General features: G+C 37.2%; 2 protein-coding genes across 2 annotated transcripts in view; one reads left to right on the plus strand and one right to left on the minus strand.

Moving 5' to 3' along the window:
* Positions 1 to 8,112: 8,112 nt before the first annotated feature.
* Positions 8,113 to 47,671, plus strand: LRRC72 (leucine rich repeat containing 72). The gene is made up of 9 exons (XM_019726564.2): positions 8,113 to 8,160; positions 13,499 to 13,572; positions 18,552 to 18,621; positions 28,557 to 28,638; positions 29,748 to 29,858; positions 39,152 to 39,241; positions 40,189 to 40,341; positions 46,045 to 46,072; positions 46,963 to 47,671. Exons 1-9 carry the CDS (start codon positions 8,113 to 8,115, stop codon positions 47,126 to 47,128), a joined length of 822 nt encoding a protein of 273 aa, XP_019582123.2. The 3' UTR covers positions 47,129 to 47,671.
* A 5,574-nt stretch (positions 47,672 to 53,245) lies between these two features.
* The window catches only part of ANKMY2 (ankyrin repeat and MYND domain containing 2), a 34,332-nt gene continuing 15,488 nt past the window's right edge, over positions 53,246 to 72,089 (minus strand). The window contains exons 5-10 of the mRNA XM_019727144.2: positions 66,753 to 66,913; positions 62,035 to 62,249; positions 61,118 to 61,253; positions 57,690 to 57,818; positions 55,846 to 55,975; positions 53,246 to 54,414 (exon numbers count right to left, since the gene is read on the minus strand). Of these exons, the coding sequence (XP_019582703.2) occupies positions 54,230 to 54,414; positions 55,846 to 55,975; positions 57,690 to 57,818; positions 61,118 to 61,253; positions 62,035 to 62,249; positions 66,753 to 66,913 (956 nt within the window). The 3' untranslated portion in view covers positions 53,246 to 54,229. The remainder of the gene's footprint in view (positions 54,415 to 55,845; positions 55,976 to 57,689; positions 57,819 to 61,117; positions 61,254 to 62,034; positions 62,250 to 66,752; positions 66,914 to 72,089) is intronic.

The raw sequence follows: 72,089 nt of genomic DNA on the forward strand, positions 1-72,089 counted from the left end.
GAATTATGCTGCTTAGTATGGCTTGGATCCTATGCCTGCCCTTAATGCTGGGAATTTAGAGAGTGATTATCAGTAATTATCAGCCTCACTGGGTCACAGGATCAAGGATAAAGCAATGTCCCCACAGAAGCACATCTGTTTTCAAAAGATGAGAGCGATCAAAAGGGAACACAATTCTCAATAACCATGTGTCCCTTCCCTTTGCCTCTTCCCTTCCTTTCTCCCTCAACTGTTTCTTTCTTTTCTCTTTTCTTCTCTTCACCTTCTGTCGCATCTCTTCTCTCCACCCCTCTTCTCTTTTCTTTCCCTTGTCTCTTTCTCCACCTCCTCCTCCTTTTTGTTCTGTTTTCTGTCTCTTATGCTTTTAATTTATCCCCAATCCATTTTTAATAGTCCCTGCCTGCAAAAGCCACCCACAGCCATCACCTGTAGAAGTGGTGGAGATCTAGTGGCCTGCAGCTTGATTTCTGCTTCCCAACTGCATTACCCGGAACACGAGGTAAAGGGTAAAGAATTGGGCAGAGATCAAATGAGCTATTAGTCTATCTTCTACCCAAATTTACGGAAGATTTCCAAGTTTCTTAGGAAGTGTACCTTAATTGTGAAAACAAATTTTCTTTCGTTTTTGTAAACTAAAATAGGTTCATGAAACAAAAGCTACATATGTTTTTTAAACTTTAGAAGCATTAAACTTACAATGCAAAAACCTCTCAATGTCTTTATACTTTTTCTAAGAGAGAGTTCTTCTGAACTGCTTTCCAACGTCTATTGCCTCTAATTAAAATGATTATTGAACCTTTTTCTCCTATTTGCTTTGTGTGAAAAGGTGGTAATGAAAACATTGTAAGTGAAATCCTACCAGCTGAATAAAGGCCATAAAGAGCACACAGTTACTGTGGTCAATAGGAGACTATGGAATTACGTACCAAGGTAACTGAAGCACTTCAGGCTCTAAGCAAACAACGGTTAATATCCTTAATGAACCATTTGAATACCAGCCAATATCAAGCAGAACCAAATACAATTAAATTATGCTTAAAGCAATGGGTCCCCACACTGAGTATGTCGACTCAGTCAATTTTAGTGCCTAACTGACTGAATGAATGAATAATAAATGGAGGATATCAAGTCATCTAAAATAGCTTCCTCGTGCATTGAGAAGAGTACTTTAAATGGCCTAATGGCCCAAGATGGCCATACATGGTAACACAGGCTTCCTGGAGCTGGTTTAGGAGTCTCTCCCTCCCTGCCACTGTAATATATAAATACCTAAGAGCAAAAAAGAGTCCGCCCCAAGAATCCCAGATGCCACCGATAACAGTGATCTCCTGCAAAACAAATCGAGGCCCAAAAGGAAAATGACTTCCAAGCTTAGTTCTCATTCTAAAATTTACCTTAAAAATTACAGGAGTGTGGAGAACAAAATCTCAGCAGTTTCAGATGCTGGAGTTAGAGTCTCAGAGAAACCGATATGATTATAGAGGTGAAACAAAGCCCCAAGATAAAACCACAAATCAGACAAAATAACAGTGCTTTACACTGTCCCATTTTTTAAAAAATATATACCACATTTGGAAAAGATTTTTATCAGAAGATGAGAAAAATATATATTGACTTGCTAATAGTATTCATTCTAGCAGTCTTTTAAAAAATCAATGCTCAACTTAGATTACATTGTAGTTTAGTAAAAATCTTTTTAAAGTTATCCTTCAGCTAAATTATTATCTATTATGATAAAAGAGTTTAATGCATTTTTATGTTTAAACATGTGGTTGCATGTAGATAACATTCCAAGAATAAATCTGTCTTTCCAGATTTAAATATCAATCTGGAAATTGTCAGGATGGGAATTTTGTCAAATTTTTACTGTGTATGGGACAAGAGTAAGAATTCTTTTGAGAAGGACTGAGTTTGACCAGAGAAGTATACCTTTTTGGTCTTCGGTGTATTTTTAATTTAAATTTATGTCTATCTATATCTATATCTATATCTATATCTATCTATCTATCTATCTATCTATCTATCTATCTATCTATCTATCTATCGATCTATCTATCTATCTTTATAGTCCCTGCCTGCAAAAGCCACCCACAGCCACCTATAGATAGATAGATAGATAGATAGATAGATAGATAGATAGATAGATAGATAGATATCACGCATATCATATATATGATACATAATAATATACATATATGTATAATTAGTTATCTATTGCTGCATGGCAAATTACCTTACAATTTAGTGGCTTAAGACAACAAACATTTATTTTTCCGTTTCTGGAATCTGGGTGTCGCTCAACTGGGTACCCCTGGCTCAGAGTCTCTCACAGGCTGCAATCCAGGCCAGGCCTACAGTCATCTCAAGGCTTCACCAGGAGGATCTACTTCCAGGCTGATTCACATGACTATGGCAGGCTTTTCATCTTCTCTAGCTGTTGGCCAGAGGCGTCAGTACCTTGCCATATGGGTCTCCCTAGAGGTCAGCTCACAATATGGCAACTGGTTTATCTCAGAGTGGGCCAAAGAGCAAGGAAGAAGGTGACCAAGATAGAAGCCACAGTCTTTTTGCAACCTACTCTCAGAAGTGATGCCTTATCCTTCCGCAATTTTCATTAGAAGTGAGTTCTTAAGTCCAGCCCACATGGAAGGGAAGGGGATTGATTATGCAAGTATGTGAAAACCAGGAGGTAGGGATCACTGGAGGCATCTAGAGTTTGCCTACTATGTATGTGTGTGTGCGGGGGGGAGGAGTGGATGTGTGTGGGGGGGTGCATGTGTGTGTATGTATACATACACATATACATACCCACACATTTAGAGAGAGAGAGAGAATTTATGCTTCAAATGCCTGATTGTTATATCATATATGTGATAAAATGAAGATTTCCTGCTAGCATAACAAGACTTCTTTGTCAGCTTAGGATAAACTATCAATAACTCATCAAGTCTAAACTGAGCAAAGTAAGGAAAGGGATAATAATTTCAATGACATCACAAAATGAAATCCTATAATAAAAATAATTTTTATGACTTTCCATGTAGTACCATATCTAATTTCAGGCAATGAACCTTCTGTCCTAAGCTCTATAATTTAGATGGTCCTGCTAAAGTCCTCCTCTGGACTCCCCCCACCACTCCTACCACCCCATGGGATAGACCCCACCCCCCTCCCCGGAGTTCTTGCCCTCTAATCTTTTTCACCTAGGATCCTATGGGCCTGTGCTTCCATAGGCCCAAGGGATTGTCAAAAGGTGGCTGTTTGTGGGATGAACAGAGCTTAGACATGCGGGTCCAGTGTTCTTGGGAGAAAATGTGAAATCGCACTGAAGCAAAGACAGATTTAGAATTGAAAAATATATTATTTAGTTAAGCTGGGGTTCTGTCTAGAGGTGTCTAGCTGTTCCAGACAGTATAGGAATGTTTCCAACTCTAAACCATTTCCTGTTCCTATACAGGTTTGGAGGATTGTGTGTGGATTTTGAGAGAAAACAGGTATATACAGAAGAAGTAGAAATGGCTACTTTCCTGAGTGAGTTTAAGAAATACTGCATGTGGGCAATGTTCCTTTAGAACTCTGAGAACAAAATGTGCCATGGGGTTGGAGAGACACTGATGCTTCCCCTATTAGATCAGAATATATCAACACTCTAATAACTCAAAAATGGCAAGACTTAGAACATCAGGTTATAGCATTCTGGGGATGGACCCTAGAGATCAGTGAAGGGTTACTGTGTAGATAGAGAAATGAAGTTTATTTTAACAGTCCAAAGGGCAACAGGCGTTAGCCAGGGAGAGGAGAGCAAAGGAAGACAGCTTTGCAAGATGCTACAAGATTACTTGAGATGACCCATTTGTGACTTCAAATAATATCTCAGGACCTCTTTACAGATCTAGTTTATAGAATGCAGCTAGGGATTTGGTTATTGGCATCTGCATGTTAAAAGTTAAGCAATTTTTATAGAACAATTCACAGAAAAAGCAAACAAACACAAATGACCAATAAGCATTTGAAAAGACACTCAACTTCACTAAATAAATACAAATGAAAACATTGAGATAAAATTGTTTCCCCAATTAGATTGGCAAAATTCAACAAGATTAATGCCATCCGATAGAGAAAGGGACACTCTTATATATAACACATCAATACTATAAAGGAATTTCAGCTAATGGAATTCTAACCCAGGAGCACAGAAACACAAAGACCATTGTTACAGCATTGTTTATCATAGCAAAACAAGCAGACAACATAAGTGTCCATTACTAGAGTACTGAGTAAATAAACCATAAGATACATTGCAGTGGAATATTATGCAATGATTTAATTCAATAGCTGGCTTTGTAAAATGGAGGTTTATGAGATGGTAAGAAGAAATATGAAAGTTAAAGAACAAATTGCATGGGTGCATTCCATTTTTAAAAAATACACGGGCCTGCCGCAGTGGCTCAGGCGGTAAGAGTTCCATGCTCCTAACTCTGAAGGCTGCCGGTTCGATTCCCACATGGGCCAGTGGACTCTCAACCACAAGGTTGCCAGTTCAAATCCTCGAGTCCCACAAGGGATGGTGGGCTGTGCCCCCTGCAACTAGCAACAGCAACTGGACCTGGAGCTGAGCTGCACCCTCCACAACTAAGACTGAAAGGACAACAACTTGAAGCTGAATGGCACCCTCCACAACTAAGATTGAAATGACAACTTGACTTGGAAAAAAAGCCTGGAAGTACACACTGTTCCCCAATAAAGTCCTGTTCCCCTTCCCCAATAAAATCTTAAAAAAAAAAAAAAATACACAAACAGAAACAAAAGTTAGTCAGCCTCTGTTTCATAGATACTGGCAGCGATATGAGACTTATGGGTCAGAGACTAAAGACAGTTTATTACTCACAGTAACAGCATAGCCAGAGTATCAGTTAGCCACAATTCCCAGAGAACAATGCAAAGCAGTCCAGGTGATGTGACCACATACAGTGTGTTGTGTTATAAGCAAGGAACCCTGAACTTAGGGAACCCAAATCTTTTATATTGGGCAATAAGCCTGCAGGAAGGCTTACCTTTATTATAAGGAAATGAGACATTATCTTTATTATGCTGCACAGTAAAAAACAAAACACAACAAACACCCACCCTTGGCTCTGGAGGTAGGCTCTGTCTCTACCTTACAAATATATTTTAAAATATAGTCCTGAAAAAGGCAGTCGCTGCCTCTTCTCACAAGACCTGCAGTAACATGAAAGACTCATGGAGAATTCCATGAATTCCCAACATTCTATTGTCGTTTTCATTTTATGTAAACTGACAAAAAATGATATCTGTCAATTAAAATAGTATGTTATTTTACTTTAATAACAACGAAAATGTTGATGCTCTGGTTATCAAATAGTATAAAAAGATCTTTTTATACATCTAAGAAAATGATTTGATTGTGGCTGATATATTGCTTATTCTACACAGCAGAAAATTGTTGATAATTATGATTTTACCTTATATTCTTTTACTTACTTAGAAAAATAACATCCAGACTGATTGCTGGAATTATTCAAGACAAAATTAGGAAGATAATTTTTTAAATTATGTAGCTTTAATGATATTCATTACATGCATAATTTTTGCCTCACACATTTATTTGTCCCTGGGAACTTGTATTAAAAATAAAAACAATTACATGCCCATATCTCCACAAGAATCTTTTGCTCTCTGAACAATACATACTGTTTTTATAACCTTTCTAGGAGAGTATAATTAAATAATAGACTTTTTTGAGCTCAACTTCCAACTTCTTAATTTTACTGTTAAAGAAACCAAGGACCAGAGATATTAAGTGACTCAAAGGTGGCCAACAACTAGTTAATGTCATAGCTGAGACTAAACCCCACATGCCCTGACTTGGAGCACAGGCTCTTTCTTCTTATCCAAATCCACATACATGATATGATAGAACTTTCAAACTAGGGTATGCGTACCGCTGCAGGCAATGGCAGCACGCCAGGGAGGCAAATCCACAGGATAAACACAGGGTGTCTTGCTTCAGTGTAAATATTACTCAAAGATTTGAGGGGAAAAAAGATTTGAGGGGAGTTAGGGGGGACCACTTTATTTTTATATTAAAACAAGATTGATTGTGCAGAAGACTCTACATTTTACATGAATTTTTAAAATTTCAGGCTGGATTCCTCAGGCTATAATCCCACCACATGGAGGTAAAAATTCTCTCAGTTCACGCTGCTAGGGATGCTTCTTTTGTAAAAATTTTGTAGCACCATTGTGAGGATTTCTGGGAAGGACCTTTCATTGTTCACATCTCATAATTAAATTTGCATTATTTTAGTCTTCGTGATCAGTTAAATTGCCAATTTTTCTTGAAGAGGGAACACATTAAAATCGTATAATAAATGAGTTTCTGAGTTATTTTCCTAAGAACAGAGCTGGCTTTTTTTAATTTATTTTTTCTCTTCTTGATCAGTGTAAGGTAAAAAGATTTAAACAGTAAGTCAAGGACAAAAATTTTAATGTAACTTTAGTGGAAATTAGCTGGTTAGTAGTTTACTTCTATAAAATGCTCTCTAAAAGCAGTTTGCATAAGGTTCTAAAACTCACATTTGTGTAATGGACAAACTGACCAAGTAGTACACATTTTTGTGTTTCCATGTAGCATATTTATGCATGATATCTGAATTGCTGTAACACGTATTAACAGCAAAAATGGGAGACAAAAAGCCTGTAAATTGTTTTATACATTTTCTCAGTGGATCATTCTTCTCATCTGATTTTTATTTATGGGATAAAAACCATTTAAACAATAGTTCCCGGATGATTATTCCTTCCATATAACTTAAAGGACTTTTACCCACAAACCCCACCAGGCCCAAATACTTTCTAGAAGTACTAAAAGCGTGTGTGTTTGATTTCTCTAGTAACACACTTTTAATGCTGTATTTTAACACCAGAATTTTTGTATGCAAGTAGCCTGACCCATTTCAAAACACACACACACACACACACACACACACAGATATATTTAATTCCTAGATTTCAAGTTCAAATTGGGAACCAAAAAACCAACTCGTTCAATTGAATCAACATTTATTGAATTCAATGTGTTACTCCCTGGCAGAAGATAGGGATGACACAGACAGAATCCTGCGTCCAAAGTGTCCTAAGCTAGAAAAGAATCAAACTCATATAAATAAGATCATAAGATAGTCTGCGTTAGAGGTTCCAATAGAACTCAAGGAAACATCAATTTAAAAGTATGTATCGTCACGATTGGAAGAGACTGGCCAACAGTGGCTCATCTTACCCGTTCTCTGCCATAGGAAAGGCTTCTCAGCTACTGAATCAATATGCACTGAGTCTTGGCCAATAAGTCCAGCATAGGTTCCATGTTTCTGTGCACCTGGAACCTGGCGGCGCCTTGATACTGCCACCCCCATCTCCATCCTAGGACTGAGTCTAGGGCGAGGCAAGTGAGGCACTGGACTTAGTGCAAAAATGTAGTGTCACTAAAAACTCAGCACAATAAATCTTAATGCAATACATATATTTTTTTAGAAAATCAAAATTAATGCCAAACATTCATGATGAACAAAACGTCAACATGTTCGATAAAGACAGGATCAACAGAATCGACTTCTTGTTTTTCCTTTTGCCTCAAGCTCCACTACGATTCCACAGGGCATTGCTGTACCCTGACCCCTCCACACGAGGCCAGTGTCACCAGACACATCTAGTTTTCAGAAATCTAAATTTTCTGAAACTCAGATCTCAAATCAATAAAATGACTATTATTGGGTGACTCCTCTGACACACACTGGCATAACTGATTGCCCTCTCTCCGGCATCCACAAGAGCCCTGCGCTCGGGGGAAACGCGAGTGTGTGCGAGGTACCACGTGGTGGGTGCCGCAAGGGCCACACGCGCAAACGTCACAGAAGTCAGAATTTGGCTTCAAATTTTCCCTGGTTTGGATTGGCTTTTAGTCGAGGTGATTGTGGTAACCGTTGGTAGGAGAACAATAAGCCAGGCTGGGTCAATCATAGATGCCACTGGCTGCCGCCCGGTGTCCCAATGACCCAGCCTCTGAAGCATCTACCCCATTCCTTCCCACGTACTATGAGCCTAGCGAGGGCTCCGGGACCTGACCTGGAGACCAGCCGCAGGGTAAGGGTCACCCCCTCCCCCAGACCAAGAGCCTCTCGGGTCCCTGTGGGAAAACCCCAGCCCGACCGAGGCTGCCCCTGGGGTCCCGGGTGGAGAGGGTTGGAGTAATCGGGACCCCAGACCTCCAATGGAGCTAGAGGTCCGTAATCTTCCCAGGAGGGTTTGGGGGCTGCTCTGATTAACGCTAAGAGACGTGTATTGTCCTTTTCCCATTTAACATCTGCCGCATAGATATTAGGTAACAAAGCTGTAAATTTGGATCTTGACTCTCCAACATTACTACCTATTGACACTTTGAGAAGGGAAGGTTCTCTAAGGAATAATACAAGTAGAGTTGAGGACAGTTATGATAATGACTTAAAGAATACTTGAGTGGGAAAATGTCAAAATTATGCGACCTAGGAGCTAGCAAAGTGTTCTAGAGTTCTCAGACTTGTCTGGGAAGGTTTGGGACTACCATGGTAAATCAAGGCTGGGAGTTCTGTCATGAATTCAAAGCTATTCACACCAAGTCCTAACTAACCTGTGGTGTACGTGTATGTGTGTTTCCTGGAGGTCTAGGGATTTATTATTACAGCACATGAATTGTCACAGAGAGGATATTTTCTTCTAGGGATATGAATACAGGCTTCATTCTTCTGGGATTTAATAAGCCCACAATTTTCAAAAAATTTTTGTCTGTTTTATTGGGATCCTGAGGCATCAGGCTGTGGAGGAAGCTGCTGCTAAGAACTGTCCATATCCCAATTGTGCTAGATTGTTCTTCTTTTCTTGTTTTGTTAGCCAGTTCATTTGAAATCTGACTTTTCCGCCTCATCAGGTTACAAGGATTGCTCGCCAAATTCAATACCTTTTCTGGGAAATATCCTCTACCATCCGATACAACACTGCAGATTCAAATTCTACCTTCTTGAAATTCACCCTCTCAGTTTCCACTGTCTTTGTTTCAGCTCCTAACTTTATAACCATCCCTCTTCTGTCCCCTTCGCCAGCTTGGTCCCCTCCCCTCTTTCTAAATGCAGCTACTCCACAGTAATCTTATCTGGGCCCCGTTCTCTCTTCTGTGTTGACCTGACTCACCAGTATGGACATACTCACCCTGACAACTCGGGTGAGATCCCCTCGCCCACTTGCAGCTTTCTGCCTTGACCTACATGTTCCCCCAGCACTTCAGTCTCAGCATTTCTAAGCTGAATTCATCCTCCCTTTCAGGAACCTTTCTTGTGATCATGTCATCACATTGTCATCATTGCCTGTGACTTCCCTTGCCTCCAGTTCCTTGCCAGTTCCAATCAGTCTTCTCTGTACACTCTATGTCATATCTGTTCACTGATCATTGCCTCTTGCCACTCTCCTGGGACTGCAGGCTCATCGGCTCTGGCCTGGATTTCCCAGAGGCAGCCTTGCCTCCTCTCTGCGTTCTCTCTGCCCCCCAGGTCATCATACATGTTGCTGCAAGTCCTCTGCCTGAGGCCTAGCTTTGTAGCGGTTTTCTCTAGTTTAAAAATCCGGTGCTATTTCCCTATTGCCCCAGAATTGGGTCCAATGATTTCAAAATAAATTGATATTGGATATTGTTTAAAAGCATTGATGTAGTTGTCATGGGAAAAATCAAAACTTTGTTGGACCTACACTGATTTTATCATGCAGTATGTGCATCTATGTGTAAATATATCACACAATTAATTTTAAATTACTGATTACATAAACTATGCGATTTTAAGTCCTCAGGCATATCAAAATTTTGTTTGTGAACTAAGTGCATACTTCTGAGCCTAAAATTCAAAGTCAGCACAAATAATATGTCCCCAGTTCAGCTTTCTTCATTTCTCACCATTGCCTTCCACGTGCCTTTCACGGAAGCCAAAGACTGTACAGCTTTGCACTCCTCGAATTTTCTTCCCTCACTTCTTGTTTGTGTACTTACTCCCCTCTGACTAAAACACCTACCCATCAATATTCTGTTTCTAATTTCTCCTCATCCATTCAAGCCTACCCCAACTGTCGGTCCTGCAGTGAAATCTCAGAGTTCCCAGGCTAACAGTTAATTTCTTCTTCCGAATTCACCAGAGTAGATTTCCCTTCTGTCACAGCCCTTAACACTTACAGCCCTCTTTTCCAGCATTCTACGCCCTTTACTTCTCCTACAATCATGTTTCCCCGAAAATAAGACTTAGCCGGATAATCAGCTCTAGTGCGTCTTTTGGAGCAAAAATTAATATAAGACCCAGTATTATATTATATTATATTATATTATATTATATTATATTATATTATATTATATTATATTAGACCTGGTCTTATATTATAGTAAAATAAGACTGGGTCTTATATTAATTTTTGCTCCAAAAGACTCATTAGAGCTGATTGTCTGGCTAGGTCTTATTTTCGGGGAAACACGGGAAAAGATTTGCTCCTAGAAAACAGTCACCTTACCTGTTTCATTGTTACATTTACTAGCTAGTCACTGACCAATCACAGCCTGAACGAAGCACTCCATAATTTGTCATTCAATAAATGGCTGAATAATCTGTTTGGACCTACTTTTTTCAAATGTTCATCTTTAAAAATGCTGTTGTATGCAGCAGCTGCTGTGGAAAATGGTATGGCAATTCCTCAAAAAAATGAAACGTAGAATTACCATATGATCCGGCAATTCCAGTTTTGACTATATACTCAAACAAAGCAAAAGCAGGGACTGAAACAGATATTTATACACCCATGTTCATAGCAGCACTGCTCACAAAAGCCAAAACGTGAAAGCAACTCAAGTGCATTGATGGATAAATGGACAAAGTGTGCTACATAGATACGATGGAATATTATCTGGCCTTAAAAAAGGAAAGAAATTCTGACACACACTACAACATAGATAATTCTTGAAGATATTATGCAAAGTGAAATAAACCAGCCACAAAAGGACAAATACTTTATAATTCCTCTTATATGAGGTACCTAAAGACAGAAAGTAGAAGGGTGATTGCCAGGGGCTTTCGGAGGGGGAGATGGGGAATTAGTGTTTATAATGGGTGCAGTTTCATTTGGGGAAGATGGAAAGCTTCTGGAGATGGATGGTGGTGATGGTTGCACAAAGTGAGTGTGCTCAGTGCCACAGAACTCTATCGTTAAAATGGTAAATTCTATATTATGTATATGTTACCACAATAAAAGAAATAGTTCAGGGGAAGAATTCTTGCTGTGCTTCTTTAGATGAAAGGAACATGCTGTTATTGAAGTTGTGTGTTGATTGGGAACTGGAACTGCTCCACCTCGGATCCACTGAAACTTGAAACTTCTTGGCACATTTTCCTATTCTTTGGCACTTTGACATTAATACTTGTTACCAGATTCATACGAAAATTTTTGGTTGGGAGGAAAAACACCGTGATAAAAAGCTGTGTAAATAAACACCTAATTACACCAGTGATTTACATATTATACTGATAGTTTCAATTTCCTTTTTCGTGTCTTAATTATCAAAATTTGATTAAATATTCACTCCATGTAAAATTTTCAAAATGTGCATTAATTTCTGATTACTAAATTAATGCCTTCTTATAAAATAGTCAACCATTCTTAAAAAGTCTATGGCTTAAAAAGTAAAAGATCCCTGTGATCTCAAGTGATAACTGTTGTTAACAATTTGGAGTGTGTGTATTTTGTGTGCATATTAATGTTATTAGTAACAAAAATATTGTTACACTTATGCATATTATGCTGCCAATGGCATTTTTACTTAAAAAGATATTTCTGATATATGTGTAGATATCCATCTCTGTATATTTTTTTAAGATACTACACAGTATCTATTTAAGATACTACACAGTATTCTATTACGAAGTTATACCTTAATTTAAACCATATTCCAATTATTGGAGCATTTTTAACAACTACAGACAATGTATGCTGAAATGAAATGATATTCATATTTCTGCATGTGTGTATGTACCACTGTGTTTCTGACAGCTGGATGTGGAAGGATGGGTGGGGTCAAGTTAAAAGCACTTTTACAATTTTAATAGATAGCTGCAAAATTTTAATTCTACTTTGGCCTTTAACATCCCAGACACTGTGGCAGAATTGTGATTGACAGTGCATGGTAGAAGCTGAGAGTTTAGTTGTTTCAACACCCAGAGGCTGGTATGTAAGCCTGATCCATTGGGTTTTCCCAACCCCCGGATTCAGCTTGCTTGTCAGGGTAACAAAATACCCTGATGGAATTGCCTATACCTGAGCCAATGAATTCTCCAAGCCTGGAGATTCAAGAGTGTTCCACAGGTAACAAAGAAAGGTTGGGCCAACAACTTAGCAGCTGCTCTCTATCCCGAGGATATCTACCTTCGTCACTTCTTTAGAGATTTGCTCATCCCATTAAATCTAACTCTTCTTAAAGTCCTCTACTAAATAATAAAACCATTGTCAAAATTTCATAATTCACTTACAGACATTACTATCTCACCACCCACAACAAATCCTAGCTGAAATTTGGTGATTATTCTGACTCTTATAATTACAATGTTTGTCAGATTCCAGAAATGCAACAATTATGCTTTCCACTTTTGTTGTGTCTTGTTTGCTTCCTTCATGGCAAATTATACATGGGCTTTAATTTTTACATATAATCTTAGGCCATATGGCCTATAAATGTTATTTTGTAGTTTAGCAAAGGACCTCAAAAGAAAAAGCAAAGCACTTAACTAGCTATTGTTGGGTTTGTATTTTCAAAACAAAGCCTATGGGAATCAAAATTGCTTCTTCTTCACCAAAAATTCCCACGGTGCAAGTAAGTTAGTAACTCCTAAAAAATGAAGACACTATTCCTTTACAAAGAAAGGGAAATGGTATTTTTTCACTCATTCGTTTTTTTGTCTGACGTTTATTGAGCGTTTACAGGGTGCCAAGCACCCCTATGATAATGTACATTATATTCTACCTCCTCCACCTCCAACCTTGATTCTGAGTGTCTTCTGTAAATGTAGGAAACCTACCAAATATGAATTCCTTGTGTTTGAAGGAACATTTAAGAATATCTAAAGACTAAATTACCTCATAGAGAATCGAAAACTTGTTTTTGGTATACATGTACACATACACATTTTTTTCTCTTTGATTAAAAATTATTTACACATCTGTGCCCAGGATTAAGGATAATGAAATTCAACCACAAAATGATTAAATAATATATAATTGTAGTGTTGGAATTTATCAGTTTAGAGTGGTTACCTCCATATTCACCTTTCCTTTGATTTTCTTGTAGACGTTATTGTTATTGACTGCAAATGTCTCAGTGTTTTTGCGCAGTGGAATGTGACTTGACAGATTAATTATATGTTATCAGGCAGTTGAAGATCAACTAAAGATATGTGGCCATAAGAGGGATACTGATGTCTTCGAGCTGTTCCTTTCTCAAAAGTAAGTGTACTTTATGTAAGAAATAGAAGAGCATCGTATTATAATGTTTCATAGATTCAAATGCTCTTTTCCATTGTCCCATCCCCGCAAGGACTGGATGGGCAAGTACCACACTCTACCACTCATTAGAGTCCCAGTCTCCATTTGAGAGGTAGCATATTGAAATGGATGAGAACAAAGGTATGGAGCCAAGCTAAGTTTGCATTCCCAGTTCTGTCTCTTCCAGCTGGATGAGCTTGGACTTATCATAAACCTCCCTGTTAAGGTTATCAGGTTTAGCAAATAAAAATATAGAATGTCCCGTTACATGTGAATTTTAGAGAAACAAGCAAATATACCTTTTTTCTTAGTATAAGTATGTTCCACAGCACATTCAGATATTTCTGGTTTCTCTGAAATTCACAAACTGGGTATCCTGTATTTTATTATATCTGGTATTGCCTGCATTCAGGTAACAATACTACCTGCTTCACAGGGTTGCTCACTAACTTCTATTAGTGAGTTAATAGAAGGTGTGGGAGGAGTGGGGGCCTGGGACACAGTGAACACTCAATGAGCATTAGTCCAGTTAATATTATCACTGTTATCAGTAATAATAAGGACTTACAAGTAGATAGTATTATAATAAATATTTTATGTAGTCAAAAGTTTGCACTTCAGCCTTTCATGATTTTAACAACTTTACACTATTGATCTAAAGGGTATGTAGATAACAAAAAAAAAGTTTTGAAACACTAGAAAAAATTTAGAAATATTGATCGTCTGACAGTAAGTAATGTGTGGTCTTCTCAACTAAAGGTCAGCACATTTAATATCCTAAGAATGCTAAATTACCATTTTAATCCTTCTGGGTACAAATATCTATATCTATATATCTACATCTATGTCTACATTTATATCTGTATATCCAGCTATATCTATATCTATATTTATATTTATATTTACATTTATATTTATTTCACAGTCCAGATGCCAGTAAACTAGGTTATTTTCCTAAGTCTCTGTCACCCTGGGAAAATGGAAAGAATCTTACCAATGAGTGCTTGAGTAAGCACTGAGAACATATACTGTGATGATGGTGTCAGCATGAGTCATGATGGTGAAACAAAAATCATGATGGCAAACTTTTGTCAGCACAAGTCACTGCCATCATTAGTAGTAGAATTTCCTCTCTTTGTCTTTCATTGGCCTCACCTTAAAATGTAATAGCTGTTATTGATTTAGGACAGGTTTATGTGCAGAATCAACCATTCTGACCTGAGTTAAAGTCCCCTTAAAAGTGAATCACGTTATTACATTATCTAATAGCTAAAACTTAGGCATCAGTACTACTTGTACAAGAAAATTAATAGCAGTAGTTTGACACTATTGATATTTTAAAGTATAAATATATTAAAATAGCTTTTTGGGGAAATCCTCTAAGTGGGGATTGAGTTTCTCTGGTACCTTGTAATGATTGTTTTGTTTCACAGGAACAAATGAAGTTAACATACTGTCATTATTGCCCGATGCAATAGTGTAGGTGTACCAGAGTCCAAATACTCCCTCCCCAAAATAGGCTATATATCTACAGTGAGAGAGGAGAATGCATGATGTGTGTAAATCTATTAGAAGTTGCTTTGGAAGAAGCTGAAATATTCTGTTGTGCCACGGAAGTGCACAAAGATTAAATGTGCAGGACAAAAGGACACAGTAGTCCGCTTGAAAAGTCTTCTGTTTGGGATGATTTTAGAATTAAAAAAAAAATAAAATGAGATAGGATTAAGAGAAAAATGCTTCAAATATAAAGACAGTGGGGAAGGAAATGATTGAGAGAAAGGTGAGGGGCAGATGTTTTTTACAGAATACCAGGTAACAGATATAAAAAGAATGAGAACATTAGAAAAGTCACCATTTTATTAAAGACTTAAATGTAAGATCCAAAGCCATAAAACTCCTGGAAGAAAACATAGGCAGTAAACTATTTAAACTTGCTCTTAGTAGTATGTTTTTAGACATGTCTCCTCGGGCAAAGGAAACAAAAGGAAAAATAAACAAATGGGAATACATCAAATTAAAGAGATTTTGCACAGTGAAGAAAACCATCAACAAAACAAAAAGACAGCCTACTGAATGGAAGAACTTATTTGCCAATGATATAACCCATAAGGGGTTAATATCCAAAATTTATAAAGAACTCACACAACTCAATGCCAAAAAAAAAAAAAAAAAAGCAATTCAATTAAAAAATGGGTAAAAGACCCGAATAGATAGTTCTCCAAAGAGGACATGCAGATGGCCAATAGGCATATGAAAAGATGCTCAACATCACTAATCACCAGGGAAATTCAAATTAAACCACAATGAAATATCACCTTCACACCTGTCAGAATGGCTATCATCAACAAACAACAAATGTTGGTGAGGATGTGGAGAAAAGGAAACCCTTGTGCACTGTTGGTGGGATTGCAAATTGGTGCAGCCACTGTGGAAACAGTTTGGAGGTTCCTCAAAAAATTGAAAATAGAATTGCCTTTTGACCCAGCAATTCCACTTCTTGGTATTTATCCAAAGGAATCCAGAACACTAATTCAAAAAAATATATGCACCCCTATGTTCATTGCAGCTTTATTTACAATAGCCAAGATATAGAAACAACCTAAGTGCCCATCAATAAGTCTCGGAGAGGCTGTGGAGAAAAAGGAACCCTCATACACTGTTGGTGGGAATGCAGCCACTATGGAAGGCAGTGTGGAGGTTCCTCAAAAAATTAAGAATAGAATTGCCATATGACCCAGCAATCCCTCTCCTGGGTATATACCAAAAACTCTGAAAACGTTTATCTGTAAAGATACATATGCTCCGATGTTCATTGCAGCTTTACTTATGGTGGCCAAAACATGGAAACAACCAAAGTGTCCTTTGATAGATAACTGGATAAAGACGATGTGGTATATTTACACAATGGAATACTAGTCGGCCATGAGAAAAGATGAACTAATGCCATTTGAGGCAACATGGATGGATCTTGAGATTATTATGCTGAGCTAAGTAAGTCAAACAGAAAAAGTCAAGAACCATATGATTTCACTCATATGTGGGATATAAAACGGAAAGCAACAAAGGAACAAGACAAACAAATAAACAAGAACTCATAGACACAGATAATAGTTCAGTGGTTACCAGAGGATAAGGGGGGAGGGGAAGTGGTAGAAAAGGGTAAATGGAGTCAAATATATGGTGATGAAAGGAGAACTAACTGGGTGGTGAACATACAATGTGATATACAGATGATGTATTACAGAATTGTACACCTGAAACTGATGTAATTTTACTAACCATTGTCAACCGCAATACATTTTAATTAAAAAAAAAAAAAGACATTGTGAAGGGGAAAAAAGGAGAGAAGGCGACTGTTCTAAATTTAAGACTAAAGAGTTATACCAACTGAAAAAGCAAGGCATGAATGTTGATGGGATTATGGATTTAAACAAACTATAAAATAAATGTAGGGGAAACAGGGACAATTTGAATATGAATAGTATATTAGAAGATATTACTGAATTCAATTAAACTTTCTTGGGTGTGACAGTGGTATTGTGGTCATGCAGGAGAGTGTCCTTATTTAAGGGATGTGCTTGATGAATGAAGTATTTAGGCGTGATGGTGCTACAATAATAAGACCACAACTTATTTTCAAATAATTCCCCAGAAAATTATCAACCAATAAATAGATATATAGGTAAAAGAGAGTGGAGCAAAATAATAAAAATTGTAAGTGCTATACAAGCATTCATTGTACTATCATTCCTTCAACTTTTCTTAGGTTTGAAATTTTTCAATATAAAAAGTTGGTGAGAAAGGTTTCTTTTGTTTAGAAATGTTGTCATGATTTAAAAATATATGCTTTCATAAAAATAGGAAAATAATTAGTCCCTCAGTGTTCCAAGGTTAAATACAAATGTGAAAGGATGTTGCCACAAATGAATTAATATAGGTAATGTTAATTAACATTAATATTTTTAAAGTGCTTAGGAAAGTTCCTGGAACACAGGTTATGCTCTGTAAATGTTTGATAAATACAGGTATACACTGGGGGTGCCAAAAAAAATGTATACATACGACTTGTATTCACCTTTTGTTATCAGTATATATTATTACAATTTGAATACAGTTTTTTCCTTTCTTAAAATGTGTATACATCTTGTTTTTTTGTGTGTGTTTTTTTGGCACATTCTGTATGTATAGGAGCTCATACCCAGCCAGGGCCCATAATTTCTGCGCTGAGAAATAAAAGGGATCTGAATATTCCAGCCCACAGCTGTCAAAGGGCAAATGATCCTCAGAGATCTTGCTTCTTTGCTGATAGCTCCCACTTCTCACCCAGTGTCTTCCCCTTTGCTGTGTGATCTGCTTCAGCAGTAAAGCTCAGAAGCACTTGACAGCCAGAGTCCTGCACAATTCCAGAAGGACGGGCAGTATTTGTCCCTATAGTAATAAACAACAAAGGGAGAATAAAACATTTCACCCAGTCACTGTCTCTTGGTGTACTGCAATCTCCAGGTCCTAACTCAGTCTGGCCAAGATCTCGGTAACCCCAAAGTAAGACCCTGAAGACACTGTTGAAGCATTCCTCACGTCTACCTGTTCAGTCCAGTGTCTTCTGCACTTACTTTTTTTCCCTTCTCCTCTAACCCCTCTCCCCAGTAAAATCTTTTTTTTAATTGGGGTCCCAATAAATTCAGTCATAATGAGGTATGTTTTTCTACTCATGTGATAAAATGCTCTCCTTCAAGTATTTGTTTGAACTTACTGACAAAATCTTAATCCATATGCATGAAGTTTTAATGACGGAATTTCAGAAATTAGCATATAAATGTGCCAACAATTTTGAAAGGACCGAGAAAGGTTTTTTCGGTTACTCCAGTCAGACTATATATCCTTCCTTACCCATGAATAAATTAATCATTGCTAATGTTCACTTTCTTTATCCATTACAGGGAACTGACAGATGTCATTGATCTTTCTAGGTTTAAAAAATTAAAATACTTATGGCTACATCATAACAAGGTAGGATTTATATGTTATCTTCAAATGGCTCTATAATTCAATGACTATTTCAATATGTTTTTAATAGAGCTAATCTTTAAAGTATTAGTATTTTGTACACCTAATTTAAATTTTGGTAAGAAACTATATGTATACCGGGGGTGCCAAAAAAATGTATACAAATGGACACTTTGGTCAACGTTGCTCAATTGTTCTCCGTAATCAGAAGTGTCTGGACGCTGATGGTAATGACTTTGAGCACCTCTTGTAATTGCAGAAGTCAAACGTGACTAATGTTCGTCTTTTGTTATCAGTACATATTGAGTACTACAATTTTCATACAGTTTTCCTTTCTTAAAATGTGCATACATTTTTTTGGCACCCTCTGTATACATATATTTAATAGCACAATTTGTGAGATGTTACCACACTACACCTTTACTATTGTCCCCCATGTCCTGTCAAACCTGCTCAGGGGAGGCTATTCCTTCTCAAGACTCCTGGAAGAAAACTTGGGCAGTCGCATGACTTTTCTCATCATTCTTATGTAATTCAAAATTTTACCACCCATTTGAGTTATAGCCATAGTTCAGAAATAAGAATGGCTAGGAGCATATGTTAATCAACTTTCAATCTTCATTCATAAATGGGGCATCCCCCTACCTCCCCTCCCACATCCAGCGAGGGCCATCTGCAGAGGGCCACCTGCCTTCTTTATTAACTAGGGAGGTGTGGTGGGTTTTACTTCCCTCTGATCTCCACCCAGCCTTTTCCAGGGTTGTATGGAATGGGAAGATGTAGAAGTATAGAACAGGCAAGGGAGAAACAGTTTTTTGATTTGCACCCTCTGGTACTAACAGATGTTCAAAGCTGACTCTTTTCTCTTAGTGGGTTATTCAGAAGGTCCCCTCCTAGGTCACTCCAACTCTAATACCTCTTCTTTGGCCACTTCTGACCTCCCCCCACCTTTTATCCCAGTGGTACTTACCGCTGAGGGTCTTCTGGCCTTGGCAAACAATGCTCTCGGGTGGGATACCTCATAAAGTACCCCAGATCAACATTCCTACAATGGGCCGGCATGCAGTTCCCAGGATTCACATATGTTTGATCTGCTATAAGGGGCCAAAGGGATTGGTTGTCTCCCAGTTGTTACCCAAACTGATCTAGCTTCCTCAAGAAGTGCCAGACACTAAGGCACCATGTCCTCAATTGTCGGGAACAGCCTTCAAGGCCGCTAAGTGTGGCCCTTGAAGCTTCTCTCAGAGTCTAGGTAGCATTTAGGAGGCAGAGTCCTCCCACTGCCTCCTCCATAGTGGGGGCCTGAGTGGGATTCCAAACTCTAAGTCAAAGAACACGACTGAACTAGAATTCAGATGCAAACAATCATTACAGTTAGCTAGTCAGTTATTCTCAACCTTCAAAAATGTGACTTTCCAACAGCTTGTGTTTTCTTCATTATAAATTGATTATCCAATCCTAGCATTTTGAATTTAGACTTCCAAACACCAGCTTATTAAAAAAAAAAAAAAAACTTTTGAGTTTCAGTAGTAGTATGCTTGTCAAGCAGTAGTTTAGATTCACAGCACTGAATCTTTAAGCAACCATGTTTATGAAAGTATTTCAATATTACGTTGAATTTTCAGTCTTTTTTTTTAAACCAACTAAGTGGAAAATGGAAAATGAAAGTGCTTCTAGTATTAAGTGTAAACATAAGTCTCATAAGCTTGAAATCATTTCTAGGAGAACAAACACAAATACCTCCAAGGCCTAGCCAGCTAACGACTAAAATGGAAAGTGCATGCACCACTTACGGGCACACAATTCAAAACTCTTTTGAACACTCTGCCAAAAATTATCCTGGGTCACAGTGTGCAACCTCTGATTAGAAAAAGATGGAAATCATAAGACATGGCAAAAGTAACTAATCTTTGTTTTTCATTTGTACTTCTTGTGGTGTTCAGTGGTGTTCAGTTTTGAAGGAAAGAATGTGTACAAATGTTGGCAATATGTCTACAGGGAGAGGTATAATTAGGGATTTCGTAAATTTTTTGTTTTTTTTTGCAATCTGGTAGTGGACACTGTCCCACCTTCAGTCATTGAATGTTCACACGGTTGACTGACCGATACATTATGTATGTAGGAAGGGATTGCGTAGCTGTCAACTATTTTACTTTGTTTTTGTAGGGTTGGTTGGGGAAGGGACACAACAAAGGCAGAATTCTCTTCCTGTACTTGGTTCTTTATGTTGAAGAAACTAACTATATGTATCATTACAAAATCACTTTCACTTTGTTCTTTAACTTACTCAGTCCACATAACACTGGAAGGATGTCATACCCAAAATAAGTTTTAAGTGGTCATGGGTAAGTGAATAAACTGATGTGAGTTTTCCTGTTGATCAACAATTGACTGGTTACTAAGTTGCCTGACTACTCATACTTCATGGAAAATTAAATTCTTACCCATGACCCAAAATACTAGCGGGCATATTAGCCATGATAGTACTTCATCGAAATTCATATGTAAAATTTTGATAGTTTTCTTTAAAATCTCAATTATATTAGGTGGACAACTAAGAAGTTATCATGCCAGTATAGAAATGGTACGGAAAATTGTGGTACAAAACATCAACACTGACATAAGAATATAAATATTTAGAATTGTAATGTTTTGTTAACAATGATCTGAATTTGTGACCAGCATTGTTCTTATGTGAGTAAATATCTAAGATTACCCTCTATTTAGAAACAGCTAAGGCACAAATTAGTAAAATAAAATGAGCACATCTTTTTTGCTTATTGCTTTATTTAATCAACAGTTCTGTTGAGGTGTATGTACTGGGCATTATTGGTTGTCCACTCAGTATCCATTCTCTTCTTTTACCTGTGCAGCAGAATTTGAGTTTTGGTCCATGCTTCTCCTCTTTTTTGCTTAGGTAGGTGATCCCATCCCCTGTGTGGATTCTGCACTAAGCCAATTAGGATAATTCCATCCTCCTTGTGAGTGGCTGGTCAGTGAATGGGCAGCTAACCAACTGTGGTAGTGGAGACATAGGAGGCTTCTGTGTCGGGTTCACTTATCTCTAAAGGAGGACCCTAGAAGAGAGAGAGGTCCCTTGTTTCCTCTGCCAAGAGTCATTCCACCAACTTGAGGATAGATCCAACATTTAGAGAAAAGCAGAGCCCAAAGAATCATTAAGATACTAAGACTGAGGCTCTTATTACCTCTGGACTTCTTGGTGTGTGAGATAACAAATATTCTAATTTATGTGCCAGTTTGAGTTGAGCTTAGACGTTACTTGGAGCCAATAGCATCCTATCTGACATGGCTTATTCTGTACTTGCATTAGGCTACTGGTAGAAAATAACATTAAATGTGATGGTACCTGCTTTAGTGATAAAATTAGGAAGGGCAGAGGGAGTAGCTGTGCTCCTAGTCAGGACGTTGCATCTGCAAACTGCCGGGGATGGAATGAGAGAAAGCAGTAGTCTTGGGAGGCAATGAAAGTAGCTTGGTGTGTTTGGCGCCTCGCACCCTATGCACGTCTCCGCATTATTATCTGGTGGATGATAAAACTGGAACTTCTGTTCTGACCCTAGACTAGCAGATTAAACAGGTACAGTTGTTTCTAAGGACCTCCAATACCCCAGCTTTCCTAGGTTTCCTCAGGCAACTCTGCTTCCTTTGGTATGCTCTCTGAGGGCTGGTTTTCTCCTCATACTGCAGATATTCACTACTTCTGCATCTCCTCCCTTTATGAGTCACCATTGTTTTTCTAATCTCACCTGATATAATTAGTGGGAGACAGCTACTCTTAGGTGCGTGTTAACTAAGGCCTTCCTAAAGACTCCCTTCCTTGTCTCATTTTCTCGCGAGCTTGAACGAGGGTATTTTCAGGCCACAATTCATCCTTTCCAACTTTTCATGAGAAACTGAGTCTGCTCAGCAAGTGATTTAAGTGATTTGCCTTTTATACTACAATTAAATTGTGTTTTGGCTAAGTACCTCAATTTTTTTTCTTTCATAGATATTTAATAATAAGTCCGTAATACTGGTACCACAATGATAGCATTCTATTTCTGGAAGAACTAGCAGAACTTCGGTATGTTGCATATATCTCAGGTTAGAATAAGCATTTGATGAAAAACCTGTATAATGCCTCACAAAGCAACTAGCCAAAATGGAATATGAGTTTCTGCCACGTAGCAAAATCTAGCTGACAAGTTCACAAGCTGAATTTAAATAAAAATGCTTCTTCTGGCAAAGTCATTATTTATAAAATTCATCATCTGAAAAATAATAATTGAAATACTTATTTATAATAACATTTTCCACACTGGCCGACTAGAGAATGGTCAGGTTTAGATGAGAAAATTGCTTTAAGAAAGATCCGGAGCTCCTTCTTCTGAGCCATTAAGACACTTTGTTTCTTATCTCCCAGACATTCAGCACCTATTACAAATTTGGTGAATAGCACAAATGGATATATTTTAGGAAAGAATATTTGTGTACAAGACAAGCAAACCACAATTGGAAAATTGAGATACATATTTTTAACATGCTGTTTTAAATATATGTAAAGATTTTTTGAATTTTTCTTTTTTTTTTTTTTTGCTTCACAACAAGCTTTGCATCATGGAATTTTAGTTGGTTCCTTCCATTAGGTTTGGGCATACGTATTTTATTTATTCATTTACACATGCCTACCTTGTTCCAAAACACAATTTAGAGCAGCACAAATCCCATGGTAGAGCGTAAGAGCTATTAGAGAATAAAACGAATTAGGGTACATTCCATATAATTTGGGCTCTTGTGTGTTTCTGTTACCTCAGGGCAACATTAATTATATCCCTCACGTCAACTTTATTGAAAGAATCATATTTTGCCAAATATGTAAAACCTCCTCAAAAAGTAAATCAACATAAATATCCTAAATAAGACTTCAATGCATGGTTGTGAAATTCATAAAATATGTACCCTGTATCTCTATGAGTTATGCTTTACAATTATTTGTCCAAGAAACGTAACCTATATTTAGAAAAGAGCATATACAAAAATTTCAGTAACTTGGAAAAAAGGGGGGAAAACGTGAGAATGAAAGACTGTTTATATTGGATAAAAATAGTTATTCTCACTATAGTTTTAAAGTATAGATTTTATTTTTTAGTTTTGTACATATTGTAAACTAAGATACACATGGATGCATTGTTCTCATTTATTGAACAGGAACACCATAAAAAATGAATTTAGGAATCATGGAAATATGTTGAATTTTTTCTTTTTTTTTTCTTTTATATAGTACAGCATATTTTATAAAAATTCTCCCCAAGTAATACTTAGAGTTTTATGCAAATTTAGGAAATACTGTGATTGCAATATTCAAACCTACAATAATGTATCCTTTTAACTAACACATCACGACAGAATTTTTCAGAATTTCTTCATGTTGTTTAATCACTGGTCTATAGGTCTTTGCCCCTACGTTTTTAACCTTGGTACTACTGACTTTTTGAACTGGATGATTCTTGGATGTGGGGGCTGTTCTGTGTATTTTGGGATATTTAGCAGCATCCCTGGCTTCTACCCACTACATACCAGGAAATTTGACCCAGAAGTAACAACTTAAAATATTTGTAGACATTGTCAAATGCTCCCTGGGGGGCAAAATTGCACCACCACCACCCCCCACCGAGAATCACTTAATTCAGTAGACATAGTGATCTACAGAAACCTAAGACCAAACATGTCACTCCTCTGCTCAAAACCTCTGATTATTACCTGTTACTTTCAGCCAAGCTCTTATAATAACCTACAAGGCCCTACAGAGTAGGCCCCTGATTTCCTGTCTGACCTCAGTGCCCACCTTCTCTCTGGTTCACTCTGATCCAGCCACGCCAAGCACTGTACTGTCCCTGACTTGTGCACTGGCTTGTCCCCAAATGCTCCTCCTACAGATATCTCAGTGGCCTACTCCTTCCCCTTCATCAAGAGTTTGTTCAAACATGACCTCCTCTGTGAGGCCTACCGTGACCAACCCATTTCAAATACAACACCACCTCCCTACTGGCTCTCCCAATCTACATGCTTTCTTTCCCTTATCACTTATCAACTGATGCTGTAATATATAATTTACTTATTGTACATATTATTTGTTTTCTCTTTCCCTGTTAGAAAAAAGGCAGAGATTTTTGTCTATTGAGTTCACAGCTATAACCCCAGAATTTAGCATGGTGTCGGCACATAGTAGTTGCTCAACAAATATTTGTTAAAATGGAAGAATGAGTTAATAAAAATCCTAATATTTTCTGCCAAGTTGAACTTTTCTTTGCATAGGTGCTCATTAAGATAATGGAATTTCCCTTAATGGAAGCATGTTTTGACTGAGTTAAGCAGAAAAATAATATATTGGAAAGATATTGCGTAGCTATAAGGTAGCTGAACAATCAAGTATAGAAAAATCTCAGGATCAAAGTAAGCCATGGTCAAAACCATATCCAGAACTGGTTTCCACAAATACTGTTGATAATGCATATCAACAATAGAATCACTTGTATATACGAAACCTTGAGCGAAGACAGATGATTTGTGAAATGACGCATTAAATATAAATCCTGTGGCAATCCTTAGACTCAATAGTGTAGATTTTTAAATAGATAAGTATAACAACTTTTTATTTTAACAATAGCTGGAACATCAGTATGTCTTCTAATTCCTGTTCCTAGTTCTTGACTTCAACAACTTGCTGCATTGCAATATCTATTATGTCCCATGAATTTCACCTTGGAACTGTAATTCCCTCCACTTTTTTCTCCCACTGCCATTACTTTACTCTGGGCCAGCATATATTCTTCTGAATTAGCATAGCCCCCTTCCTATTCATTTCCTGATATTATACTTACTATCCCTTCTAAACTATGTTCTTCCCTGACAGTTTCTTTGTAAAATAAAATTGGGCAATAGCACCCTTCTGCGTAAAATCTTGCAATAGCACTCCGAGACCCTCATGATCTGGCTTCATGTCTTTCCCCTTATTCCCTCTCCCACCAACAAACAGTGCAGTCTTAACATTCTAATAATCATAGTCCAAGGCTATTACTGCTCTTGGGAAAACGATGACTCTATAATCAAGATGAAATTGTTGAGTTCCTTAGTAGTCTTCTTGTGTTAATAAGTAAGTCCAGAGAAATTAAAAACCTCAGCTAATTGAGGATGTTCTGTTAATGTGTGATCAGTCAGACCACTAGAAAAGGAGAGAAAAAAAGTCATGGTTTTCATTTAACGTTCTTTGCTCTGCTGACGTCAGGTATGGCTATCATTAGACCAGGGAGTGGTGAGGAGAAGGATGGAAGGTAGTAAGCTGCTGTCAGGAGGCTGGTAGGAAAAGCAAAAAGGGTTAGAAAGTCAACTGGGAACCACTCCTCGCTACCTTGAATGGTTTCTCCCAACTGGGGGGCAACATGGCTCCTCATGACTTAACAAAAGCTGTGGTGAAATTGTTGGTGGTCTTCCTTCCTGAGGACTGACACAACCTGGTGCTCATGAATCTGTGAAATGATGAAATGAGCAGCGCACGTGCCTTTTGTAGCTTCAGAATTTGTAAATGTTGTAAATATAAACGAAAAAGTAAAGAAAATTTATTGAAGAAACCAGTTTTCAAACTTTGGATATAATTCTAAAATAGCTTTCCTGAGATATGAGAGGGTGTGAGTAAAATTTGCAATAAGTCCTCACTAAATCAGATAGGTTGGCATCTTTCTCTCTAAATCAATCCAGCAAAGGTCAAAATAATTCTATTTAATTGATAATAATAGTTTCCATGATAAGCTTTAATGAACACTTAAAACTAATTACAATCATGAGCATATGTTTCTCTCTATAAAAAGTATTAAGCACTTGATCAATTACTATTTCATGAGCATCTTCTCCCTGCTATATTCTATATTATATAGTAATCTCTTATATGTGTCTCTGTGTAAGTCTCATTCTTTTATTTAATTTACCTGCTGCTTTAAAGCATACCTGCCCTACCTCTATGACTCTACCATGTCTTATCCCCATAACTCAAATAAATCTGTTACATTTTATCAAGTTTATTAATAAGTCAGTATTAATAATAATAATAATAATGGAGTTTTCCTTGCAACTCTAACAGTTTAGAGTTGAATACCCTATATCATGTATGCAGTACTTAATGATTCATTGGAGGAATTTTCGAGTGCGAGACAGTAACAGCTCTCATCTACATTGTCCTGAGATCTGGTTTTAAAATTAAGATACATTAATCTGACAACACTGGTCATCTCCATAGAAGGGAATGCAGAGGGCCATTTCCTTGGGGAGGACTTGGCCACACAGAAATTTAATTTTATCTGTGGTGTTTGAATGTTTTACAACAATAATGTATTTGTTAATGAATACTGTTTTTAAAAAATGCATTTGAAACAACAACAACAACAAAACTCAAGAAAAAGAGTACTTTTGACTATTCGCAATTCACATACACTGAATTTATAATGGAATCTCAAAAGTAAGATGTAGCTTTATGGTATCATTAGGAGAATGAGAACATGGGAAGGACACAGTACTGAAGAAATATGGTTCTGTTCCTTAAGGAAGACACAAAACCAGTGTTCAAGTGATTCATTGTACAAGTCAAATGAAGTGTTGGAGTGGAGGTTCATAGGCACAGGGGTTGTCAGGATAGGCCTTGTTTAAAAGAAGAGATGTGGGGCTGGCCCAGTGGCTCAGGCAGTTAGAGCTCCATGCTCCTAACTCCGAAGGCTGCTGATTCGATTCCCACATGGGCCAGTGGGCTCTCAACCACAAGGTTGCCGGTTCAATTCCTCGAGTCCCACAAGGGATGGTGGGCAGCGCCCCCTGCAACTAGCAACGGTAACTGGACCTGGAGCTGAGCTGCGCCCTCCACAACACCCTCCACAGCTAAGATGGAAAGGACAACAACTTGACTTGGAAAACAGGCCTGGAAGTACACACTGTTCCCCAATAAAGTCCTGTTCCCCTTCCCCAATAAAATTTAAAATGAATGAATGAATGAATGAAAGAAGAGATGTGAAGTAGCAGGATTATGCTGTGCCTGCCCCTCACTTGTCGACAGTGGCTGGTTGAGCTGTTCGCACTCGGCCTGACCTGCCTGGCACAGTGGCCTCCTGTGTCTATTCAGATTACAGTGTTTTCAGCTAAATTGAGGAAATCTGTTTACCAGAAGGACAGTGAGCTGGAGAAAAGGGGGTGGTTCATAGGCTGGGTGCGGGATAAAGAAAGAGAGTTCAGAATTAGACCGTTGTTCAGGAGATCTGATTCAAAGTACCGCAGCAATGGAAGTTTCAAAAAGTAAAAAGTGGGTTAAGAGAGTGAGAAGACAGTAGTGAGATGCAAAGAGATCAAAGCATGGTTTCAACACCCCTCTAGAGCAATGGAAACCTCCCGTGGCGACCCCCTCAGGCATGGTTGTGTACATTTTGCTGCCTAGGACTGACCTTAGGCATCCTCAGAAATGTACCAGAAGAAAAGGCATGCAGGCAAAGAGAAATCATGGCTCATTTACAGATGCAGACATGGCCGCAGCATTATCTGAGGAGAGAGCCCTTGGCACATAATTGGCACTTGAAAATATGTGGTGGTGAACAAGTGATACGTGGAAGCCAGACCCAGGGATCCTATATGGAGCAGAATTGAATGAAATGTTAGATCAAAAGGTCTAGGCCCTTTTACAGAGACTTTGAAAACCATGCAAGGGAAGTTGGTCGAGAGGTTTATATTAAGGTAGCTAAAAACATCCTTTTCATCACACTGTCTTAAAAACTCATATTCCAGACCAAAGGCTCACCAATAATTGTTAATAACAGCAAATGCCAAACTTCTATGGTCTACTATAATTATATATAGGTAAATAGTTATTGTAGAAAGTAAATTGTTCTCTATCACTCATTTTTCAGCTCCATGGAATAACATTTCTAACCAGAAACTATTGTCTGACAGAACTGTATCTACACAACAATGCAATATTTGAAATAGAAGGTATGTCTTAAATTTTCTCTATTGATTGAATGAATTTTCAATTAAATAATAACTTTCAACTGCTCGTATGCAATTGCTAACGGCATGCAAAAATCTGTTTTAACATTTTTATTGAAACTATGTGATGAAACTGATTATTTTTTTAATGTTCTTATATACATTTCATTTTAAGAAATATGCTTTTGATTATGGTTTTAATGCAGTCTTGTGTCTTATTCAAAAAGCAAAAGAATCTTTTTTTAACATAGAAATGTTTCCATTCTGCGGCATAGTTGGACACAACTGAATTATTGTGGAAGCAAATTTTCACAATATTTGGGAGCATTCATCAATATAGCAACTTTATAAATAGTCTTAACTTTTTACTGGTCATAATTTTTACCAGCCAAATTCTTGTTTTCACTATGAATTAGTTTTATATGTGCAACACTCTCTAAAATGACACTTTTAAAGCAGGTATAAAAATACGTGATGTACTATGATGAGGAAATATGAAGAGGTACAGCACAGAATATTTTTACTTAATACTATATATCATAGAATCAAAATATCATAAATTTTAAGATCCACCATCATTTCATGTACCACGAAGAAAGAAAATCTTGCCAATTAAACTATGATGTGGCTATCGCAAAGACACAACCCACTTTCACTTATGTTAAAAATGTGGGGAAATGTGCAATTTAGAATCAACAAAAACAATACGAATATTTGGCTTCATATTGTACAAAGAAAATATTTACTTAGGAGGGGATTGAATTGAATGAGTAATTATTCCCTTGATCAGCATTATAAATCTAAGTAACAGGCAAAACAAAACAAAACAAAGCAAAAAGAATAAAAAAAATACCCCTTCTACAATCAAACAGAAAAATCATTGCTACAGGAAAATGTAAAACAAAAACACTGGAAAGAAATCGACTCTACATTCCCACATCACACTCAATTAATTAAATTCGTATGCTTTGTTCTATTCTTAATGATAAATCACAATATTGTTGATAATAATTCTTCCTTTCACCAGCTGTAATGTATTCTTTGCTTTTGTTTAGTTAGTGTGTTTAATTGGCATTAGAAATGTTTAAAACGTTGTAAAAATTTGTTTTTAGGCCTGCACTGCCTGCCATCATTGCATATACTCCTGCTACACCACAATGAGTTAAGAAACATAGATGCAACAGTGAAGGAATTAAAGGGAATGCTAAATCTGAAGACTCTAAGTATTAATTTACACTTTTATATGGCCATAAGCTAAAATAGTCATAACACAGGACATGTTTTTATTTTTTAAATTTAAATCAGATCAATGCTCATAACTAAAATATGTAGATATTTCTAAAAACAAGACTGGATCTTATTCCTCTTTAAAACATTTTTGAAAGAACAACAGATAGGGAAAAAAAATGGTTTTAAATGATGTGGCATACCAAACGGAAACAACAAAAGTGACAAAAGATGATTTAGATGTTTAAATCGGTGGTTTTGGTTTTATCTGTAAAGTAAGTTTTAGATATGTTATATGATTCCATTTATATGACATGTCCCGAATAGGTACATCTATCAAGACAGCAACACTGAGATGTAATTATTTTTAAATAGATTAATGTTTTCCCAGTACTGGGGGTATAAAGGGACTGGGGAGTTATAGCTAAAAAATAAGGGGTATGGGTTTTTTTTCAGGGTGATGAAAATGTTCTAAAATTGACTGTGGTCATGGTTGCCCAATTCTGCGAATATGCTAAAAAAAACACGAATTGCATACTTAAAATGGCTGAATCATGTCGTATATGAATTATATTAATAAAGCTGACACCAAAAAATAAAAAGTTTTTATGTAAGTTTTCAATTGGATGAACAGCAAACTTCATTCATGAATACTGCATCATACCCAGAAATGAACTGACCTCGGTATTAGAAGAAAATGTGAGAAGGTTAGAAAAATAAATAATACACAGTTCCTACTCTCCATAAGCTTATAGTATTGAAGGGTAAATAAACCCAGACACAACCGCAATACAGGACAAATGGTTCTAGGTGTAGCAAGGAAAAAGACGCTCAGATCACTGAGTGGGCTTTCCAACTTTAGAGTTTGGAGACTTCTTTATATAATGTCGTGAAAGGGATGTGTGGTTTTTTTTTTCCTATTCATTTTTTTATTCATGTCTCAGATTTGCCTGAGATAGGGTTTTGCATACATGTAAATTGGTGTTGTTGGCGGAGGTTCTAATCAGATCAATAAATTGAGAGTAAAGTTTTCATATATTTTCAGTGTTAATCAGTTACGTCTGCTGTATTTAGGAGAAATGATTCATGTGCTTATAGGTGGATTCTTTAAAGCCAAATATTAATATTACACCAAGTTCATGGCAATTCCATGCTTATTTTTGAGCCATGATAAGGTCTGTGAAAGACTCAGGATTGACCTGCATATTTGAATTATCTGGCCCTTCTGTGCTGAACAGATGCTTGCATGATTAAAAGACTGGTTATGCTAGATCCGGAATTCTCACTTATCTTCATTTTTCTATAAAATGGGCTAATAGCTACCTCAGGATTGCTTCAAATCTTAAGCTATTTCTATAAAACTTTATTTTAAAAAAAGCATTTCTTGACATTAATTCTATTTTGAAGTAGCAACAAGAATTGTTTTATTGTGGATTATGTACATTAGATAATGAATTAAGATAGTGTAGAAATTATGCTAAGTAGTAAATAGATTTCAAAATATAACTGACCTTTTAAATAATAATCATTATAATAATATATTTCAATGTCTTTCCTGTTGAGAAAATGCTTTCTCACAATATTCGCGTTTAAATCTTCACAGCAATCCTATAGTATGATTAGAATTATTCCTTCATTAATGGTGAAAATGCAAGGCTCAGAGCTTTAACCAAACTGCTAAGGAATGTTGAAACTTCAACTCATGCCTCCTTCTTCTAGCAATCACTTATTTATTCATTCAATAAATATTTCTCATGTATTCATCCATTCAATAAATACTTATCATGCATTTACTGTATTACTGTCTACTAGATGGGGACATAAAAATGAACAGGTGAAACCCTATCTGGACCTTTATGGAGCTTATAATTTTATAACGCTCAGGCTAAATATTTCTTAGAGAGCTGAAGGGGCTTGATGCAAAACTAATTGGATAGTTTGCTAAATGTAAGAATGCAATCATTTAAGCAAACTTATTTTACAATACAAAATTTGGAGGTTATCATTGCCCCCAACATAGTCAGCAGGATTATGTGCCTGCCCCGGGGAGTGGGGTCTGAAACCCACCCCGTGCCCCACTTGTGTGTCAAGTGCATATATGAACAGAGAATGGTGTCAGGCTTGCGTGCGGTGCAGGAGTGCCTCTTCCAGTTTTCTGAAAGGCTGTTAGGCCAACCCGGTAGTGTACTGTTCATATCATTACCAGTCACAACAGTTTAGGTGACCTCTACTTAAAATCATAGTGATGTCATTCAAATTATATAACTATAATTGTTCCAACTGAAAATCTTATAGTGGGATCAATTTTTGAAATGGAGAAAATGCCGTGTCCAATTTTTTTTAAAAAAAGCATTTTCTGAAAACTTCTGGTAGTAAATATGTACACTTTGAACCTTTGCCCCATTTAGGTTAAAGAAATTATATGGGGGAAAATGTGTATTTACTAGACTACAAACAGTGCAATAATGCCCTCAGATTCAGTTTCTGTGAGCCCCGTTTTCAATCACAGATTAGGTTCAGCTCATTAACTAAAATGAGAAGTCATGCATTTTGAAATGTTAACATTTTTGTCTTTTCAAGTTCTAAAACCTTATAAAATGCTAAAGTGTTATTATTCCACTTCAATTACAAGTTCTTCAGAGAGTGAGAAAATTGCCTGGGGCTAAACCTCTAATCCATTTCAGCATTGCACCCTCCAATGGCATTTATGAGAATTGCCAAGAGATTGCCCAGGAGACACATGGCTGGGAGCTTCAGGGAGGCCTAAAACCAGCTGCAGAGTGTGAGGTCCTGGAAACTGGAATTCTGGACTTCCAGGCTGAGTCACAAGGGCCCCACCTCTTCTCTCCACGCAGTCTACCTTTCCAAACCCTCCTTCTCCTCTATTTTTCTCTTCCCTTCCTCTTTCTACATCAGGATCTACATATGTCAAAAGACGTACTTTGTGGATGATGACTTTCACTAACCTTCAGTCTCCCTGCCTCTTTCCCAGCACAGAGGGATAAACACCACCAATAACAGCAACAAAATGCTTAACGCCTTCCTGCTCCTAAACGTTTATTCTCATTTCTTTCAAATGTTCTCTATGTTTCATTAAGCTCCATGATTGGAAAATAGACTTAAATTCCTACATCCCACAATTTTTAAGAGTTGCTCCTTGCAGAGCTATAAGGATTCACCATTGACGACAAGGAGTATCCCTTTCAAGAGAGGGTCTCCATGTTCTTTCTGTACGTTCTGCCCTTAAACATTTTCTACCTTTCCTCGTCAGGCCACAGGACATCGCTGATTGCAAACAGTCAGGGAGTGCAGAGGGATGCAAAGAGATCAGAGTGAGACTATGATCTCAGTGGTCTCTTCGTTTGAACTTCTTTACCTGAACTACCCCTCGAGGTGGGACCACCCCTCTGAAACAACAAAATGGAACAATCCACCCAATAAAAATGACCAACTGGGTCTTTCACTGCGGTTTGTCCTGAAGAAGACAATATTCTGACCCCTCCACTCTCTTCATCCCCTGCTTCAGTCCAGGGTTGTCTTTTAAAAATCAGGGATGATTTCCACATTCAATACAGGGATGTGGTATGCGGTGCCCCACGGATTTTAGTTACAATACAATGGTGATCAGTGTGGAGATGCTGGCCTTTCTCAGTAACCTTGAGCCAGAACCTCAAAATCTTCCTGTCTGATTCTTGACCTCTGAACTTCCTTCCACGGGCTCTTCTGCATAGGCGCAGACTCTAACTGTTAATGGGTATATTGGTACATTATTAATTACATCAACTTTCTTCAAAGGTGGTCCTAAAAACATTCAGGCTCATTTAAATAATTTTAAATTTTGCTTTAAAGTTGTAAAAAAAATAACTGGAGCCAATTATTTAGATGATTGTGGTTTTTTCTCTCTCTCTTCTGTTTTCAATAATAAGTAGATTCACACATGTGACTCATGTAACTCAAGCTTGTGCAGTAAGGTAGTAGAGACATTTTGATATATTATTGGGTAAATGTAAATTGCTTAGACTCAGAATCCCAAATTAAGATAAGCAAGACAGTGCTGGCGCCACTGAGGTGTACTCTTTAAGTAGCCTAGAGGGAAGGTGGATTAAATAGTATTAACCTATTGAAAGTGAAAGTGTAAGCAATTTCGCCTCATAGTTTCTAAAGGAATGTACCTATACATCATGGAAGGCTTTTAGAACTTTCAGACACAGGAAACCAGTTTCATATCTTAGAAACTTAATTTATGGTAATTTTAGTAGCATCAATCCAAAACTCATAAATCCAAATGTGAAATGCTTGATAGTATGGAAAGGAAAAAAAGACAGTTAAAAATAAGATTGCTTCCTTCGAAACTTTAAGAGCAAGGAAAAAAAAAAAGTAAATAATAAAGATGAACTGCCTTAAGTGAATAATAATAAAGATGAAATGCCTTTCAAATTATTTAATTCTATTTATGTTTTAAGTTAATTTAGACAGAGGCTGAGCTTAATAGCCTAGTTTTCAGACTTGTTGTCACTTATGTTTTACTTTACGATGAAAGGAATGTTGAACCATACTAAGCATATTGGTTTTTAGTATTGAGACATCTTAATAAGTAATGTAATAGTAGTAAATCCAAATTGGGTGTTTTGTTCAGCTGAAGCTAGAAGGTTTTTGTTGTTGTTATTGTTGTTGTTGTTTTTAACTTACATAAAGATGTTACTTAACTAAACACTAGGAGAAAAAGCCAAGAAAAGAAATAGTAATGCTCTCAGAGGGAAAAGAAAATATGAAGGGTATACCAGAAATAAATGCCACTGAAAGATGTCGGTGCATTTTCCATTAACATCATATGCAAAGGCAGACTCTACTCCCAGCAGCTATAATGTATGATAGGGTTACGGTGTGTCAGATGTGATTCTCCAGGATAGTAACCACAGAACAGACTTCTGCACTAAAGAATTTGTGACTTTTTCTCCCTCTTAAATTCTCATTAAAAACAATTGTGTTTGCTTTTATATCCTTCAAGGGTGTCCTTTTCTTTTTCTGGCTCAAACTACAATGCATGATCCCCGTGGATCGTTTTAAATCTGTCCTTATTATTGATTAATATACATCCATTCTATTCCCTGTCCTGTAGCTATAATTATTTGTTACTGCTTTAAATTCCTTCTCTTTGGAGCTTAACATTCAAACCACTTTTGTCCTTACTTAGAAATCTTGAAAAATATCCATTTCATTTATTCCTCTAATTTCCCCCAATGCATATGTATATATCCTTTCTTTTAAAGTTCTTTGTTGCTCCTGGCTCTACATTTTCTTTTCTATTTTTAAAAGATTTTTATTAAAATATAGCTGACATGCAATATTATGTTAGTTTCATGTGTGCATCATAGTTATTCAACAGTAGCTACCTAGCACTATACATAGTTATTACCCTATTATTGCTTATATTCCCTGTGCCTTACTTTACATCCCCATGATTATTTTTAAATACCAATTTGTATTTCTTAATCCCTTTACCCTTTTCACCCTACCTCCAACACCCCCTTCCATCTATCACCCCAATAGATCTACTACCCATATGACACCATACATAGTTAATACAATATTATTGACTATATTCCTATGCTATACCCTACATCCAATGACTGCTTTGTAACAACCTATTTGTACTTCTTAATCCCTTCCCCATTCTCATTCACACCAACCCCCTCCCATCTGGGAACCATCAAAATGTCTTCTGTTTCTATTAAAATCAGACCCGGTCTTATTTTAATAGAATATAAGACCTAATATAATATAATATAATATAATATAATACCGGGTCTTACATTAATTTTTGCTCCAAAAGATGCATTAAAGCTGATGGTCCAGCTAGGTCTTATTTTCCGAGAAACACTGTATGAGTTTGTTTCTGTCTCATTTGTTTATTTTGTTACTTAGAGTCCACTTATAAGTGAAATGATATGACATTTGTCTTTAGCTATCTGACTTACTACACTCAGGACAATACCCTCTAGGTCTATACATGTTGTCACAGGTGGCAAGATTTCATTCTTTTTTATGGCTGAGTAATATTCCATTGTTTATATTTACCACCTCTTCTTTAGTCTTTCATCCATTCAGGGACACCCAGGTTGCCTTTATATCTTGGCTATTGTAAATAATACTGCAATGAACATATGGATGAGGATGTCCCTGTGAAGCAGTGTTTTGGGCTTCTTCAGATAAATACCCAGAAGTGGGATTATCAGGCCCTTCTTTGTCTTTCGTTATAGCCTTTGATTTAAAGTCTATTTTGTCTGGTATGAGTATTGCTACCCAGCTTTTTGTTTGTTTGTTTGTTTGTTTGTTTCCATTTTCATGAAATATCTTCTTCCATCCCTTTACTTCCAGTCTGTGTGTGTCTATCTGAAGTGAGTCTCTTGTAGGCAGCATATGTATGGGTCTTGTTTTCCTATCCATTCAGCCCTCCATCTTTTAATTGGAGCATTGAATCCATTTACATTGAAAGTAATTGTTGATAGATGTGTACTTATTGCCACTTTATTATTCATATATTTTTTATTCATCTTAAATAAGTCCCTCTAAGATTCCTTGTAACTCATTTGGTGGTGATGGACTCCTTTAGCTTTTTCTTGTCTGGGATGCTCTTTATCTGTCCTTCCATTCTAAATGATAGCTGTGTTGGGTAGAGTTATCTTGGTTGTAGGTCCTAACTTTTCATCATTTTGAATATTTCCTGCCAATCCCTTCTTGCCTGTAAAGTTTCTGTTGAAAAATCAGTTGATAGTATTGTGGGAGCTCCCTTGTAGGCCACTAATGGGCTTTTCTCTTGCTCCTTTTAAGACTCTTTCTTTGTCTTTAATCTTTGGCATTTCAATTTTGATGTGTCTTGACGTGGGTCTCTTTGGGTACATCTTGTTTGGGACTCTCTATGCTTCCTGGTGGGAATATCCATTTCCTTCACCAGATTAGGGAAGTTTTCTGTAATTATTTCTTTAAATAGGTTTTCAGTCCCTTGCTTTCTCTCTTCTCCTCTGGTAACCCTATGATGTGAATGTTGGTATGCTTCATATTGTCCCAGAGGCCCCTTAAACTGTCCTCATTTTTTGGAATTATTTTTTCTTTTTGCTGTTTGGATTGGGTGTTTTCTGCTACCTTGTCTTCACTGATTCAGTTCTCCACTTCATCTAATGTACCATTGATTCTTTGTAATGTATTCTTCATTTCCATTATTGTATTCTTTGTTTCTGACTGATTCATTTTTATGTTTTATCTCCATTTTTATGTTTCCTGTCTCTGTTGAAGTTCTCTCTGAGGTCATTGAGCGTCCTTATAACCCGTGTTTTGAACTCTGCCTCTGGTAGATATTGCTTGTCTCCTTTTGTTTCATTCTTTTTCTGGAGCTTTGTTCTGTTCTTTTATTTGGGATATGTTTCTTTGTCTCCCCATTTTGGCTGTCTCCCTGTGTTTCTTTCTGTGTATTAGGTAAGGCTGCAATGTCTCCAAGTTTTAGTAGAATGGCCTTATGTAGTAGTTGTACCATGGGGTGCAGTCTTCCAGGTCACCTGAGCCACACACTCCAGGTGTGTCCCTTGTGTGGGTTGTGTGTGTACTCCTGTTGTAGTTGAACCTTGGTTGCTCTTTGTACATCATTGAGTTGCAGGGGAGGGAGATTGACCCTTGGGCTCATTGGTTGTGAGGTACATTTTCTTTTACGCATTTTTTCAGTCTTAAAACGTTCTTTTTTCATTGTGGTTTTATTTCATATTTATTATTTATTTATTTATTTATATGTTTCAGGTGTACAAAACAACATAATGATTAGACATTTACACCCCTCTCAAAGTGATAACCCCCCCAAGTCTACTACCCCTCTGACATCATACATAGTTATTACAATACCATTGACTATATTCCCTACAGTCTTAAAACTTTTGTTTATGATGCACCAGGTGTCTTCCATTGCCTGCTTTAAATTCCTCTAAAACTCATGATTTCCACAAGGAATAGCTGTATATAATGATTTTATTGACCGTAAAAGTTTGTATTTATACAACAAATATCATAATGTTTTATTACCTACAGAGAAAACATTCAGATGATTAACTTTTTCAGTTTTTATCTAAATAGTTTGTTGTCTTTTAAGCATGCCCCCCCAATTCCTTAGGTTTGCAAACAGTTCCTTATAAATATTAGTCAGTTTTCTGGGTTTCTAATGCTTAATATTTTCATGGTTTTATCAAGCCTGTTTGTATTTTGTAGCCAAATGATACAGCAGTACCCCTAAATTTAACATGTACTTTAAAAGAGCCTCATTGTTGAGAGTGATGTAGTTGTACAATATCTGTAGCTCTTTCTGCTGCTGCCATCTAGTGGTTCTCCTCACTAGCTGTATATTCCAGAAGTATCTTTTAGAAATTACATGTATGCAGAATCAAATAGCTAAAGATATCTAACTAGAACTTATAAGGTGGTGTTTTTTTTCACATTGTATTGGAAAAACCCTGTTTGATATTATCTGAGGAAGAATAGGGAAAATGTGTTACCGGTTCCGTGAACATAAAACCCTCACAACTTGTAATTGAGTGTTCTTTAAAATGTCCTATATACTGAAGCCTAAGGGATGTGACATCAGAATTTCCAGGAGCTCTTCTACACCCACATGCCTCCCACCTCCACCCACTGTATGAGCCAGCATGGTTCAATAGGTGTCCCTGGCCAGAGGTAGCTATCCACACCGGCTCGGCTCTACCCCTGCTGAGACCTGAAGCTGCTACTGACCTTTACATATTCTGAACTATGCACAATGGTGTGAAGTGGGAGAAAAAAACTGTTAGAACAGAGTACCACACCTCTGTCCTTCTCCACACAGGCAACCTGTGACCTGTGAGACTGGAAGAAGAGAACCAAGAGAATGAATACTTTAATATAGAGCAGCATCAAGACCCCTCATAAAGCTATTATCTAGTTCTTTCTTTACTAATTAATTTATGGACGTGTTAAATGTTTTCTCATTTGTGGCAGATTTCGGTTGATGATATGTCTCCAGCACCTAGCACAGTTCCTAGTAGATAGAAAGCACTCAGAAAGTATTTGTTGCATGAATGAATTTAACAAATAGGAAAAGTAAGTGCTGCTCTGAATAAGTAAGGGTTTGGTGAGGCTGTTGGTTTGATCTATGAAGCAGAGCTTTACATGTCCTTGTGTTTTATATTAATCATGTAATTTTTCATATTTTTTCAAGTGACAAGTGAAACTAATTTTGAAATCTGACATCTTAATTTTAATTCTTTCTTTGCAGCTCTCTACCAAAACCCTTTTTGCCAATATAACCTGTACCGTTTATATATAATCTATCACCTTCCAGGAGTAGAGGTGCTTGACCGAAATCGTAAGCACACCTCTTTCTTGCAGACACATATTTGAGAGACAGTCTTATAACCCAGTGGTTTAGAAATGTTGAATATCTGTGAAAATAATTTTCTTAGTAAATGAAAGTTTTAAAATTATTTTTGAAATTCTTGCTCTATGAAATTTGTTCTACTTTAGGGATTTATGCCTTTTGACCACTCTAATTCAGCATGAGAATAGGTCTCCTTCTGGTACTGATTTTGGCATGTAATGTGTTGAATGCCAAATCATTGAATCCCTGGTACCTTAATTTCTTATTTCATCAAAAATGAGAGCATTGGACTAAATTTCTTAAGGTCTATTTAAGTTTTAAAAATCATATTCTTTAAAATTCTCTCTCTCTCTCTCTCTCTCTCTCTCTCTCTCCATATATATATATATATATATATATATATATATATATATATATATATATATATATATGAATCAGTAAGTCTGATTCATATAAGCCATAAAAACAATCAACTTCAGTGCATTACATTTTACATTTTTGGAGGACTGTTTTACTTCCAAGTGATTTATTACCCAATCTATCCACTTGTCTTTCTATCTCTAGGTTTGAACATTCTTAATAATGTATTATTGAGTACCTTCTTAGTGAGGATATATTAAAACCTAAGTTTATACCTCCTCCTCCTCACAACCTTGAGGAAATGAGATGTATCATAGTTGTGATTTAAGTCCTCCATGGTGAGGTGTCAGAAAGAGTCTGTGAGGCATTAGGATTGATCTGTGTCTGTGACCTGAGGGGCATATATTGAGTACTTGTAAGATTATGGAAGTAACTGAGACAGCCCTTCTTAAATTCGTTTTGACAGAATGATACATAATTCAAATAAATACATTTTTGAATGGGTTCAATTCTGTTTTGAATCACTCTGATTATTTATAATGCTATGCAATAACATTACTTTTTGCGTTGATCAGAAGTTACAGAAAAAGAAAGAAGATCAATGATTACCATTTTTAACCACAACAAGGCTCATATTGTTCAATCAATATCATTTGGAAGAAAAATAGATGCCTCATGGGATCTTAGATCACCATTTAAGCAAAAACGAGCCCAGAGAGTACCTCCAGGTATTTTGAAAAAAGAAAAAATGTGAAATAAAAACTTATCAAACTTTTTGGTAATTTGATAATGACTGCAACAATTTATAATAAGCTAAGTACCTACATAGTGAAATAAGTATTTTCAATTTTATTAGTCTAATGAAAATGACATGCAATTATATATACGTGTGTGAGTGTATATATAAATTGGGTAATAATAATGAGATGTTACATTAAAGTCCTTACCCCAGTACCTAGCAAAATATAAAGGGATCAGTAAATAAGCTATAGTTGTTATTATACTACTATCACTGGAGTATTTTGCCAATTAAGGCTGTACATTTTTAATAATATGGAGCAAATATTAAGAAGACAAAAGATTGTTTGCCATTTTTCCTCCCAGGAAAAAGCACTGTTAATATCTTGGTCATTATATACAAGTATAACTTGAATATCTTCAGATGCTTCATTAATTGGAATTAATTTCTTGTATGTAACAGAAATCCAGCTACAGTGACTTAAGCAAGTAGAGGTTTATTTTTCTCACATAGTAAAGGGTACAAAGGTAGGGTGTCCAGGGTTAGTGTAAAGTTCATTGATGTCATCAGTTTTCAGGAATACACCTATATTTTGTTCTGCTATTGTTAGTGTGTTTTATGGTTACAATGTGGCTGCTGTACCATCAGGTGTCACAAAGAAGGATTTAAAAAAGATACAAAGACAAAAGCTTTTTCCACATGACACTGCAAACGTGTTCAAAAATGAAAATACATTCTAGAATAGATTTTCTAGAAGCAAAGGGAAAAATATTAAGTTGGAAAATAATTTTGAAGGAATTACCCAGAATGCAACAGAGAAAGCAAGAGACAGAAAGTATTAATTAGCTGTTGAAACAAGGAGACATTAGAAAGATATGGTACAATATTTGTTTAGTAATCCTGAAGGAAAATAATACAGAAATTGGACAGAAGGTGATGTTTCAAGTAATGATGGCTGGGAATTTTCCAAAATTGATAAATGATATGAATCTTTAAATTCACCAAAATTAATCCAAAGTCATAAAAGACATAACAACAAAAATCCATACCAAAGGCAAAATAATCTTAAAATAGAAAGAAAATGTAAATTAACCTACAAAAGTATAATTTATAGATTCACAACGAACTCCCCAACTGCAATTATGGAAGTCAGAAGACAATAATCTACTACCTTTAAAATGCTAAGGAAAAGTAATAGTCAACCAAGAATTCTACAACTAGCTAAGTTATTATTTAAGAATAAGCACAAGAAGAAAAAAAATCAAGACTTTTTCCTTAACTTTTTATTGTGAAATTTTTCTAACATAGAAAAAGTTGAAAGAATATTAAGCACCTGTATATGCCCATTCAATAATAATATTCTGCTATATTTGCCACCCTCGATATGAGGCTTTGCCTAATATAAATTGGAAAACATAAAATATTGCTGAACAATTTAAATACTTCAGTAGCTGACATCATGACATTTCACTCCTAAATAATTTAGCCTGTAAATTTTAAAATGACATTCTCCTCTATAGCCACAATTCCATTATCACACCTAAGAAAAATAACTTGTTTATATTATTGAATATTTAACCCATATTCAAATGATCCCAGTTGTTCCAAGATGGCTTCCATAGTTGCTTGTCAACCCAGAATCCAGTCAATATTCATAATTATGTTTGGTTGTTATGGCTCCTTTAATCTCTTTTAACTTATAATAGATGCCCAAATTGCTTCCATGGCTTTTTGAAGGGACCGGGCCAATTATATTGTAGAATGCCTCAATTTGTATGAATATTTCCACAAAGTGTCGTTAAACTTGTTCTTTTATTCCTGTATGTTCCATAGAATAGAAGTAATGTCTGGAGGACATGTTCTGGATGCAGAAGAGTATAGAGTAGGGGAGTGGTACTCAAAGTGTGGTCCCCAAACCAGCAGCAGCAGCAGCAGCAGCATCGCTTAGTAATTTGTTATAAATACCAATTCTTGCCCCAAACATGATCTACCACATAAAAACTCAAAGGTGGGACCCAGGAAGCTATGTTTTAACAAGCCTTTCAGGTGATTTTGTGCATCCTCTAGTGAGAGGACAACCATGGTGGAGGCAAAAGCGCAAGCTTTGGGATCAGATTCCCCTGGGTTTAAACACAGGCTTTGCTAGCAAGTACACGTTTTATTTTGGACATTCATTTGCTTCAGCTTTCTGATTTTTAAAACAGGGATAATATCTTCCTCTGGCTTTTAGGATGCTTACTATGTAAAACATTGCAACACCTGATCTGACACATTATGAACTGCATGAAAAGTTGAATTGTTCTATCAGTCGTCCACTGCCTTGATTTTTCTTTTACTTCATCTAACAGCTGATGTCCAAACTGAATGTGACTGGATTGTTGGGGAAAAGCCATTCTGTGGTAGAAAAGGAATTTCTGGATAGAACATCTTCACTTTCAAAAAGAGCTAATGCACCCAATAACAAGCAATAAAAGGCCGGTCCCCAGGTGTTTCTCAGAGCTATAATTATTACAGGTGTGAGGAGGACAGCTGGTCACTGCCTTTAGTGCTTTACTTTTCTTTTGTGGAAACAGATTGCTTTTTCATGTCATGTCAAACCTCCAAAAAAAAAAAAAAACAGACTAAGAAAGAATAGGGAGAGTATGTTATTGCATTGGGAAGTTTTTCTTCTTAATTTACTTTCTGATTTATAGATATAAGACTATATATAGTCTTCCTAAAAATTGGCAGCACAACTCTACTCAATCTACTCGTATTCTAAAAACCAAACATTTATAATGAAACTATTAAATAGAATGAAACCATTATGTAAGTTTTAAAACTGTGTCCCTTATAATTTAGTTTCTATATTTATTTTGATATAAATCATATCTTCTTATGACATGCATATTTAGGACTCTGAATTCTTTTACTGGAAAGAGAATATACTTGGAAATGTTTATAGGCAATTGTAACACCACATTTTGACTTTATTATCCTTAACCCTACACTGATACAGAAACCTGTCATACTTCAAATAGTTAGAAAAGCAAGGTCAATTTAAAGTTTCTTCAAATCCCAGCTTTCTGTCCCTGTCAAAGAGGTGTGGTTAAAAGGCATATACCTATTTCCATTAATGTCTTTGGTTCTTATTGCTTGATAACCAATATTCTCAGAACCAAAAACTCTTTGGGTTTTCATATGACTTTAAGGAAAAAGACATTTGCAGATTTCACACCAACTACCTAAATTGGAAAGCCATTAAGGGTTACTTAAAATAAATGAAAATATCAATAAACTTTTAAAATGTCTACCAGTGGTCCAAAAGTGGAACTGTTGGATTTCCATCATGTTTGCTTTTCTCCCCCTAACAAGACAGAACTGCAGGTGCTGAGATCAGGCTGAGGGATAGTATCCCAGAGCCTGGATCTGGCAGCTGAGGCATGTACTACTCAGGCACAGAGAAGAAGGAAAACCAGGCAGACCATTCAACAAATGGCCGTTCACTATAGTGAGCCAATCCAGGTACAAGGCAACAGGACAGAATCCAGATAAAACAGAAAATTAAAAATTTTGAGCTAGGGGGAAGGCTCAGAAAGCCAGGCCTTGAAGACATTTGTGATTCTGGGCAGCAATGACACCAGACACACCCAGGAAAGTAAATACTAAGTGCTACTTATGCATGAAGGCTCAGATAGGTGACAGAGGTCAATGGGTCTGGAGAATGGTTGACAACTGAGAAAGGTATGCAGAATCAGAAGGATTTGTGAAGGCAAAAATCAGCAGTCAGCAAACCTTCCTTGTAGGCACTGTTTACATAGAAATCAATGACTGGGGCCCCTGAAGTTATGCTATGCAGTTGTCCTGGGCCAAAGACTATCTTATAAAAAAGACATCAAATGCAAAATAAAGTCCAGAGAGATTAAATATCTAAATGTAAATGAATTGAAAAGTGTTGGAAAAAATACCTTTATAATCCCGAGGTGAAGAAGGCCAGTCAAACCCTTACAACAAATCCCAGAGGCATAAAAATAAAATGTTGACAGATTTAACTACATAAAAATGAAAACCATTATATAATATAGGAACCAAATTGCAGACACAATTGGAAGAAATGTTTGTGGTATGCACAATAGGCAAAAGTTAATGGCCATTATGGTAAAGGGCTCCTATAAATTAATTTGAAAACGTCAAATAGAAAAAGTGACAAAAGCTGTGGACAAAACATTTATAGAAGGAAATGTGGTGTCGAATGATCAGCCTCACTAGTGAGCAAATAAATGCAAATTAAACGAGATACCTCTCAAAGGTGGAATTTTCATTCAGCAGGTAGGCAAAAGTTAAATGCGTTGGTGAAGATGAGGGCAGAAAAGAGAGCAACTTATGGATTCCTGACGGGGTGTAAACTGGTTCAACTTTCTTGGAAGACCACATGGCAATATGGCAGTATCCATCAACACGTAAAATGTGCAAACCATTCAGCACAGCAATTAAATGTGAAGGGTCTCTCCAACACAAGTATTTGCACACATATGAGACGAAGTATACGTATGAAGCTGCTCATTGAAACATTTTTTTGTAATAAAAAAAATGGTGGAAGCAATCTGGTCATTCATAGGAGAATGTTAAGTTATGGCATACTCATATAATGCAAACTATTGCATTACAGAATTGTTCCATGACATATTTTGAGTATGAAAAATACATCATGAAGAGTTATGATAAAATTGGAATTGTGTCAGTGAACAAATCTTTGTGTATATGTATGTGTGTGAATACACACATAGTGGACTGGAAGCATACATACAAAACTCTTAATAGTGATACTTCTGATAAGAGACACTGGAAAGGGAGATTTTACTTTTTTACTCTTATTTATATTCATTATAAGCAAAATGGTGCTTTTTGTCATTAAAAATGTAGTAAAAGAGTGCCTGGGGAAATCAGAAAGGGCATGGGAGACTTGGGTCAGCCACCTGTGGAGGGAAGGGTGCCATGAACTCCTCTAGTTAGGCAGAGGCTGTGTGCTCCCTGCTGCTTGTGGATTGGCAAAAGCTCACATGTGGGCTTTGGTGGCCTAACAGGTGCTGGTACATTCCATCTCTAGTCTGGCACTAGGCCTTCTGGAGAGGAATAAACAAAGCAGTGACAGTCTCTGGAAGACACCATAAGAAATCCAAGCTTTGAGGACTAGCCTTTGAGCTCCAAAGCTAGGGAAGATGTAGATTCTTGTGATCTAGGATTTGTTTATTCCATTTCTTTGAAGTTAATGCCAAGAATCCAAATGGTTTAAACTGACCTAAATATTTGTCCCCACTTGGTCTATTATTCCATTTATAGATACATGTGCCTATCTGAAAAAAAAGGATCAGTTTCTGCACATGAGACGCAATATCTTAATTATAAAAATTCCCACTTGGATTCCATTGGTAACTAAATTGATGAAGCATTCTGTTCTCAGAGTTTTGAGATGTGTCTTGTATTAAAGAATTGGCCTCAAAACCTAAGACAAACTTAAGGCACTATATCTAAGAGAAAATTTCAACTTGGGGTTAAGTGTCAAGGCTTTTCTGATGGATTGAACTATTCATCTAAACGCTTGCTTGAAAATCAGTTATGCTCTAGACTGTTTTCCTTTACAGCATTGTTCCATTGTTTTAAAATGCTGAATAAACATTTGAAGAATACTAATTTAGAAATGTATTTTTTTTAGATTTTGCATTTACGAATAATGTAGACAAGTAAGTGATTTTTTAAACTTTACTTGTAGTATCTGATTATTTCATAATTGTGTTCACCCCCTAAATTATTCCCACTTTCCCAAATAGATTTTAGTGAGTTAAAAAATCATTAACTCTTCAATAGGAAAAATTGCTATATCTTTCTGTGATAAATGAGTTCAAGCTATGTGTTCATATTTGACATATTTAAGTTTTTAATAGTATAACCTGCAATAAATGAAAGTGTGATTTGATGCACAAAAAAATAAAACTTAAGAATTATTAGCTATTACAAATGAGGGTCTTTACCTTCCTTGTTTACTGTCCTAAATATGCCCAGTGAGAGCAATTGTTAACATTTTATATTCACGGGAATTTATATTTTCAAAAGCAAATACTTCATTAAACCATGAAAAACATTTTAAATTCATGAATATTGATGAATTTAAAAACCATTGTTCTCTTTTAATTTTGCACTTAGGAATTTTTTCTTTGCATTCAGTGTTGAAAAATATTATCCCCAAGCCCATTTATAAAATATGGCATAATGTAGTAAAATAATAACTTTCCAATAAAATGTGTGTAAGATACTAATATGCATATGAGATCTAGAAATATTTTAATCATTTCATTTAACACTGGTTTAAAACATGAATGCATGAATGTGTGAGACCTAAACTGTAATAGCTGATCCCAAATATGGTCAAAACTCTATTTTTAAAATAAACTATGTATACAATAAAAACAGTGTTCCATATCCTGAAAATCACTTGTCAGTAGAGCCCAAAAGTTATTTGTTAGTGGTACTATACTACAAATAATGAAGAGAAATAGGATAATGAGTCATTTAAGTTAAAAATGAATTTTGGCCTAATTGATTTTTTTTCCTGACATAATTGCCACTTTTGTAGAATGGTGTTTGATGACCCAGAAGATGCTGTTTTTCTAAGGTCCATGAAGAGATCAGTGATGGCTATTACCTCTCTGAACTGGGATACAGTGCCAACACGAGAGGAAAAATACCTTGAAGAGAAAGGGACACAACCTGCTCAAATGCTCACGGTTATACTGAGATAACCCCTGGTATTTCTAGAAACCCTAGTGGTTTATCTGTATATTAAACTTTTCTGTGATTTAGCATATTACATATTTATTCTGTATTATTTGAAACATTTAAATATAAACAGAAACACCAATAATGTAAAATAATTCCTACATTTTATACTAAGATTTTGTTGAAGCAAAACATGTATATAGAAATGTACACAAACCATCACTACTCAAGTCAACAAATTTGCAAACATTGAAGACATTCATGTAACTAGTATCCTAGATCAAGAAATAGAGCATTACCAGCACTTTAAAAGCTTCCTGATTTCTAAACTATATATTAATTGTATCTGTTTTTGAAAAGCATATAAATGGAATCATAGAAGTTGAATTATTTTTTGTCTGGTTCTTTTACTCAACATTGTAAAATTCACCCATGTTGTTGCTAGTAGCAGTAATTCTATTGTTCTCATGCTGTAGAGTATCCCACTATACGACTATACCACAATGTATTTATCCAGTCTACTGCTTTTTTAAGTCTCACCTTTGGAGGTATTTGCCAGTTCTGTGTGTGGGCTAATGATCTGAGGTTGGCCTAGCCAGAAGAATTCTGCTGAAGGAAAGAGAAACCAGAACCGCTTTCGGCAGTTGCCTGGTATTTAGACACAAAACTGGACAGTGAAGGTAACTCAAACACATTGCTGGTTTTCTCCAGCTAAGTTGAAGAGTTAGATCAAAAGCTCATAAAAAGCAGAGTCAAGTTTCCCCCTATCTGATGATGCTTCAAACCACCACACTGTAACATAGACACATGGTAGAAGTGGGGCTGAAATCAGAACAGGCAAGAGATGAAAGCCCCAGAGGGAGTAGTGAACCGTCTCTGAGAATCTGCAATATCCTTTTACCTGTGGGCACCTGTGATTCTGGGCACAGCCAAAGTCTGAAATCCAGGTATGGTCCTTGGCAGAAGGTTGCAGCTGAGAGAAAGAAAAAGAGAGTTTGGCATTGTGGGTGAGTGGCTGATACCAGGGCAAGAATGATGGTGTGGCTTCCGAAGAGTAGGTCATAGAAAGAATTGAAATGTTCTTTTGCTTCCTCTCCTGGATCACTTATTCTGCAGGACGTCCGCTGCCGTATCATGTGGATACTTAAGCAGACCTCTGAAGAGGTCCATGTCATGAGGAACTTAGCCCTCCTTCCAAAAGCCAGGGAGAAACTAAGGCCTTCTGCCAACAGCCAGGTGAGTGGCAAGCCATCTTCAGACCCACTTAACCACCTTGCAAGCACATCCTCCAGACCAGACCCATTAAAGCTTCAGATGAGTGCAGCCCTAGCTGACAACTTCACGGCACTCTCCTGAGAAACCGCAAGCCAGAACCTCCCAGTGAAGCTGCTCCTGCATTTCTGCCCTGCAGAAACTATATAAGATGGTACTTATTGACGTTGCAAGCTGATAACTTTTGGGGTAACTGGTTACGGAGTAACAAATTAAGTAACACAGTATCCCAGCATAAACCATGGTGCTAGAAGTACTTGTAGGTAAGGATGCCTCGTGAAGTCTCCGGCAGGCTGGGATTGCAGAGTCATAGTCCAGTCTTCAGGGGTTCGTGAATAAGGCCACACCATCAGCAGCACAGAACAAGTCACTATTCAGTCAGCAGTTCTTGGCATGCTATTGCATCCATTTGAGAACTGAGCGCTTGACTGTTGATCATCACGTAGCAGTTGGATCAAAGCTACTCATCGTGAGCTGAGTACGAGTATATCAGACCCACCACGCAATAATGTTGGGTGGGCACAGCGACAATCCATTTCATGATGGAAACGGTATATATTTGCGATTGGCTTTAAGCTGGCCCATGCATTGCATAAGAAGTTGTGGGGACAGAGCCAGGAGTGCAGTTTCCAGGCTCTCGGACTCACGTGGAAAGGTGCTGCCTCAGGTAGTAAATGGCCATCAACTGTGATTGGATGGCCATCAGCTGTGGCTAGTTGGCCGTCAGCTGTAACCAGTGAGCCATTGGCCACTAATATAACTGCCGTGGCTAAGCTAGCAGCAAAGAGGGGTTGGCAAGAAGATGGTGGCTGGCAAGCACAGACTGCAGTTAGCATGGCTGAGTGCAGGTTGCGGATAGTGTGGCTCCTGCTTCCTGTGTCTCCAACCCAGCTGCCAGTGAGACTATAGTGGTATGACTCCTGTCGTGCAGGAGACCCTGCTTGCTGCGCCATGTGTCGTGCCGGACGGCCTGCGGGGTCTCTGCTCCCACTCCCCATACAAGAACGCAGGATATGGTGAGGCCAAAAAGGAACACACAAGGAGCCATAGATAGGGGAGTCATACCACTATATTCTCTCTGGCGGCACTATACTCTCACTGGAGGCTGGATTCACACTGTCCGCAAACCGCCATCCACGCTTGCCAGCCCAGCCGCCATCTTCTTGCTAGCCCCCATTCTTCTCTCTCTCTCTCTGCTAGCGTAGCCACAGCAGTTATATTGTGGCCAATGGCTCACTGGTTACAGCTGACGGCCAACTAGCCACAGCTGATGGCCATGCAATCACAGTTGGCCATTTACTACCTGAGCCAGCACCTGTCTATGTGAGGCCGAGAGCCTGGAAACTGCTTTTTGGGGCTCTGCCCCCACAACTCCCCTGTCTATGGCTCTGTGTGTATTCCTTTTTGGCCTCACCATATCCTGCGTTCTTATGTGGGGAGCGGGAGCTGAGACCCTGTATGAGTCCCTGCATGATACCCTGTATGACAAAAGTATTAATTTTTAATTGGATCATAATAAGTTAAGGAGGGGATATTATAATCTCCAAGTTAGCAATTAAAAGAGCAGTAAAAGAATGTATAGTCTGGTGTTTTTAAGCCTATAGTCACTGAAACAGACTTAAAAATATCTATTACAATTACAAAAATATGGCTAGAAAATTTTAATCTGCTTTTTAGAGAACTAATGGCAATATGTTTCATTTGCTTGAAGAAAAAGATTCGCTTTAAAATGCACTCCTCAATACTAAATGTGTTTATTCAGTAATGAAGGGTGACTAACTGGCTGTGATTGGAAAACAGTAGTAAATACCATTTGGGGAGAAACACAAAATAGAGAAGACATGATCCTTAAGTAACCTAAAACTCTACCAAAATAGAACACACAATTGAGAGGGTGCTTTTAATTAAGTTCTTTCTTTTAAACAACAGAGACCCATTTAAGCTGGCTCAAGTGAAAGCATATTTATTCCAGGATCCACCAGCTCTCATGACTAGGAAGCAGGAAACAGTGACATATAGATCTGAGAGGGCAGTGGCCAGAAGCTGCGGCTCTGGAATCACACAGACCTTACTTAGCTCTTCCATTTTAGTTATGTTACTTGGACATGTTATAGTTCACTTCCCTAGGCTTCAATTTCTTATTATTTAAAATAATAATCATGGTTATCTCATGGAATCTCAAGGTTTAAGTTAGATATGGTGTTTCCCCAAAAATAAGACCTAGCCAGACCATCAGCTCTAATGCGTCTTTTGGAGCAAAAATTAATGTAAGTCCTGGCCTTACTTTACTATAAGACTGGGTTTTATATAAGACCGGGTATAATATAATATAATATAATATAATATAATATAATATAATATAATATAATATAGTAATAGGTCTTATATTAATTTTTGCTCCAAAAAACGCATTAGAGCTGATGGTCCGGCTAGGTCTTATTTTCAGGGAAACACAGTAATGTATATAGTGTGTTAGGTAGAGTGGTTTTTCAGAGTAAATGCTTAATAGATGTTGGTTAATGCAATTATTCTTACCCCAAGAGCAGCTGTGTCCCTTAGGGACTACACCTGGTGTCAAAGACTGAATGTTTGTGTCCCTCTCAAATTTATATGTTGCAATGTAATCCCCAATGAGATGGTACGTGGAGGTCAGGCCTTTGAGACGTAACTGGGTCATGCCGGTGGAGCGCACATGAATGGAATTAGTGATCTTACGAGACTAAAGAGCTAGCTTGCCCTACTTCTGCCCTGTGAGGACACAGCAAGGCGGCCCTCTGTACACCTGGAGGAGGGCACTCCCCAAGACTTGACAATGCCAGCCCCCAGATCTCCAAGTTCCAGCCTCCCGAGCTGTGAGAAATCAATGTTTGTCGTATGAGCCACCTTAGTCTACGGTCGTTTGTTATTAGCAGCCCAAACTTGGACATCTGGTCCATTAGCCAGGGTTCTTCAGAGAAACAGAATCAACAGCATATATGCATAAAGACAGAGCAATTTATTTTAAGGAATCGGCTCATGACATTGTGGGGTCTCACCAGTCCAACATTTGCAGGGCAGGCTGGGGCAGACTAGAAGTTGAGGTAGGAGTGATGTTTCAGGCTTGAGCTCACAGTCCACAGGGCAGAACAGCAGACTGGCTGCTGTTTGTGTGCTGAGGCTTATTTTTGTCTGTAGCTGATTTTTCCATGTGGCTGGCTACCTCAGCTCCGAGACTGGGAAATATGAGGCAAAAAACAAAACCCAGAGAACAAAGTGTCACTGACTAGATCCTGACTGAGGTCTCTGCCTTCTGCTGTTAGTTTTATGTATGATGTCCATGGGTTTTAGTTTTACTTAGTGGGCAGCATAGGGAAAAGATGGCTACTTCATCTTCCCAGAACAGAAGTGTTCCAATTATTTTTTTGAATATAGCTGAATGAGTTTCCTTTTGTGGCTTCTGGGTTTAGTGTCATATTTAGGAAGACCTCCTTCATGCCAAAGTTGTTAAGAATTCTCTCATGGTTTCTTCTGGAATTGATTTTGTTTGTTTGTTTGTTTTCACATTTAAATCTTACCCATTTGCAACCATCCTGGGATAAAGTAGTTTTGTATGAGTTTATCAATTAACTAGCAACATTGCCCTGAATTTGCCAATTATATACCTACTTGAATTATTCCAGACAAGTTATGATCACCATTTAAAAAGGTGCCTTCATGTTTAAAGGATATAGAAACTAGGTTATAGCTATCTTTTGGGGTAAAAATATATATCCCGTTTATCTACTGAAGAAATTCATAGGCGGAAGAAGAAATTTGCTTCTTACTAAATTAAGATCTTGCTTTTTGTCTATACAAATGATGCTTTAATAGTACAAGATATATTGGAATAGTGAGACTGTCCTAATCCTTTAGGTCCTATTTTTGTTTGAAAAAAGGTTCTTAATGACATACTGAAAATAATCCAACATAGTAAAAAAAAAAACAAAAAAAAAAAACTGGGATGACCACCGGTTTTCACGGTGTTATAATGGAAACATCTATTTTAGGTTATTTATGACAAAGGAAGGAATTATAATCAGAACCAACATAATTTTCTCTTAAACTTCATTTTATGACCACCCCTTCCCTGAAATACATTCGTGGAAAATTTTGATATTGACCTGGTTTATACCTGAAGCCCCTGTGGCCGATGTAAAAGTTCCTATTTGTGTCAATTATAGCTGTGTTGGAGTTCGATTCCTATCAACATTCATTTCAACGAAGGGGAAAATTACTGCTACATTGCCACACCACTTCATTTTCCTATTTCCTTCTGCTTTTTAAATAACTCTCCACGATATCCAAAGACAGGGACCATGATGACAAAACAGAATGATGGCAACACAAACACAAGAAACAATTAAAAATCAGGGAACGCAGGTAAAAAACATATTTGTGGGCAAGGGCAACCTGAGAGGACTATTTTACTACCCAAAAATAATTGTTTATCTGTGTAGATGAGGTACCTTGCTGAATGAAGGGAGGCTGACATGATTGACAGGTTCAGACAAAATGCCTACTGAATTCCTAACCAGTTACATCTCTTAACACTGAATTTACCCATATGAAAGCTTCCTGCAACAGCATGGTATAGGGTGTGCAAAAGATGTATGTGTTTGGGGCTGGGAGAAAAGTAATTGAGTGTAAGGGAAAAGAACCAGCAAGATGGAAGAATTTGATCAGTGAAGTTGTGGTGAGAATTCTAGTCATTTTGATTTGCAATTGTACATATTAAAATAATTATTACTTTGTTCTCCAATATTTGCTAAGTTTCCTAATATTTGTTAAGTTCTCTAATACTTCTCTAATATTTGCCATCCCCTGGTAGCAATGAACTATGAAACAAGATGTGAGTTGGTTATATTAAAAGGCACAATTTATTTTACAATCAACACAAGAAACTATGAAACAGCACTGTCTTCCGCTATCACATTCTAGCTCTGTTTAAATACTATACTCTCTAAAAACTGATGCAAGAACATTCTATAAATTAGTTATAAATCAGTTTCTGGACAGGAAAGGTCACAAGAAAAGCTTACAGGAAGATAAAAGTCAGCCTTTCAAGTGGAATATGACACATGAATTAGTTTTACAATTGTGGAAACAGAATGTTTAGCCATTATTTAATCAAGACATTCATGATACTTTTTTTCTTTTAAATTCACATGCTGAGATAACTCTGACAATGCCAAAAATTTGACATTTCTAAAGATACAAATACTGTAGATAAAACGTCACTGCAGGAACAACATAAAGTTCAGACAACTCAAGATCATTTCTATAGAAAACTATAATTAGCGGAACTATTACAAAGATCTTTTACCATACAGCCTTTCTTCATTTTGTTACATCCTAATAAGCAGAATTTCACTATTCTAAGTGCTATTTATATGCATTTTATTCACATATAACTTATGATTCTTTTAACTACCCATCTCTGTGGCTATAAAAGTTTTCCTTTCCTGAAAAATCTCCTTTCTCCTATACCTGTTCCGCTGCCCCTTTTGTTCCCTAGAGCCTGTATTTCTTCTTCAAGGGGATTTATTTTCCTTTGAAAACAATTGCTGGAAAACTGGTCTCAGAAAGGAAATAGAAATATTCCTCCTATATTTTGAAAAAAAAAAAAATTTTTTCCCTAGGACTATCTGTCCAATTATAGAACAGAAACCAGCAGGAAACTAGGACATGGTAGACAGAGCTTTGCTGGAAAGCACTTATTCTATGAAATCCTGCCACAGTGCCTTGCGGGTGTCACAGGCAGTGAGGGCACAGTCACGTGAGTTCTCCAGCTACCTGCCGGGGTGAGGAGCATCCAAGCTGGCCTTTGTTCTCTTTTACTCCTCAGACACCTGTGGACCTGCAGTAGTATCCTGTGAGCCTTCCAGCCCAGCATCACACTGGAGAGCTGCTCTCTCCCCTTCCACACACTCTTTAGGATGGCAGTCCACTTGGGAGACTGTCGTTTCAGCCTCTGGCTGCTCTTCATTAACACAATTAGAATTGACATCGAGTTTGCCATCTGATAAAAGGGAAAGAAGAAAAAAGTCATTTTGTTGCCAGACACTCTTCTAAGCACTTTATGTGCATTAAATTATTTAATCCTCATAATAACCACATGAGGTAAATTATTCTCTATTATCATTATTTTACACATGGGGAAATGAGAAGAGAAGGGTTCGGTAACTTGCTTAACGTTTCACAGCTAGTAACGCCACATTTGAACTTAGACCTCTGGCTCCAAAGCAAGGCCTTGAAATCAGGATTGTTGTCTGGGATCTGACACAATCTGCATTCAAAGACAGCTTTGCCATAAACTCGCTTGGTGTCTGAGGCGAGATCACTGACAGCACAAAGTTGTTTCCTTACCTACAAAGCAGGGGATGATAAAGCTTATCCTACATTTATCGCAAATAAAGGTATTTCTAACACTGAGACTAATGTGTGGCAAGGACTGATGTTTAACAGTCGGGAGTTCCCACTCCACCGACATTCCTATTCTCTCACCTCTTGTTTAGACCACGACCAGCTGTTACTCACTGCCCTCAACACACAGGATATGAGTTTTGTCCGGAAAGCAGGAGGAAGCATGGCAGTCAGAAAGCCTGACTATCCTCTGAACAATTTATTTATATAAATTAAATTTTCTACAAATTATTCAATCCCACTAATAGTGTTTCTCACCCAAGTGGTAAAGGGGACAATGTCCCTTGACGGGTGAAGGTGGAAGTGCTTAGTATCAAAGTCACCTGGGCAACTGTTACAGACTCCAAGCATTCCCCAAAATGTAAGCTACATTCTCTGGGGTGGGGTGCAGGAGTGGGTGTGGCTCCCCTCTCCAGTATGCAAATCGTTGTTGAAGCAACTCCCTGTTTCTGATGCAGATGAGTCATACACCTCATGAGGGACAGAGATGAAAAATACTACGGAACTCACTGCCCTGACACTTGTAGTAATTTATCTGTGCATTATTAGATCTGCAATTTAATTTGTCATTCATAAATCTGTTCTGTAATTTCACCTGCAGTTTTATAATTAAGAAATTTAAAAGCTTCCGACCTTAAAATCTTTGGGTAGCCATTAGGGGACATTTAATTATTCACTTAGTCATAGACCTTAACATCCTTTATGAGAATATAAGTAAATACTGAGAAGCATCCCACTGTTCCAGGGCAGTCTGCTGAGTCAGAAAGTAAAATGTAGAATAAACTACATTTGTCAGAGTTTTATGTCTTCTGTTTCCCAGTGACATGTACACTGACTACATTCTACATATTATCCCAAGGATTCAAAACAGGGACACATTTGAGTTTCAGTGTGATCCTTATGTTGGTGACCCCCAAGCCTCCTTGGTCCCCGGAGAAGACTCAGTTCCTGTGTGTCCCGTGTTCCTATCATCTACCATTCCTCTCCTCACTGAGGAGCAGAATGAGCTCGCTTTTTATATACACACCCTTCTCCTCTTCACTCCTTCCTTTGGCAGCCTCCAACTGTTGTTTCTCATAAATGTCCTTGAGATGCTTACAGAGTTTCTTATGTGCAAACCAGTGTGTCTTCTGGCAGGTCTGATCGCAATATATTACCTGAAAGAAAGCAGTTGTAGGTTTAGTTTCAAGAGCTGTGACTGCAGGATTTTCTAATGATGACATTAAACCAAGAGCTATGCTGTTAAAGTGTTACGTTTTCTATACTTTATTTTAAAACCATGATGTGTGGATGTGTATTGATTTGTATTTGTAATTTTTAGCTTACACTTTATAACAATAAAGGATGGTCTACCAAATGGTCTACCAAAGGTTCTAACAAATGGTTGACCTAAGAACCTACCATTTGCCAGGACTGGTACAGTATAAGGACAAAGAAGACACCATTGTTATCCCAGAGCAAGCTCGGGTTGAGAAAAGGCAGGAGGGGGCCGCATGTAGGGAGACAGACACCTACCAACATAATTTATATCCTAGTACGGGATGTATAATAACAGCAATGGGAGCACCGAGGAAGCAGTGACTCATGCTAGGTGGGGGAGTCAGTGGACAAAGAAATGGATAATAAGCATTGCAAGTACAGGGAATATCTTGTACAAAAATGCAGGAATAGGAAAATGATATGTTTGTTCAAGGACAGTAAGAAGTTTGCGTAAATGGAGCTTAGATTTTTGCAAGATAATATGCCTTTCACCTAGATGGTGTTGACTGCATTATTGGTCCCAATTCTTCCCTGCATCCATACACTTTCCCATGTGATCACAAAGTTCTTCTCACTGAAGGGGAGGAGAATTGACCTCAGATTTGGCCATGTGACACGTTTTGGCCAAAGGAATGAGTTAGCATGGCAATCTGAAGAGTCCTTGTGTGTTTCAACTTGCCCGCTTATTCTTCTGCCATCACCATGAGAACCCACTCAGGCAGGCCTGCTGGTCCAGGGAGGGTTAGAGACACAAGGAACAGAAGTGCCCTGGCTGAGCCCAGCTAACCACAAACGTGGGAGAAATAATGACTGTTGCTTTAAAGACTGAATTTTGGAGTGCGTTTATGTGCAGTGATACTTAACCAATGCAGATGGTATCACTTAATTCTCACAACTCTAGCCCCATTTCACACGTAAGAAAACTGAGGCTCAGAGAAGTAAGTAAGTAAAGGAGATGAAGCTGGAGACGTAGGGTATAGCAGAATATGCTGAAGAATGTCAACCTTAAAAACAACAGGAAATTAACATTATCTGTAGGGTTCAGTGAATGTACAGACCGATGCATGTGTGCAATATGTGAATGTGAGAAGCATACAACAAGCAGATAGGCTCTTTACAAAGATAATTCTGGCAGAGGTGGGTAGTATAGTCCAGACAGCTGAACAACTAGTGACAGTCAGAAGGAAGTTAAGTTTTACAAGGAAGAGTTGATGAAGAGATTGTAGTAAAAGTCAATATCCGAAGATTTAAGATTATATATTTATGAATTGTCCTATTCTAGGTTCTCATATCTGCACCAGCCTCAGTTGTCTATGGATAATCTTTCTCTTATAGCCATTCATTTATTCAAATCTTTTCTTTCTTTGGATGATCAGCACAGAAGTTGGGACAGCCTGGGGATTTGGCAGAAGGCGGCACAGAACTACATTTATCCCATAGTTCTCTTCCAAATTACTTTTAAGTTTTAGATGCAATACTTTATATCTAACTATTATAATTTATTAGAAAACTAATGTCAACCATTATGCTTACAGAATATTAAAACTCAATTTTCAATTTGGATGAAATCTAAACCAGATACCAATGAACTTCAAAGAACTTCTTTCTTACCATTTTGCATACTGAGCATCTTTTGCTTGCTCCCTTTTCTCCGCAGGTGGTACAAAATTCAACGTCTACAAAACCCACCTGACCAGTGATGGCTTGGGTAAGTACAGAGAATGCCGTGGGATCAGAACCCTAGAGTGGGTATAAAGCGGAGAGAAAACACTCTGAAATCACCATTGAAAAACTACTGAGATGACACTCCATGAGCAATGTTGTCTAGAAGCAGACATATAAGAGACAAAATCATTAAGACTAGAGATTACACAGACGTTATCTATGACAAAATGGCAAATACCTTTTTCAACATACGTTTTTCTACGCAAAGTATATGGAAGGTAAGTCATAGCTTCAAATATGGCAAGATTAAAAAAATTGGCCCTATTCTAGCATAAAAGTATTTTTCAATTAAGATTATTCAATAAGCCCAAAAGATTTCAGATACAGGACAATGAGCTCAGAATGGAATTTTCTTAGAACATTGTTTTACACTGTTCTGTATATCAAGATAGTCAAACAAAATATTCAAAAGATTGAAGAAGTATTTTAGTAACATTCATTTTGAAATTGTCATGTTCCTCCTGACAACACACAATAAGGACTGGGTTTCCTTTCATATTAAAATGCTAAGAGTTCTCTTTTAGAATTAAGATAGTATAAGGGTGAGGGGAAAATATAGGTAAAATGAAACCACAGATACTAGATATCTAAATAATTTCACCAGGAATGAAGGTCTATGGCAGTTGTGCTCAAATGATGGTATGAATCGGAGAAAATTCAGATCGATCCTACTATCCCATACCTTCTGATTTAGAATCTCGAAGCATGTGCTCGATATACCTGCATTATTACAGGTAATTCCGAAACATACTAAAAGTTTGAGAATCACTGGTACTTAGTGTTACACTAAACACTTATTAATCTACATAATTATTTTGCCTCAAAAGTAGACAACAGTGTAGTCCACAAATCAACAGAGTATGATATATTCAACAGATTTACAAATTACATTTTTCTGTTCAAATACTTTTTTCACGAAATTGACTGAGACCTGTTCCAAATCCTCCCCAAAATGGGACTTGGGTGGGAGTCAGAACATAATATTCTCACAGATGTAACCAAAGATAAGACTAAATGGTATTTTGCTAGAAGCATGGCTGCTAATGTGAACTATTACTTCAGGAAAAAATTGATGGCACAGCTGAGTAACCACATGGAATCTTTCTTGCCACTACTGGATGACAAGAACTCTGTCTTGCTATAGAAAATCTTGTCATCTGCTTTGTTAAATAAGAATGAGTTTAAGTAGCAAAGCTCCACCCATGGAAAACATTCGGCCTACAAACAGGATACTGTATTCAACGTGTCCTATAAAATCAGATATATTATAGCCTTCCAGAACTTAAAATATGCACTATGAATTGATAAAGCAAAGTAGCATTAAGAATATATCTTTTATAATGCTGGAGCACCATTCCTTAAGTGTGTCCATGCTTCACACTTCCTGCTGGATGCTGGGATAGGCAGAAGCCAGAGTTGCACACGAGGCAGAGGGAATCAACCTCTGCAGCAGGGATCGGGCATCAGCATTGTCAGAAAGGGCAGAGGTGACCCTCAGGGTAGCCAGCCGGGAGAACACCGTGTTACGGAAAAGGTTAGCACTGCTTCAGGCTTATGAACTTGCAGTATAAGGAAACCCGTTCAGAAGTAAACAGTGGCTACCTGCAGCAATCACAAGCATTCCAGATAAATCAAGTTTTCCACAGAGCAGAATATGTAACTCTTAAAGAACAAAAATTTTTAGAGAGAAAGTTTTTTCAAATGCATTAAATTCTATCTTTTCTTTATTAATAAACATGTCCTGCATCACTCAGAGCACTAGGATAAATAACCATTATACTTCATAAACTAACTACATGAATCTATGATACAAGGCTAAGATGATGAATTGTTGACCTCTATACTGACTTGCGTTGACTTTTTTTAAAGTACTCTGGGCAGCTATTTATAGTTTTTGTGTTTTCCCCCTTGAAGGCAGAATGTCTACTACCACTTGTTAGTGCTGGAAATACCCCAGAGCAGCCACTGCTAGCTGTTTCTCTGACAACCATTCCACCAAATTCCTTACTAATAGAGGCATAATTTTGTTCAGTGCAGCAGTGTTTAGACCTGCCCAAAAGACCCATTTTCCTAGATGCCTGTGCAGCTAACAGTGGTCATGTGACACAGGCAATGTTTCTGGGAGCTTATGTTTTCCAGTTATAGACCTGCCTAGGATAGGAATGTAAGCTTGGAGGACGAGCATTGGATGCCTGGCAACCACAAGGTTGTAACGCATGAGTACCGTAATCTAGATGGCTAATGGAAGAATGGGAAAATGTTTGGGTCCCCGATATTTTTGAGCCACTGTACCAGATTTGGTCTGCCTATCTTTGGGCTTCCAAGTTTAAGTAAATAAACAAACCCTTATTTATTTAATTCATACTTGGCTGGATTTTGATATGTGTGGTCAAAACACATTCATAACTGATAAACCACCCTCATAATTTGCTAACTTTAATTTTCCAAAAGGTTGAATACTAAATAGCCAAGTATATTAAAATGGGGAAAGCATCTCTATGGGAAATCATGGAGAGCTCTCATGCATAAATCAATGCATGAACTTTATGCCTAAGAGAAAATAGCTGATAAAGGGTTGATGGAAATGTATAAAAGCATGACTGGTGGAGAGAAGGTGAACAGAAACCTGTTCAAAATAGTGAAGGCAGGGAGCATCTTATGAGATACTCCTGAACTAAATATGTTGCAAAAGGGCAATAAGTAATTCAAAGAACAGATACAAAAGTTAAAATTTATTTACCATAGCTGTGAAGTATAAATAGATTTTTTTTTTTTTGTTACGAATAGAAAATTTATAAAATCAGAGGCATTAAGGTAGGCTATAAGAAGCTGGGACATATTTTGAGATTGTTTATCAGGACATACAATGAGCTGCCCCACACTCATCCCTTCACATCTTCACTAACCAGAAGCCATCAAGCTAGACAATCAATTTCAACTTTCATCTAGCGTGGGACTTTCTACTGGTTTTTCACAAGCTACAGGTGAACATGTGTGTATCTATATTACATAGTACATGTGTACCCACTTTTACAGGTTTTACAGAGGTATTTAACATGTAAATTTTCACTATAACCATCTATATTCCGACATAGGGAAGTACTATTGATTAAACCACGAGCTATATAAATGGAAGAAAAGGCTCGAGAGAAGAAAAATGGACATACAGAAACAGGGTTAACAGGTAGACCTATCTCCAAGTTTGTTGCTGACAATTTTCTAAAACAATAATTGCTTCATTAATGCCTTTCATTGTACAACATATGGTCATTGGGTCTTACTGATAGAGTTAACGGAGTTATTAAGAACCTTACAATTTCAACAGGAGCAATGCTTCGCACCAGCTGCTGGAGAAGTGTAGCTTCACAGTAAGGAAATTTTCTGATACTTTCTCTAATGATCTTTTCTTGATATATCGGAAAGCCATCAGAAGGTCGGCCTTTTAACAAGCTGAAAGATATTTTTAAAAGAGTAATAGGAGGGAATTGAATCACTAAGCGTTTCCCCTCAGCTGAACCCATACACTTGTAGGAGTTTCTTACTTGCTAACGTAAGATTTTCATCGTCTCTTGAAATCATGATGATAGACTCAATTCAAACTACTGCTTTACATCCATGTCAGGCTCTGCCTTATCGGGTTTAGGGGCCTGCAGTGGTATTTACAAAAGCAATCCCTACCATAAAACACACTAAACACTGTTATCAGGTCAGCTAGTTACTTATTACTATGTCAGTTATTTGAACAAAGAATGAAAACCCGCATCAAGTCACACCCTTCCGATGTAGTTCACTATTCTCCAGTAAAACTATCGGAGAATTTGACCCCTGGTGGTCAGAGAACAAGGGTGACACAGCTCTCCCAGGTACGGTAACGGAAATACAGAGTGTCATTATGAATCCAGAGCAGCAGCCTATGGCATAGCATACCTATCCTCACATTTGGACCTGGGCTACTTTCTAGCTGTCTGATCGTATGCACACTATTGAACCTCTCCAAACCTCAGATTCGTCACCTGGAACCGGGGATAACAAAAGCACTGGTGGAAAGAGCACAGAATGGAATAATCACTCAGTCTAAGTATAAAATTGCCCCTTGTTTCTTGCAGACTAAATGTGATCCCAATAGTAGCAACTGCTAAAATGCTTAAGTTTTACATCTATAACAAAGCTTCATACAATAACACATCATCCATTTGTGTGTATTTCACACATGACATGGTAAAACCGGTACCTTTTGATCAGAGTGTCCAGTTTATTCTCTCCATCTTTTAGGAAGTTAATACATTTCTGAAAGATACAGCTGATGTAATGCATTTTCATAGCCAATACTTCATTCATGTCTCTTTGCTTCATACATTTCTCACAAATCAAATCCATCACCTTGTAGCATTTAGTCAGAGCTGCTTCTTCTGCCAGCAGAGGATTCTCCTTTACAAGCATCACGATCTAGAAGAAATTCTAGTGAGCTTAGAAATTCCATGAGAGACTTTTCCATGTCAAAATTAGGTAGTCAATTTTAGTTGATTTCAAATAAAAATTAAATCAAGTCTTTCTTACAGTCATATGTTTACTATGTTAATTCGAATTAGAATGCAAATTGTCACTGATCAAAGTTATAAAACTAATACAGAAGGACCCCAATATTGTGGAATCTCTTGAATTCCGTATGTCAAAGTTGTCACGTGATCTGACATCTAGTTAAACCAGGGTGTTTGTTAGCATGCCACTTGGAATCATAGTTTTAGTGTCCCTGCTAAAAGCACTTGTACTAAAGATAAACATGGCATATGTGCACATTCTTTATATAACCAAATCAACAAGCACTCACTTTTAGAATTTAAAATTTGAGCTTTAGCATTTCACGGCTGGAAGAACTAACTCTCATTAATTCTTATTAATTACAAGGAAATGAGATTTTTACAGAAAGAGGTCTAAAAATAAAAGGTGTATTACTTTCTGCTTAACTACATTTCTCTGTGGAAATTTCCCTAATGTGTTCTAATCACCTATAATAATGAGAACCGGTCAAAGAGCAACGCAAAAATAGCTTTAAAAGGAGGAACATTAGAGAGTTATTAAATCTGACGCATCGTGAGCACCGCACTTGCCATACTTGCATATGCGCAAACTAAGCTCAAATTCAGTGTAGTAAGGAGCATTTCTTTTTGGCTTTGTTATAGGGTACGTCACCTGTAAGAAACAGCTGTAAGAATCCATGGTGACATGACATTAATGTAAACGTGTGTAATAGGCATGATTATATGCACAGAGCAGAAAGTCAGTATTTGTTAACCTACATGTTATAGCTAATTACCTCTCCCAGGTAATACGCATATAAATTATAAATGTTAGGGAACAACAGGTAGCAGATTTCATAAAGTAGATCCTTTTCTTTTTAGATCCTTTTCTTTAGACATGAAGAAAGATAATTTTGTTAAGTAAAACCCAGGCCTAACCTCCTACTTGGAAATTTAACATAGATTAAATGTTCTTGTGAAATTAAAATATGATTTTTACTTATTTTTTTTTACACTACTAGACTGCTATATAATCTTGTATTTTACTTAAAATATAGCACTCAATAATAAATTATTAGAGTTCATGAAATAAGTCCAATCAGAATCCCTGTTGGTCAATTTCCTGACAGCTTTACCTACCATATCAAACATTAACTTTTGGCAGAGAAAACTCATTCATTACCCATTTATATTTCTGCAGTCAGCTACAATCATTTGAAGCTGATTTTTCAATATTTTTGTATACAGCATTCATAATCAAAGCATAGGGTCTTAAATTTACCAGTAGGAATGCTTAAAAAAAAAAAAGAAAATTCAAATAGAACAGTTTAATGATTTTTTTGTTTGTTAAGACATTAGGCTTTATTTATTTTATAGTATTCAGCAATATACATAAAGAAAAATGATACATAACCACAGCTCTACCATGAGATTACTGCAATATTTACATAGCTATACACAAAGAATACTTGAACTAGTTTCCTTTCATCTCTGCAGCACTATAAAGTAATACATTGTAAAGGAAGCCCTTATTATTAACTACTGAGGAAGAATAAATATATTCCTGCAGGCAAAAAAGCCATATATATCTCATCTCCCAAATAATGGCTGCCTTAGAATATGTTTATACAGTGGCATTTTGAATTCTTATTTTTTAAATGCCATTTTAGAAAAATTACTAAATCAACAATTATGGGCTTAAAAGTCATGTTAACAATTAAAAATGGGATGACTTGTGCACATCTGCCTCTTGACCACTTAGAGCCCCTGCTCAACTCTGTTGTCATTTTTCCTGTGATTCTGGTTTTCTCCTTTCTGACCTCTGTATTCCAGGTAATCAGCCCAGTTCCTTATTGCTGTAGCAGCCACTTAACCTGGACACAATGTAGCTGTGTTTGGTACACTGTAGCAAAAAGATGAATTGTGTATTGAGAATTCCTGTGCGTATGTTAAAGGTCTTTAACCCTATAGAGTGGCTGTTAATTACATTTTTATAATGCTTCCTATGAAGACCGATGCCAGCTTGAAAAGGGCTAAAGCAATAAACGTGGGATGCCAGCTTGAAAAGGGCTAAAGCAATAAACGTGGGCCATCACAAAAGCAACTGGGCAGCTTTTACCTGAAGTGTGGATAAAAGAAAGGTTTTCAAGTGAATAGACTATATTTATTCCTACAAAAAGCAAGGTCTGAACTGAAAGAAGGTACTATAATCATAGAATTGTCTTTATTATAAGACCAAGTGCCCTAAAAAATATAATGTAGGCTATTTCAGCATATATACCTTTATAATTTATTGCCTGTATAAGTATGCCCTTAATCTAATTTACTCAAAATATATGCCTTTAAAGATAATTGGAAGTACAATAATTCTTAGGACAGTTAACCCTGAGGGACTAGGTTCCATGTAAATGTCAAAAATTACTCCCCTGACTCAATTATTGCAATAATTGAGATTATTGTAATTTCAAGGAGTAGAAACAGTGAATCAGAAAAATGGAGGAAACGTCTTCAAATCAATCTAAACCAGAATATCCTGTAATGCTCAAGTTAAAGGGAAACAACAGGGCTTTGTAAAACCATACACATTCTCTAGGCTGAGAAATACTGTATCCCTAGGAAAAATCCTGACTTCTCAGCCTAGCCTGCCCCCACCCCTGAGAGAAAGGGTGCCGTGGAGAGGATGTCGCTGCTATTTATAGGAGTTCTCTTTCCTCTGTGTTCTGGGGGGGGGGGGGGGGGGGAAGGGGGCGGCAGAATCACTGATACAGAGGAGGCTAAATTTTTTTTAAAGGTTAAATTTCAAGTCCTATATAACCTTCACTAGAAACACAAACACGTGATTCACAGCTGTATTTCTTTTTTGCCCACTTAGGATCACAAGTGTTACCTCTAGCAGTTTTTTTCAGATGTTAAGTAAACCATTTTAGTTCTGAAAAAAAAATCAGAATTGACTCTACTTATCCGTCTTACAGGAAATATCTGCTGGCTTGTCATCTCTCTCGATGGCCCAGAACATCAATCTGGGTGAAGGGCCACATGACAGGTATTTTTGTCAGTTTGTTTGTTTCTTAAGCTTCAAAGACTATATGCAAATGGATGCCTCAATAGATAAGTTATATGCAGTTTGGAACTTATATCTCCAAATGAGTGTTAGCTGTCAAAAGTTTATGAAAATTGTCCACTTACTTTAATGGTGTAGTGTACTCGTAGATTCTTCTTTTGTAATACACTTCTAAAGAAATCTATTTTCACTACATTAGAATAACACCTGGTATTATGGGAAAATGTCAATTTTTCACCCAACTCACTGTTTTGCTCACCAAACAGCTCTGAATTACTAAGAATGAAGACATGTGACAGAATTTTGATAAAGGACAGCATCATTGGGGCACACATCATATTTTCTGTAATGATTCACTGAATACATTATACTCATCTGGATTGATTAAAAATTATTTTATAAATAAACAAAAGGTCTGTGTATAAAATATGAAGAAAATAGCAGTGAAAACAGTGCAGAATAGCTCTTGAAGTCTCCCAGTTAAGCCATTTGAACTTCCGGGTTGGTCTACAAAGTTTGCAAATCTGTGAGTTGACTAATTACTGGAGGAACTGAATTACTTAAAGGCATCAAATAGCTACTTGCATTAAGAAACCTGTTCATGATTACATTTCAGAACACTTCTTGGAGGGATAATTGCTGGAGCAGATGGTGTTGGTGCCCCACCCAGATCCTCTTTACCAGGCCTGCACACCAGGTCCCAGCCACTGGGAGTGCTGGTTGCTAGGAGCTCAGAGCTGCCTCCTTCCCCAGCCAGGGAGCTGCCTTCACTCAAAGAGAGCCACCTGATGGGGCACTATTGGGAGGCTGTCCTTCCCCTCTGGGGATAGGCCTCAGCCAATGGCTGATAGGAAAGCCTGGCTCCCCTGCCTTTCCGGAGCCATTAACAGTCCAGAGCTCCCTGTAAGACGAAGTGGAAGCTAGGCTTCAGCTGAACCCACCGCGTTACCTAGCTTCCCTTCCTCTCTAGTGTGTGTTCCCTCACTCTTCCAGGTTTCAACTGAGAGCACCCCTTCACCGTATCAACTGAACAAGAGAGCCCATCGCAAGGTCTCCAGCTACAAAACTCAACCCCAGACAATTATGACTCTATAGACCGTGTTTCCCCGAAAATAAGACCTAGCCGGACCATCACCTCTAATGCGTCTTTTGGAGCAAAAATTAATATAAGACCCGGTCTTATATTATACGAGACCTGGTTCTATACTATAATAAAATAAGACTGGGTCTTATATTAATTTGTGCTCCAAAAGAGGCATTAGACCTGATGGTCCGGCTAGGTCTTATTTTCAGGGAAACATGGTTGTAAGAGCAATTGGAACTCTGAAGCTGTATTTAAATAAAAAGCAAATACAATAAACGCTACACTACCTTGACAGGATGAAGATTTGTTGTGGTGATAATTTTGTGCAGCGGGCCTGCCAACTTTGGGGGCAGTTTCGGCTCTTTATCCAGTCCCTGGGGTTTAGTGTAATAATCCAGTCTCTCTCGAGGAAAGAAATTGTTGATTACAGTCACACAGTCATGTTGACCTTTTAATAGAAAAATAGGAAATTTGTTATTTTATTATTCAAAATGAGACACTTTCTAATTTTTCTTATAAATTATGTTGCTCTGTTTTCTTGTAAGGTAAACATGCATTAACATCTTTAATTTTCAGGAAAGGAGAGTAGAGGAGGAGAGGTAAAATGTTTTGGGGAACATTTGTGAAGTCAAGAAATAATCTTTTAAAGACACAGAATCCATAATATGTATGAAGATTATACGGATTACAAAAAAAGCAATGTTCAGCTTGTGATTGGCCCTAAATATTTTATAAAGGTTGCTTGTAATTGATGTGTTTCTTCTCACCCCTACACAAATGGTGGTCATAATTCCCCAACCACATCTGGCTTTCTTTATACAGAATTTAAATTTATAAAACTTTATTCTCCTAATTATTATTCATATTAGTAAACTAGTATCCCCTTCCCTTGAATCTGAGCAAAGCTTGGCCTCTTTGCGAAATGAATCAGAGAAAAACCTTTTGCTCCCACAAGCCTGGAATCCACATTATGGCTTCTCATAGATTCCTGTGCCATCGCTACGCCATGTCTAGTGATAAAAATGGTTCTATGAAAGCCACACCTTCCATGGCAAAGTTGGAGGCCAGCATGTGTGTTTCTGAGGCCTCCCTCTCCCCAGACCCCTCTCCACTACCTCTCTGGAGCAAGGAAATGGCCACTCTGGGCCAGCAGGCAGAACCTGCAGGAAACATTTGTGGGTGCAGGCTCTTCCGAGATCTCCGGAGGAGAGATTTCTTCCTCCTCCTGCCTGACGTGGGCTGACGTGAGTCCTAAGGAGCAGGCCCAGATGCTGGGGCTTCCAGACAGTGGTCCACCCTGGGCAGCCTATGGCCCCTGTCCGCTTATGCACAATACTGGGACAGTCTGCTTCATCCTGCCAACCACAGGTGACCTGCAGGGGGACTGCACAACGGGCCAGGTGGACCTTAGATGGGGGACTGACAGAGGGCTCTGCTAGTCCAGGAGTTCCTGAAAACCCAAGAGGGAAGCGGCTTCCTCCTCGTCTCAGCAGAGGACAGAATACCTACTAGTTTGCTGAGCCTGGGCCCACTGGTACAGAGACGGTGCCACTTCGGTCCACTGCTGCCTGACCCTGTGGACTCTACCTGACCGCCTGGGACATGCAGACTAAGTACCCAAGGGCACCCAGCATCTCAGGAGACAACATCAGCCACCACCACAACCAAACTATAACCACAGTCGCCAAACAGGAACACGTAAATTAAGCAGATCAATTACAGTATGTAAACAGACTTTCATGGACGAAGAAAGATTCAAGTTTTAAAAGTCAATAGACAAGGATGGCCGGTTTGCTCAGTAGTTAGAGCGCAGTGCTCATATCACCAAGGTTGCTGGTTCGATTACCACATGGACCAGTGAGCTGAGCCCTCCACATCTAGATTGAAAACAACGACTTACTTGGAGCTGAGCTGTGCCCTCCACAACTAGATTGAAAACAACTTGACTTGGAGCTGATGGGCCCTGGAAAAACACACTCTTCCCCAATATTCCCCAATTGAAAAAAAAATGTCAATAGACAAACTGAAAGGGATAATCCTAGTTACTAATATTTATTATGAACTAAATAGTAATGTAGATGATGAAGCAGATGATCTATGTCAAAACAGAGGAAAAATAGGAGATAGAAATCATTATGGAAGCAACAAGAGAGCTAAAAGACAGATACAGAAAATGTAGTAGTGAAAAATAACAGAAATCCCAGAAAGAAAAAAAGAAATGGATGGAGAATTAATAATTAAACATATGACAGAAAAACATGTCCCTGATTTGAAGGTAAATTTTAGTAGTGATGATAACATCATTTTTGGTATTTGATGTTATTCTTAACTGAAATACCAGTTTCTTTTTCTTTTTGATCAGAAAGCTCCATTACCTATATCTTGAGGAGAAGTCAAACAGTAATAGGATATTTTAAAAATCTGAGGTGCTCTGTTTAGAAAATAACTACCTTCAAGAAAAATGAGAGGCAAGCAAAACTATTGCAAGTGGGATAGACACACGACAGCATCAAAATTGACAGAGAACTACGTGTGGGAATTTATAACTGGATATGAAGAAACTAGAGCAGATAAAGACAAACTATTGCTTCCTTAAAGCACAGTCTACATCGAGCTTCAGAAAACAGATAGATGTTCCCATTCAAAAGAGTGTTGTAAAACCACTCCTGAAAAATGTCAAAATACACACACGAAGATTGGAAGATAAAGGGGTAAAAAGAAAATGTGGAATTAGCTGGTAACTTCTCACCAGTCCCCCAATAGTATAGTCAGAAATCGTCCTGTTAACAGTTAGAATTATTTGTACATAAAAATACCCGCTACATAACAATGACAGTCACAGGTCTCGAGGTTTCTTAGGATCGCACCTTTGTGAGAATAAAAAAATAATATTACTTTACTTTTCTCAAGTAGTGCTTACTTTGACATTTTATTTTAATTAATATGCTAATAATTTATATTAGAGTGATATATAAAGTTTATCTTTATAAATTTTTACTTAATCTGCATTTATATTTTTATAATTGAAACTATTAAATATTCAATTTTACTAGTTTATAATTTATGAATTCTGCATACATACAAATAAAACAGTACTATTAACACAGAAAATAAATGCTGGGGATGAGGGGAACCAGGGCATTATTTTGCTCCAGTGTTACTATCACTAGACTTGAGTCTTCTAGATTGAATGGGCTCACTGAGTCAGTCCTGGGCAGGACTAATCAGAACACACCCATAAGTAGACACATCCTAGAAGTTTTTAAATTTAAAAAAAAATTTTTTAATATCAAGGATAAACTGAAATTGAAACAGACTTCCACAAGGAGAAACAAAAAATGTATAAAAGAATATAAATCAAATTTTCATTTGCAAAACCAAGATTTAGAAAACTGGAATAACTACTACATATGATTGCGAGAAAAGAATAGTGATACAAGAAACACAAAACTAGCCAAGATATGACTCACATTTCAGAGAGGAAGGCAGTTTTGGTTATGATGGGTTTCAAACAATATACAACCTACATACTATCTCAGAAGGTCCTGTCACTGAAACTGAATTGAGAACAGAGAACTCAAGATGGAGCAAGAAGGAAAGGAAGTAGTGGAGAAGAGTCCTTAGCCGCAGGGATATTAATAATTGGAATGAGTGGAGATAGCATATGACTGAGAAATTATATGGTTGACCATGAGAATTACTGAAAGAGAAGTAACATACTATGAGGTACACTCTAATAACATATTAGTACTTTTAGTATTTTTCAATACTAAACTCTCTTAGCAAAGTCCAGAGCTTGTGGAAGTGATTGAGGAGGAAAGGAAAGGCCTGTTGCCTAACAAAGCCAAAACAGAGGATGTGGAGAAATAAATGAGTTATACGGATTTCCTCTTGTTGGGGTGGCTGAACGGGCCAAAACAGTGCCTTGGGGGTGGGGCATACAGTATAGTTTTGTTCCTGTTTTTAGATGAGAATTGAGAAATAAGGATTTAATTAGGAGTGTTGTGAATAGGAAAGCAAGCACTAGTGAAATAGAAAAGTATTCTTGATCTTTCAAGTTAATAAAAAGAGAAAATATACTCTAACGTGACCAGGCCAATCACAGTAAGGAAACACACACACACACACACACACACACACACACACACACACACACGAAGAAACAACCACCAAGTGAAATACAGAGTAAAAAAAATGAAGTGAAACAGGAGGAATGCAACCAAGTTCATCAGTGATTATATGAAATATGCATAAACTGAATACCTGTTAAAAGAGAAAGACCATCTTTTGGGTTAGAAGACAGAATCCACTTATGTTTATAACTACAGAGGTATAGTAGTATTTACACTACTAAAATAAAATGATAAAATATTGAAAATAAAGGGACGAGCAAAGAGATTATTGGCAAAATGCTAAAAACAAAAAAGGAATCAGGAATGGCTATAATATCAGAAAAAGAACTAAAAAGTAAACAAGACAAATAGCATTATATAATAATAAAACCAATAGCAATATCATAATAAAAAGTAAAAGCTAAAACTATTTCCATTAAAAACAGGAAAAAGACATGAGATGCCAATTATCACTATTATTATTCTTACTTTGAAACCTGAAGTTCATTCAAATAGAAAATAAATAAAATTAAATAGCTATAAAACTCAGAGACTCTAATAAAAATGAGAGGAAGAAAAAAAAGAAATCGATAGCTTTCTCTTTATTACCCATAACGAGCTAGAAATGACAAGAGTGTGGAGGCAGTGGTGGGAATTTTCCTTACAAAATAGACAATAACTATGAATTACCTCGAAATAAATTTTAAAAGAAGGCATTTTTATATAAAAATAAATTTTAAAAGAAAGACTGATATGAAGGAATCTAATAAGTATTGAAGTATCAAAAACAAGTTAAAAACAAAACAATATAAAGATACATTATGTGATGGGGATGGGAAGTCTTAACATCACACAGATGTCAACTCTCTGCAAATAATTATATAACCGTTTAATGAAAGTCCAACAAAAACTGAAAAGGATTTGGGGAAGGGAGGAATTGCATTCAAAGGGAAATAACTGAGAGGACATTTGCTTTACTTTAAAGTCAATGTAATCAAAACAACATGGTATTAATACAGAAAGTGACAAACAGATGTGTGGAAGAGAATATTGGATCCAGAAATAGATACCAGTATATAAGAGAATTTAACTTACTACAAAAGTGGTATTTCAATTCAGTGGGAAAATGTTAAGTGATTTAATAAATTGTGCTATCAACATTAACTAAATATCCATGGAGAAAGGAACTCTAAAATAATAAACTTCAGAAGCACATTTTTTTTTTTAATCTGAAGTACATTTAGGAGGAGAATACTTAGATTTAATCCATCCACGGTCAAGAAGACCTCTTCTAGCCAGACAAGAAACATGGAAGCTATAAAAGGAAAATTATGATTACTTAGAAATAAATTTTCTATGGTAGAAGTTCCCATAAAGTCAAAAGAAAATCAAGACTGGCATAAAATGTTTGTGACACACTTCATAAACAAAGGGTTAGCATCCATAATATACAGAAAGCTCCTCAAAGCAATAAGAAAGATACAACTGAAAGGAAAAGCGAGTAACAAATAG

The sequence above is a fragment of the Rhinolophus sinicus genome, linkage group LG09 (genome assembly GCF_036562045.2).
Source record: "Rhinolophus sinicus isolate RSC01 linkage group LG09, ASM3656204v1, whole genome shotgun sequence".
Taxonomy (NCBI): Eukaryota; Metazoa; Chordata; class Mammalia; order Chiroptera; family Rhinolophidae; genus Rhinolophus; species Rhinolophus sinicus.

What these genes read in the sequence shown, in the direction of transcription:
- LRRC72 (XM_019726564.2), top strand. Translation starts at nt 8,113, where the DNA reads ATGAGCCTAGCGAGGGCTCCGGGACCTGACCTGGAGACCAGCCGCAGG. An exon ending in GCTAAATCTGAAGACTCTAA is followed by an intron (nt 29,859 to 39,151) that starts GTATTAATTTAC and finishes CTTTCTTTGCAG; the next exon opens with CTCTCTACCAAAACCCTTTT. An exon ending in TTTACGAATAATGTAGACAA is followed by an intron (nt 46,073 to 46,962) that starts GTAAGTGATTTT and finishes CCACTTTTGTAG; the next exon opens with AATGGTGTTTGATGACCCAG.